The sequence below is a fragment of the Lolium perenne genome, chromosome 3, assembly GCF_019359855.2.
Source record: "Lolium perenne isolate Kyuss_39 chromosome 3, Kyuss_2.0, whole genome shotgun sequence".
In the NCBI taxonomy this organism is placed as follows: Eukaryota; Viridiplantae; Streptophyta; class Magnoliopsida; order Poales; family Poaceae; genus Lolium; species Lolium perenne.
In genome coordinates, this window is record NC_067246.2 from 67,192,178 (window position 1) to 67,252,815 (window position 60,638).

The 60,638-nt window shown below is 46.5% G+C and overlaps 1 protein-coding gene and 1 long non-coding RNA gene across 2 annotated transcripts; both read right to left on the reverse strand.

The window, feature by feature from the left end:
* Positions 1-11,854: 11,854 nt before the first annotated feature.
* Positions 11,855-16,951, reverse strand: LOC127341622 (uncharacterized). Its single transcript, XM_051367489.2, has 3 exons — positions 16,518-16,951; positions 16,129-16,416; positions 11,855-12,396 (listed from the first exon to the last, which is right to left on the reverse strand). The coding sequence occupies exons 1-3, from the start codon at positions 16,832-16,834 to the stop codon at positions 12,225-12,227; spliced, it is 777 nt and encodes a 258-aa protein (XP_051223449.1). The 5' UTR covers positions 16,835-16,951; the 3' UTR covers positions 11,855-12,224.
* LOC139838429 (uncharacterized) lies at positions 14,433-15,975 on the reverse strand. The gene is made up of 2 exons (XR_011754968.1): positions 14,897-15,975; positions 14,433-14,864 (listed from the first exon to the last, which is right to left on the reverse strand). It is a non-coding gene; the product is annotated as an uncharacterized lncRNA (long non-coding RNA).
* Positions 16,952-60,638: the final 43,687 nt, after the last annotated feature.

A 60,638-nucleotide genomic window follows, 5' to 3' on the forward strand; every position in this document is an offset into this window, starting at 1 on the left:
GTTTCTTGATAGCTTCATTTAGTCATACCAACATGCAAAGCAATTAATAGTATGACTTGAAGCACATGGTTTTCCAAAAATGTATTGAGGGACACATTGTGAAAAACCATGCCAAGAAAAACTTTCACAAATAAGATCCACAAAGATATTAGCAATGAAGCCATTTACGCAAATTGGAGCTTGTTTGAGAAAACATGCCACATAGGAGAGAGATAATTTACGGTATCAATTCTATGTGACACAACCTCAAATGTTCACATTTTCTAGGCTTGTAATATGCACAAAGCTTATTACTCCCCCATAATGTGATAAGGAATTTATTTTCACAAGAGGCAAATAAGCTCCAACTAGAGATATTAATGGACAATAGAATTTGAATTTCTCATGAATATGACATACCACATAGAGACTAGATAATCTTGCAATATCAATTCTAAGTGATATTCCTCATGTACACACATTGTTAGGATCATGAAATTCCCAAAGGAATATCACTCCCCCAAAATGGGATAGTCCATTAATCGCTCATAAGAGCCATATAAGATACAACAAGATGCAAAGTGGCTCCAACACAAACACAAATACATGGTGTGCAACCCAACATGCATAGACTTGATTTCTCAAAAAAAGCAAGTAGGAAGCACAACATATACAAACACATGTTAGGAACAAAAACTAACACATGCAAAGGGGCGGGTAACTTTCAATATAAATGAGTTGAGCACATGTTACCGCAAGGAGGAACATTGATCATATGATAGAAGCAAGATAACCAAGACTTGGCTTGAGATTATATATATAATGAAGATCCCTTAATTCTTCATGATGTAGCCAAGTCTCCAATGCCCTCCAACAAGCACCTATTGATCAAGTTTTGGATTGTTGGTCCCCAACTAAGTTGGGTCCTAAGAGGTTAGTCACAATAGGCTTGGCAACCCAAATGGTTCTTTTCTTGACACCACTTTGAGCACCAACATATTTGGCAAACACATTGCCACCCTCATCCTTACGAAGAGAATAAACATCATCAATGGTGATAGAGTTGGATGAGGTACCAATAGTGCAAAAGGAGGAGATGTGGCCCTTCTCACGGCATATGTAGCAAGTTCTTTTCTTCCCCTTCTTCTCACTAGATTTCTCCACAATGGGAGCATTGGCTTGATTCTTCTTGGGAAGTGGCATTTCTTCAACTTGAGGTTGAATATGAGTTTGAGCTTGAGGCCGCTTCCCTTTTTGCTTCTTCTTCAAAGGGCAAGATCTAACATGATGCCCTTCAATTTTGCACTTGAAGCAAACAATCTTGGTCGGGTCATTGACTTGTAGTTGGCCCTTCTTAATCTTGTTGTTCTTGGACTTGTTCTTGTTGTTGGAGTTGAATCCAAGTCCACTCTTGTCATTGGGGGATTGTTGCACACTCAACATCTTGTCAAGTTTGCATTTCCCTTCATGACTCTTTACCAAGTCGTTCTTCAAAGAAGTGACTTGGGCCTTGAGCTCTTTGATTTCCTCTACATGGTTAGTAATAACACAAGTACTAGAGGAAGTAGAACCTTCATTGTTAGAGCAACAAGGCAAGGAAGATAATTCATCACAAGATTTAGCAATATTATGAGTGGATGGATTACTAGAACTAGCACATGGCAATATAACATTTTGAGTAGTAGTGCTAGTACCCACATGAGGCTCATAAGGTGTTGCCTTAGATATTATAGCCTCATGAGCTAACTTTAGCCTATCATGAGAGGCTAGAAGATCCTCATAGGAGCTAGAAAGCTTTCCATGATTTTCTTCCAATTTCCCATAATTGCTAGTTAGCAATTTAAGTTGAGCCCTTAGCTCAACATTCTCCTTCAAGATAGATGCTTCACAAGAAGTAGAGTTAGTAGCACAAGCATCATTATTAATAGAAATGGGAGAAGGCAAGTTGTCATGATCTTTTAGATAAGAAGCTTTAAGTTGCTCATGCGACTCGGTGAGTTTGGTGAGCGCACTCTCAATAGCCCTTGAGCCCTTTTTGAGTTGCTCAAAATCCTCAAGGAGTTTAGCATTAACAAACACAAGCTTATCATTTTTTAGCTTTAGTTCATTTGCCACCTCAAGAGCTCTATCATGGTTTTCCTTTTCTCTAGACAATTCTAGAGCAACGGTTTCCTCAAGAGCTTCCTTGGTGGTTTGTTCTTCTTCAAGTTCATCCTTTAGAGATGCCACATCATTGGCATACTCTCATTCAAGAGCACCCATTTTATCAATGGTGTTCTCATGCATCCAAATAAGTTTTTGGCTCTCAATAGCGGTACTCAAGATTTCAAAGAAGTGAGTGCTAGCAATTTTATCTTTGCAAAGAACCTTGAATACACTCTTACCCTTATCGCGTAGAGAGACAACCCAATCATCTTCTTCATATTTCTCCTCACCCTTATCCCCACGAGAAATATTAGGTTCCATGGTAGGAGGTACCGTGGAACCCTTGGCCATAAGGCATATATGAGAACCGTGAGATAAAGATGAGGAGTTACTTGAGGCTCCTTTCAAGATCTTGTCTTGACCAATAGAATCTTTGGTTTCCTCTACATTGTTAGCCACACAACAACTAGAGGAAATAGAAGCATTTTTATCATGGCCACAAGACAAATCAAGCATATCATCATGAGATTTATTCAAGCAACTTACACATGATATGCAAGGACTATCAACACAAGCATGTAAATCATTTCTAGAGATAGATGTGTTTAAGTCCGAAGATGAAGCATTGCAATGAGATAGAGATGAAGAATCATCAATAGTAAGCTCAATATCAACATTGCAATTTTCATCACCACTCACCATATCATTACCTTGTGTCTTGACACACTTTGGTGAAGTGGATGAAGATGAGAACTCATCACGGCCGGAAGTGGAAGCAATGCAATCATCCTTAATAATATTGGACACATCATATTTATCTTGAATTTTTGTCCATAACTCATGAGCGCTCCAAAAAGGCAAGTATGGAAAAAGACCTACATCTCGCAAAGCATTCATAAGAACATAAGAAGCTTGAGAATTGAGATATAAATTTTTCTCATCCTCTAAAGATAGATTTTGTGAATCCATAGGAGGAGAAAAACCTATATCTACAATTTTCTCCATATAAGGGTCAATGTCCCGAAAATGACTAAGCATGCAAATTTTCCAAACATCATAATTTGTGCCATCTAATATAAGAGTGTTATCGTGCACTAATCATCTAGCCGACATCTTTACTCTCAAGGCGGTGAAGCCTAAGAATGAGAGACCTTGCTCTGATACCAATTGAAAGGATACGGATGTCGCCTAGAGGGGGGGGGGGGGGTGAATAGGCGATTTAAAACTTTTACGAGATGGGCTTAACAAATGCGGAATAAAACTAGCGTTTACTTTGTCAAGCCCAAAACCTATATACTATGGTTCACCTATGTGCACCAACAACTTATGCTAAGCAATACAAGCAAGTATGTGATAGCAAGATATATATAACTTCAAGCACGATGGCTATCACAAGGTAAAGTGCATAAGTAAAGAGCTCGGGTATAGAGATAACCGAGGCACGCGGGAGACGACGATGTAGCCCAAAGTTCACACTCTTGCGAGTGCTACTCTCCGTTGGAGCGGTGTGGAGGACAAGTCACTCCAAATGCACGAGGGCCACCGTATTCTCCTCGATAATTCCCACCAAGAGGGATGTCCTCGATCCACTATGTAACCTTAGGGAGGTTACCGAACCCGCACAAAGCTTGGGGCTATCTCCACAACTTAATTGGAGGCTCCCAACAATATTGCCACAAAGGCCTTGCCCTTGAAGAATCTCCACAACTAAATTGGAGTCCCCAAGAACACCACTAAGATGCCACAAAGGCCTTGCCCTTGAAGATTCTCCACAACTTAATTGGAGTCCCCAAGAACACCACAAAGATGCCACAAAGGCCTAGAATCCGTCTAGGGTTCCAAGAACCCAAGAGTAACAACCTTCTTTCTTTCACCTCCACGAATCACCGTGGAGAACTCAAACCGATGCACCAAATGCAATGGCAAGAACACCACAAAGATGCTCAAGTCCTTCTCTCTCAAATTCCAACAAAGCTACAAAAGCTATTGGGGGAATAAGAGAGGAAGAACAAAGGAATTCACAAAGAACACCAAGATCAAGATCTAGAGAGTTCCTCACAAAGAGATGGATTTGATTGGTAGAAATATAGATCTAGATCTCCTCTCTCTTTTCCCTCAAATGGGGGCAAGAATCATGGAGGGGTTGAGAGATAGAGCAAGCTTCTCTAGTTCAACAATGGAGGAGAGAGAGAGTGAGAGAAGCCTTGGCCCAAGGAGGAAGAAGGGGGGTATTTATACCCCCCAAGAAAATCGAGCCGTTGGGCAAAACCAGGGCCGGATAATCCGGCCTAAGTAAGGGCCGGATAATCCAGCCTCAGGGACAAAACCAGGATAAAATCCGGCCAAATATCCGGCCCCTGTCCAGAGCTGCTTTTCTTCCGATTTCGAGGGGCCCGGATATTTCCGAAATATCCGGCCCGGATAATCCGCCCCGGATATTTCTGAAAAATCCGGCCAGGCAAAACTGCAGAAACACCAAAACTAAAACAGGCATAACTTTAGCATCCGGACTCCGATTTTGATGATCTTGGGCTTGTTTTGAAGCTAGGAACAAGCTCTACAAGATCATGCAGGAAACCATCATAGTACAACAAGGGAGGATATAAACAAATGATGAAAGGTTTGACCTATCTAAAAAAGATATACCGGAAAAACCTCCAATCTAGAAAATGCAACAAGTTGCCCGTGCAAAAACCATTCTTTATGAACTAGAGCTTGTCATGAGAATAAGCACAAGCTCTAAATCATCACATGGATAAGATCCAAATAACAACCAATAAAGATGATGAATCAAACTCGAAAACGCAACAAGTGATCTATGCGAAATCCGTTTTCGATGAACTAGAGCTTGTCATGAGAATAAGCACAAGCTCTAAAACATCACATGGATAAGGTCCAAATAACAACCAAGAAAGATGATGCAAGGATGCAAAGGTTTGAGCTCTCTCCGAACGATACGACCGAGTTACTCACTCGAGAGCCCTCTTGATAGTACGGCAACTAAACTATAAACCGGTCTCCAACTACACTATGAGACCGGTGAGAAAGAAACCATATCAAGAGCAAACCTTATACTTGCGTATTCCACTTGAGCTTGATGACGACGATCTTGACCTCAACAAGATGGAACGCCTTTCTTGCTTGTGCTTGCTTGACGAAGTCTTGTGGATTGCTCCCCCATAATCCACCATGGGAGAGCGTCTTCTTCGGCGCATCTTCACATAGCCATGACCACCATGTGGATTGCTCCCCCATAATCCACCATGGGAGAGCTTCTTCTTCGGTGCATCTTCACATATCCATGATCACCATATGGATGGCAAGACTCAAGCAAAGGATCTCTTTGAGATGGCTCATCTTGAACTTGCACTTCATTTCTCCATGGCAAGCTTCAAGCTTATGAACTCTTCGAGTTGGCTCATCTTGAACTTTCACTTCATTCTTCATTCGTCATCATATTGATGTCTTGAAGTAACTTGAGGGCTCACTTCATCTTCATCTTCAAGACATACTTGACACTTGATATCCTTCATCAATTTCTTCTTATTGCAACCTTGAAGCCAACAAATGGTTCAAGAATTGCCTATGGACAACTCCTACAAATATAACTCAATGCAAACATTAGTCCATAGGGATTGTCATTAATTACCAAAACCACACATGGGGGCTCCATGCACTTTCACTCTCTTCTCAAGGATCGGTTTCCCTTAATCTTTGCAATTTGTGATGACATAGAGGTGACGGTTGCTTAGGTCCTGTCTGGGGCAGAAGTGAATGTCAGATTGCGTCGCTCGCTGGACCATGTCGGTAGGGTTCAGTGGCAACAATTATGTGATGTGGTAGCTAATGTCCAGCTGTCCCACGACAAGGATAAGGTAGTTGGTCCCTGGAATCTTCGGGGAAGTACTCGGTGAGTTTCATGTATGAAGAGCTTTAGAAGGTACGACGGTGACTCATACTAAGGACTTGTGGAAAGCTGCGGTTCCCCTCAAGATCAAGATCTTTGCTTGGAAACTTGCTCTCGACAAACTGCCTTCTATTATTCATATAGCCATTATGCATGGTCCGTTGGATGGTACTTGTGCTTTGTGTGGGGCCCCGGAAAATGCGGCACACATGTTCTTTTCCTGCTCCCTTAGCAACGTTTGCTTGGAGTGTTTTGCACCAGTTGCTTGGATGCACTTGGAGACCCTCCAATTTCACCAGTTCCATCATATTCTCTCTAGCCTAGCGGGCCTCCCCCGTAGATTACTTTGTTACTGTTTCTTGCACATTCGTGGGCGCTATGGCTCATTCGCAATAAGCTTACTATCGTATCAAAAAGAAAATTCCTAACCATCCCACTGATGTCATCTTTAAAACCATGTTATTCTTGCAGTTGTAGAGTATAAACTCCAAAACTAGCTAGGGACCAGGAGGATCTTTGCTAGATGATTAATGAGCTGCGCGAGCTCTACTCCGCCATGCGTCCAAGTACCGTAAGCTGAAGTCATCGCTCCTGCCATGATGGGGTCATGTGTCTGGAGATGATGTTCTTGAGGTTGCTGGATGTCGGTTTCTTTGAGTTTTGGGTGTATCTCTGCGCCTTGTTGGCTCTATCCCTGTGCTAGTGTGTGTGCGTTTTGGCTAAGCTGTATGCCGTAGCGGTTGTAATAACTATGTTAAACCTCTCTAGGCTTTATTATTTTAAAGTCAGGCTATTAAGCCTTTTATCTAAAAAAAAGGTTGCTCGATGGTTCGATGGTTGTGACGACTTCTGTAGCGGTGCATGAGGTGCTCGCTACGAATCTGCTAGATCGGATGAGCGCTCCTGTTTCTCTTTGCGGGTGTTTCGAGATATGCGATGTCCCCGGTTTCTATTTGATGGAAGGTTTTCGTGTTTTCAAGGAATAAGGTCACGTTGGCACGATTTTCTGTCATTGAACCGTCGATGCAAAGGCTAAGATTATGTCTCCATTTTGACAAAAAAAGAGAAGGAGGGAGTTCTCTCAGTCTGCTCCCCCTATAGAATGCTGATTCAAACTACTCCTGGGCATGGGCAGCCCAGCCCGGACGGCCCGACCCGAAAATCCTGGGCCAGGCTAGGCTCGGGCTTGCATGAAACATGGTTTTGCCTTGGTTCGGGCCGGGCTTGTTGGACCAGGCCAGGTTTTGTCTGTTCAGGTCGGGTTTGGGCCTGGTTTGTAATCCCGAAGGGCGGACCGGGCCAGGCTCGGGCTTGAAAATTTAGGTTCGGGTTTTTGGGCCCGGCCCGGGCCGAAAAATGCCTAGGTGTAATTCAAACCAAGTACCGTATGGAGGCCTGGCTTGATGGTACTGCTGCATCATCCAATACTGAACAGGAACATAAAGTGTGGACAAAATTATGGGCGGTTGATGTTCCATCCAAGGTTAAAATACGGCGTTTGGCTAAGCTGTCGCTACCTACTGCAGATTTGGTACATCACAAAAAAATGTCAACAACAAGTAGGTGCAAATTATGTGAAGCAGAGGATTCATGGAGGCACCAATTGCTCGAGTGCAATATGTCCAGGCGTGTGTGATCTTTGGCTGAACCTGAATTAGTAGAACATATGAATACTAGCTACCATGGAGTCGGGCGCACGAAGGTGGAACTTTACTATGTTGAATCAATGCCTCATGCGCAGTTTGTATCACTAATGGTTACTCTTTTTTTTCGAATGCTAATGGTTACTCTATAGGTGATATGGTTTGCTAGGAGGAAAGGTATTCACGACAATGAATTTCAAAGCCCCCTATCGACTCATCCATTTGTTCAGAGGTTCATCTCTGAAATTGAAGTTGCAGACTCCTCTACAAAGGCAAGACAGCCGGCCAATAACAGGAATTGTCCTTCTGTTGCGGCTTAGATCCCTCCTCCAGTCCTCTAGTAGTTTTTGTCAAGATAAAAGTGGACGGTGCTGTTTTGCAGAGTACTTGTTCAGGTTCAGAAAGTTCTATTTGCAGAGATGATCAAGGAAACTATCTTGGAGCTTCAACAGTTTTGAGCTCGGGAATCACCGCTCCAGCTATACTCTCGAGGTCCTAGCTTGTGGAGAAGCTCTCTCATTAGAGACTGATCTGGGCTGCACAGATGTTATCTTAGCATCAGATTGCAAAGGTGTGCTACAAGATATTCAAAACTGCAGTGGAGGTGCTAATCTGAATATTATTCAGCAGATCAAAGATATGTCGACTGAACTAGCTTCTTTCTCAGTGATCCATGAGGGAGGAGAGAGAAACAGAGATAAGTCTAGATGTCGGAGGCCACCCATGGTTGATCCATCCTCCTGATTCTATTCTGATATCTGTAAACACACTTAATCAATAAAGTCTAGCGTGTTTTTGCTAAAAAAACACTATTTCCCTGTAGCCGGGAATTGTTTTTTCTTCTCATATCTGGTTTCTTGCAACGGCGGACGCATCTGGGTGCCATGGCCTACCCCGAAATTTTGAAAACCTTATTTAGTTATTTGAGTTAATCCTCCCCCGTGACCTAACCTCTCCTCCCGCGCCGGCGGTGCCGCGCCGCGCCGGGGCCCAGCCGCCGGAGCCCTCCCCTCGTCATCCCTAGGGCGCCCCCCTCCCCCGCCGCCGTCGCTGGAAGCGCTGCCGGGCAAAGTCCTGCGGCGTGGCGGCGGCAGCGGCCGTTCCTCTCGCCCCCATGTCCGGAGGGCACGACGGCGGCGGCCGGCCAGACTTCTCCTTCATGCGGAGGCGCAGGGTGGCGACGGCCATGGCGTTGATCTGCATGCGGCGGCGGGGCGACGGCTGTGAAGATCGGGTCCGATCTTGGTCTGTTTGGGCCGGGGCGGGCGTCGATCTGCATGTCGTGCCTCTGCCTCCTCGGCAGTGAGGCGTTTCATGGGAATCTGTCGCGTCATGAGGAAACCTGGGGCAGTAGCCCCGGGCATGGTGGTGGTGGTCATCTTCTTCGTCGGAGGTGGTTGGCCAGGCTGGTAGTCATGTGTGGGGGATCATGGGATCTCACACAGGTCTCCGGCAATGGTGATCTAGTCCGGGGTGTCCTGGCGGCCGGTGAAAACTGAGCCTCGACCTCGGTCTTGGCGGATGATGGCGGCGTCGGTCGACGTCATTACGTTGTCGAAGGCATCATCTTTTCCCGTCTTGGCACTACACTCGGCGAGTTGGGGATGCGCGGCTGCCGGTGAAAACCGTGCTCCGACCTCGGTTGGCGGACGATGGCGACGTGTCGCGTCGCTATCTTCTTGAAGGCATCTTCGTAGCAATCTGCGGTCTCTCACTCGTGCTGCTCCAGTGAAACCCTAGGTCCGGGTCTCCCGGATCGGACGATGGCGGCGCACCCTGCGTCGTTCTACCTCTTGGGGCATTGTTTTTAGAGCAGCTGCTGGATGTTGGCGGATGTCGGTGGAGTGGTATTCATCTACCATATTATTGGCGCGGAGTCTCATTGGCATGGTGATGCAGGGTATCGACGACAGATGCAGGATGATGTATGCGTGCAGGATGGTGGAGCCGTCTGGCGTCATGGTGGCATCGACGGCAGGTCTTGCAAGGTTAATGCGATGATCTCTCTTGAAGATGGAGTCGAGCAAGACGGCGGTAGCAACTTCTGTGGCGTGTGCGTTGGCTTGCGTTGAGAGTCTGCTCGACTGGATGTGCTTCTCATCTGCTATTGGGCGGTTTTGGGAAGGCATTTAGTTTTTTGGATGATGTGAGTTGGTGTATTGTCACCCTCTTCATCCCACTGCACGTATAGTAAGGTTGCTTCGAGTTTGATCTTTTGTATTGTTCTTGTACGGTTTTGTGAATAATCTAATAAAAAGCCATGTGCATCCTCTGGATGCAGAAGCTGGGACGATATTTCCCCATTTCAAAAAAAGTTATTTGAGTTAATATTTTATCATACATGGATAGTGCAAAAATAAAAAGGAAGTCGGGGAATGTGCCCATATGACCAGTTTTTTGGTGCGTCCGCCACTAGTTTATTTAGTATCTTTGCAAGACCAATCTAGTCAGACAAATGCCAACGCAGTTCTTTTAGCAAACAATTAAACTACTGATTTTATTATGAAGAAAAGTATATCGGATCGAACAAAGGGAAATATTGGAAATCTGACCAAAGCCGAAGCCAGGATAAATATATGTTGGCCTTTTTTTAGAGCAACCACATATTTCATTAATAGAAAATCAAGTTACATGAACCAACAAACGCCCAAACTGAAAAACAGACCTGCTGAAAACTTTGCATTTAGAACCCTAAAAGATAGAAAAATATAGAACTATCCCCAGGGTTTCCTGGGTTTCCTGCACTCGCCGAAACTAGCGGCCGCCACCAAACTCCAACGCCGCCTAGGCAAACGTTTGTGGAGACACCGAGCCTCCATCATTGCCGGATCCAAAGAAGCATCATCACCAACGAGGCTTTATGAGTCGATGCCGGTGGATGTCCTCATGCTTCCTTTAATCAAGACCCACCGCATCCCATCGACGAAGTCGGGGAACAACGAAAGATCCACCACTTCCGGCTCCAGAGCATCCACCTCGTCCCGATCTCCAGCGGCATCATGGACAATGATGAACGCCAGCGACACATCGAGAAACAGATCTCGCCAGATCCGAAGAATGACGAGAATACCAAGATGCCGATCTGAAGAATTGAAAAGCACGCGTTGTCATCAACTCCAAGACGTCTCTGTGAAGGTCGCTGACGGTGTGGGAGTAGAGTGGAGGCAGATTTATTCGCCTAGACGCTGCTCTCACCACCATAATGACACACAACAACAGACAAGCCCTAACGCTAACTACAAAATGGAGGGACGAGGTCCCCCTCCCTCCTGCCACCGGAGTGCAAGAAAGGAGAGGAAACCAATGTTTTGGCCGGTGGAGACAGGAGGGAGATGGGCAGCCGCCGCATAGGACAGAGAACAAGTGGACACACGCATTAAACCGATCAACCTTAATATGCGGCGTGGCACAAACCACTTATACACTTCACAACACATATCTCACGTGTGATGGGAGAAGAGAAAGGCAACAAGTAAACATAAGAAGGGCAAATACATGTATATGAATAAAGAGGGGCGGGGGGCAACAATTTTAGTGCAAAAATCATGACCCAACAAAAAGTTTGAATTATTAGAAAGGGCTAGTACAATCCACTTATACACTTCATAACATTCACTAAGAGCACGCAAACATAGCATAGTGAAACCGTTTTTTCAAACCGCTCTCCAATGTCAATGCACGGTGCGTGAGAGGCCACCGAAGACAAAGGGAGGCCTTGACAAGGGATGATAGTCTGGTGGCTAGGGTTTCGTGTCTCGCGAGTCTGCCATGCAAATTCTAAGTTCTAAATAGCACCACTGGACATTGTTCCACAATGGTTGGGAAGATGCTTTACAAGATGAAAGTAACGTCGAGTAATTTAGATCCATAAGAATTATCGGTTTTGCTTGCATTTCTTTGAATTACGGTTGCGCTTTTCTAAGGGGACTGAGACATAAGGTCAATTGAGACGTAGACAAACCCAAGCATTATAGGGAAAGAAAAGGCAAATAATTTGTTCCAAAAGAGAAAACAGGTTGAAAGTGATATTTTATTGCGAAAAGAAAATAATAATTTCAATATATGCAAGAATGGTGAATCAACACCAGCTCTTATTTCAAATGACCACCACTTCCCCAAGTGCAAACACATCAAGCAAGGTGAAAAAAAAGGTATGTCGAATGAACTTTTTTTTCAAAAAAAAGCAAGGGATCATCCTTCCGACCTTCGGTACACAAAAGACACCGCAAGTTACGCCAACATGAACAACTTTACACTGTTTTCACCAGATCCCATGAAATAACCTGTAGTAGCTGCTAGCACCACCACCGGCGCCGGAGCTCCAACACCTTACCATTGTCGCCCGTGCGCCCTCTTATTGCCGCTAGCTACTGCTTACTTAAGTAGTACGTGTTCCAACTGCTGCTACAGTATTATACATCACCACAACCTAGCTATACAACAACAAGAACAATGGTAATCGAGCACTAAACATGCACGCATGGACGACGACGGGCAGTGCTTTGCAGCATGCATGAACGGCCGGCGGCGCCGGCGCGGCGAGAGGCTACCTACCAAATGAAGCTCATCTCAGCGTTGGCGCGTGCGTCGTCGTCGTCGTCGCGGGAGGGGGAGTGGACGTGGCGGCCCTCGTAGGTGGTGATCACCATGCGCGGGTCCTCCGCCAGCCGCTCCACGCGCTTCTTCACCCGGCACTTGTCCTGCGTACACCGGTAGTAGCTCCTGCACACATTTCCACACAGCAGCAGTTCCCGTCAGCTCAATTTTCAGTTCTGCATGATGTAGTACCGCGAATATTTAGCTGCCAGTGAATATTCAGAGAGCTGTAGACACGTAGGAGGTGCAGTACACTGATGCTGGGAAAAAAAATTTCTCAATCATAGTGACAACACATCGACATGGAAAGAAAATGATATATTTAGATGATAGAATATTTCCAGGCTACTCAGGTACTGGCATCATTCCCCTCATCTCACCCCAAGGGCAAGAATGGATGGGGGCATAGATTCAGAAAGATGTGGTAATAATTGCAGGCCGGGGTACAAAAAACTTGGGCCCTTTGCAAAGCTCAAATCCACCCTTTCATCATCATCATCATCCTCCCATGGCCCCTTTACCACACAGTGGAGAGATTCCTTCCTCCCACGGCCAGTCAGATCAAAACACGTAAATACCACATAAAATAAGCATTCGAAATCATTTGGCATGCTGTGTATATGAATGATCCTACGATCGATTGGATGGTTCAGGATTTTTCCAGAGATCGTTGAGTTTTTGGGACAGGATAATGTGTATGTCGTTTCCTAGTTAAGCTATCACAGTTACCTTAGCAGAAGCTAGGGAGATTCCCTGAAATGAATGAACACATAAGAAAAATGGAAAAGAAGAAGGATGATTGCGAGGATCTGCCAGTTGATTGGAAATGCCATGATGCTACCGTGGTGTGTGAGCCAGAGATCGATCGATCGACCAGAGGGTCGGGTTGGGTCTCTCAATGGCATCATTGCACGGGGCTAATCAGATTGGACTGGATGCTGTCGATCCGGTGCTAGCTGTGGGTCAATGCTTTCGCACTGCCTCTGCCTGCTATGATCACCACACCACACATGCATACTGATCGATAGATTTTGATAGATTCATACACGCATATGTATACTACACGTATCCCTTACCAAAAAATACTACACGTGTCGTATAGAGTTTAGACTATACACACCCAGAGAAGACATATAGACAGGATTAATCTCTGCTAACAAAATATCTTACAGTATGTTAAAAAAAAACCAAACGATCCAACAGGGGATCGAATTTCATTATCAGCGAGATAATGAAACCATGTTCAGGTAGCTTACACGAACAGAAAAACAGAAGGGAAAGCGCCGCCCTACTGCTAAACAGTATGTTTTCAGATTACCCGCCTTATTAGCTATTTTTATGACAGAAAATGGCCGGCTTAGTTTGTTTGTTCTGACGTATAGCTGTGTTGCATTCGTCCCACACATATGGCTGAGTGGACGTTAGTGGAACTATTAGATGGTGCGATGAGCATTCGACCTACTGGTAGTTACGACACGACTTCTTCTGACTACACGAACGGCCAGGGGCTCTCTAAGTTGGACGTCATGAATAGAGACTAGTCGATGGAAGAACACAAAGAAGGGAAACAAGGTTATGATCTTCTCTGATCTAATCCAGTTGAGACATGTAAACAAAGAACTAGCTTAGAATATGTAGCAAGCGCGACCTAGTAAATTAACAATGGAATAGGAGCATGTTTTGTGCCTTGTGTATGAGTAGCTAGCTAGCTAGCTAACTAGATATAACGTGCTAATTAACTTGTGTTGATAAGCATTAGGGTTCAGTTTAGGAGGTGTAGAGAGTTAGAGTAGCGACAACAAGAGGACCAGACATAACAAAGCCATCTTTGGACCAGCTAGCTTTGCAAACACTTTGCCAAGCTTTTGTGATCCAATGACTGGAACTTTAGGAAAAGTTAACTACTGTATAGTAGGAGCGTACAATGATTAATTTGTGAGAATGTTTGCTGTGGTTTGCTGTGAGCCAAAGTGCACAAGCTACGTATAGAGTGAGTTTTTAGTTTCTGCATGTCAGAAGTCTCTCGGCTTTTCATGCAAGTTTTGTCATGTTAAATTTTCATAACATTCACTTAATTATGACAATCCAAACCATAATGACATAAACAATTCAATTACATTAAATGTGATAAAATCCTGTTTTATCGAACAATTTATACCAACATTCGTGGAATACACTTCAATCAATATAATAAGATACCATTGGCCTTATTCGTATTAAGAACATAAAATTTATTCAGCACTCATTATATAAAAATTGTATTCGACACCATTTTTTTACATTTACTAGTTCTCTAGAAAAAAATGAAATTATGTTATACTCCCTCCATTCCATTCAAATTTGAATTAAAACCATGACAAAAAATATGAATGGAGGGAGTATTTATACTTTATCCATATGTAACCCTTGATATATAATGATCTTTTTGCTGCGAGATCAAGCAAAAAATGTAGTTTCCATAAACACTAGAGAAGAATAATAAACAATACTCATATACTCCTTCAATTCCGAATTAGTTGACAAAATATTTTTTTCAAAATGAGAGAACCTACAAACTGAAACGCGCCTATATGTGTATCTAGACCAAATTTGACCTAAGGTTTTTCTCAAAAAAAAAAAAATTGACCTAAGGTGCGATAACTACTACAACTTGGAACACATGGAGAGTATCTTAAAAATATACTCCCACCATTGAGATGCATGCTAAGCTTAAATGGTAAAAGTTAGCGAATATGGTGAATATTCTTCTTTATATGTGAAATCCTACAACTTGCTTGTCTAGACACCCTAGAGTTTGTATCTTCATGCAAACAAGGAAGCATGCCGAAGAAACTAAACATGAATTCACTAACTCATCAAAGCCTCCAGTTCACAACTGAGGATTATTTAGTGGGTAAAATGGATTCGTAAATAGGATGATAGGACATTCAGAACATTTGTATCCAATGATCTCAAATCAAGCATTGAATAGATGTTAGATTACCCAAAACTAATTGGCTTAACTTCCTAGTTTGGTGTCAATGATCAAATTAACATAGTGCCAGTTAACTAGTTATTGCATTATGATGAGCATATCGAATGACGATCTCATCAATATCTTGATGCTCTGTATGTTCAATCGCCTATATGCGTGAGCAAGCGTGAGCGGGCATGATTAATCAACAACGAAAACTGTGCACAATGATACATGAAGAAAGCTACCTCTTAACCTCGTCTACATTAGGTTAACCCTAGCAAGGGATTTATCTCTCCCTAGCAGAAAGAGTAAAAAAATGGAGGCGAAAGTATTTTTATGAATCTAGAGGCCATAGTATTTCACCTTCAGTTCCTTAGAATTTCATCTCGTGTTAGTGTCCTTTGATGTAACACTGACAATATGGAATAACCATACACCGAATCTTTCATAAAGCAGTTTAAAAAGGTGCTCATTGCAAATGTTTGGAAATTATAGGTGTTTCCAAGTTATAAGAACAGCCAAGAACTGTACTTCTTAAGAACATTTCTGGCTTATACATAAAATGGTCTGGTACTAAACATGCATGTGTATGCTTGAAATAATACACTGTTAGCGAATTGAAATCTAAATCCATACTGATTATATACGGTAGTAACCAAGACACTAAGCAGATGTATTTCCTTATTAACTACTAGTAATTAACCCTAGTTTTTCTTAGAAAATATAGCCATAGTTAATCAAGTTGTGGCTTGTGACTTGTGAATTTGTGATGAGTTTATCTCACCATTCACCGAATTGGACAAGGTATATATTGCAAGGGAATTACCAATCGCGCGCCTGATCATAAAATCGTACACACACATATATACATATAGCGTCATATATATGCATCACGTACGTACCGTGGGTGCTGCGTGTTCTTGACGACTTTCTGGCCGTACTTGCGCCACTTGTAGCCGTCGTCGAGCACATCGACGTCGCTCATCGTCTTGAAGCAGAACCTCGGCTCCCTCACCTTCCGCCGCGCCTTCGCCCCTGCCGATTTCTTCATCCTCACCGCACCGACCCCCATCCCCGCCGCTGCCAGCGACCCATGCAACCGGCCACCGGCTCCACTTCCTCCCGACGCCAAGCCGCCCACCATCGGGCCCTTTCCAGCCTGCCTTTCTAGCTCGCCTTCCTCGCAAGACCTAATTAGCAAAAGAAGCAAGACATGTCACAAGTCACAACTCAGGCATCACACATGTAGCTAGAGAGAGAGAGAAGAGAGTGAGGGAGATCAGTAAATTACCATGGATGTGGAGGGGATGACCTCGGAGGATGGAGAGCTCCGGGCGGTGCATGGGGGCGGTACATGGTGGGAGCGGCGGGGATTGTGGAGGTGGAGGTGGTGGTTGGGTGGTCTAGAACGAGGGGGCTGAAACCTAGGAGGGCATGGTGGTTGGAGAGAGCACCACCGCTGGAAGGAGGATCGGAGGGTTGGAAGCAGAAGTTTATGGCGGCCGGCGTGGAGTCGCCAGCCATGCCGCCGCCGGCCGCGCAGGCTGCTTGCCCGTGGGCCATCGCCATCGCCGCCCTCCCTGGTGATGGGAACATCGGTCTCTCCATCTGTGCCCCTCTCTCTCTCTCTCTAGCTCTAGTTTTCCCAAGTGTTTGCTTGTGTTGTGGTAATGTGTGATTGTGTGGCCGTGTAGGAAGTTTGGAGGGACCGAGGAATAAGTTGGTGAAAGCTCTGTCAAGAGAGTTTATCATCTTATCCCAACTCCCAATCACCATTTTTCTACCGCAGTTAACATCATGTCAAATTATATATGGACTGTCACGGCTAATTCGTGCGCGACCCAATGGTTTTTTGATGAGTGGCGTCGAATTTTTTTAAAGGAAAATTTCCATCCCACCGTCAGTTTAGGAAATCGGAAGGATCATGGCGGGTCGCGCGTGGATCAGATTCCTCACGTTCCCGCGAGAAGAATCCCGTTTGTTTTATGGTAATTAGTTTTGGCTACATCTAAAAAAAATAGGTTGGCTAGGCATCTGGCGCCAGTAAAAATAGAAAAACATTATCGATGATAAAAAATAAACCACAAGGTTAAGCTAGTTGATTGTAGTACAAACAAACCCAAAAGTAATAAAAATTACAATCAGATCTTCGGACCACCTAGCGACGACTGCAGACACTGACATGAGCCGAAGGCGCGTCGCCGTCCTCACCCCTTCATCACGGAGCCAAGCAAAGCTTGTCATATTAAAATTTATTGTAGTAGACAAACAGGAAGTCGTCATGCTAAGCCTCAAAAGACCAGCACCAGAGCAGCAACCGTCGTTAAAAATAACAACCGTAGATCGGAAAAGACTGACCTAAAACCATACTAACGAAAGCATTACTGATTCACCGTAGCAAACCATCAAATTATATCATATTTTAACGAGACTAATCTTTTTTTGCGACTAATCTGAATTAGAGTTCTCCCACACTTGGCCATGTTCTACACGGCCGGGAGTCCCATTTATCTCACGTGCTACTTCGTTGCGTGTACGCAGCCTGAGCCAGGGAAGAGGAGAAAACATGACACCCGTATCCCAAATAGATTCACGGGTCAAATCTGTTTGAAACGCATCACCTCTCGACCCGGGCCGGCCGGCCATCAGCGACCGGTGGTGCAACCTTTGGACCCAAAGCTCTCTGTCTGAGTCTGCTTGGCGATCCCAAACAACTCTACATTTCCCCTTTCGCGTCCGAAAAGCTCACCCTGCCAGCTACTCGATCCTCAGCTTGGCAATCGATGGCAAAGTTTCTGATGACCTGATGCAAAAGGCCGGCTCCCCTTTTGTAAAGCCACCAAACATTATTCTCGCTCTTTTGGACTCATGTGATTCACATCTTTTTTGTACTCTCAACGCATTCCCGGCAGCATCGTATGTACATGTATCTTAGTTGCACTTGCACAATACACATTTACAAAAAACACATAGGGAGGGCCCTATTTGGATTTTATACACCATGCATGAATTGTCCAATAAAGAAGACGCTTAATTCGTTGTGTTCAAAAAAAAAAGACGCTTCGTGTGACATGGCACTCTTGTTCCTGTAGGCTGTTCTTAGGACAGCTCCTAATGCCTTCACCCACTACGGGGAAGACGCCGTGGGCCGACGGCCCCGCACCGTCGGCACAGGTAAGCTCACCGTCGGCACCGTCTCTGCCGACGGTCACCGTCGGCGTACCGGCGTCGGCACAGATGGCGTCGGGGTTCGCGCGGGCACCGTCGGCGTAGCACGACACCGTCGGCACAGGCGTACGCCGACGGCTGGACGGTGGCCGTCGGCCTGCCCATCGTCGGCACACTCATCTCGCCGTCACGCCGCTGCCGGCAACGTGCCCCCTTGTGCCGACGGTGTCACGGTCGGCACAGCTTTCATTTTTTTTCCCGAACCGGCGGGAAATCGTTCGATTTGAACTGGAAAAACGCAGCCGGGCTGACTGTGCCGACGGTGTCACCGTCGGCACGTACCTGCCATTTGGCACAGCTACGGGCTCGTGCCGACGGTGACACCGTCGGCACAGCCAGGTCGATTTTTACGATTTTTGCCAATTTGGCCTCGTTTGCTCGGAAAATCGCAGAAAATGCACATATTATAGGATTGAATATGCGTAACATATATATCACCATATAGCACACAGATATCACCGTATAGCACCAAATCTCACAAATATAGCATCAAATCTCACAAATAGCACAAATATAGCATACAAGACCATGGTACATACACCGGATCCACTACAAAGATGGAGCGTGTCATCATGTGCTAGTACAATGTAGAAACTATGGTGGTGCACCACCCGAGTGACGATCTAGCTACGTACGATCTAGCTCGAGTGGGTGAAGTGAGGCCGCTGTATCTCGACGGTGCTCGGGGAGGTAGAACCACGACGAGAGCCACGGAACCAGAAAAATGCCGAGGTTCGGCGAAGCACCAGGAGAATGGCGACCGGGTGCATCGGCGTACCACAAGGAGTGTCGTTCCCGGATTCTCCCAATCCCTACATGTTGGAGGGAGTTAGCAACTTAGCCATGTCACACCAAGTTAGCAACTTAGCCAAGTTAGCAACTTACCGGGGTCAACCGACGCCGACGCTTGTACATGATATAGAACTCCTCCTTGGACGGGAACACCGGCGTCGGCCCCGGATGAGGTGGCTCGGGAGTGGTTCCTCTCGCACTCCGGTCATCATGAACCGAGTGAAACTGCAAGAAACGGGAGAGATAGCTCAGATTCAAACATGGGGACTTATGATGTTTTGCAACCATAGAGATTGAAACTTACCGCCATCTCGGTTGCTCGTCCACCGGACATAGGCATCTTTCACAAGGTCATGCTCCTTAACCTTCTCGAGATACTCCTCGTAAGCTACCGCATAGGCCTCCTCGAGCTGAGTCTACAATTTCAGAAATAATGCGTCTCATCAACATAGCCATTCAGGAACAAGAGTCAAAACAGAGGATGAAAGTGTGGATGACTTACATCAACCTCTACCCGAGAACGGCATGTAGTCCGCGAGGAGGTAGCGTAGCTGCCGGAGGGGAGGGTAGCCTTGATCTGCGTGAAGTTCCTCTGAGGCTTGAAACCCCCAGCAAGGCAGGCAGGACGTCCATGCGGCTGGCCGGACCCCGCCGCATCATCGCCACCTCGTCGACCGGCTCGGTCATAGGGTCCTCCACCTCTGGATGGAGCTTGGCGTACTCCTCGCAGTACCTTTCCTTGTTCTCTTTGGCCTTGCCGTAGTACATCTCGTGCGCGGGCCGAGGCTCGTTCGGACCGGGCGTCACCAGCTTCATGTGCGTCCACGCTTCCATCTCACCAAGTTCCCTCCCGAGCTTCTTCCCTGCATCACAAAACAAATGTTATGCATATCATCGAAAATCAAAAATGCAGCTTGTTCCATTTTTATATGTACCGTACGCTCCCGATAGCGATCGGTGCTGCTGCTCCCGCAGTGTGTGTTCCCTGAGAACCACGGTTGGCCTTGTTCCGGTCGCTCACGGCCTTGAAATCGGGGTTTTCGCCGACCCAATTCTTGACCAACTCCATGAAGGCGGCCCTCTTATTATTATCAGCCCAATGTGGTACAACCTGCAAAATCAAAACTCATTTGAAGAACAAACAATATAGTTGCAAGTTAGCCGCGGTACATAGAATCGCATTGACAATTACTTACCGACATGAACTCATCTATCGTCATAGCCGGGGCGAGTCCCTGCACAATCTCAGGCTTTGTGTACCGACGCCTGCTCGGCATAGAAGTGGCCGATGCACGTGATCCTCTCGGTTGTACCACCGCTGCCGTGTCAACTTCCGACACATGTTACGGAGCACCACGTCCGCCCTATCCTTATGCTCGGTCGCCACCCTATAATTGCGCTGCAATCAAGCATAACGTAAAGTGTGAGAGGCATGAGTTATCACGGTGGGGTTATCAACTACATATGAACGAAACCCAAAGAGTATGCATTACGTACCCAAAACTTCTTGATCACGGCGTCGGCGGCGGAAGCAAAGCCAGGGTAAGGCGCTATCTCATAGTCTTCCCAAGTGTAGGCTAGCTTGGCCTCGCCCCAAGGATCGGAGTGTACATCCCCGGCCGTACTTCCTAATAGCCGCTCCAATCACACTCCCCGGCACGCGGACATTCTTCCCCGTGTATGTGAAATTCCTGCACAATTATCAAACATTAGAAAATGCTAAGTGTCATAACGAAAATGAAATCACCTTACTACTTACTCTATCCGTCCTGGGACAAGGAGCCACTTCTCATCCTCCGTAGCAGGTTCCTTACTCTCATCGGGAACCTGCGCTTCCCCACGAATCCGCAACTTCTTCGGAGCCATCTCCGTCGAAGCCTCCTCGTCCCTAGACTCCTCCTCCTCCTCCCTAGTGTCCTCCTCCTCCTCCCTAGTGTCCTCCTCCTCGTCCAGCGACTGTGAAGCCATCGAGCCGTGGCAGGGAATGTCAGCTAGAAGGAGCTGTGCATTCCCCCCTCGTCCTCCAGCTCGTCCTCCCCCTCGTCCTCCAGCTCGTCCTCCCCCTCGTCCTCCAGCTCGTCCTCCCCCTCGTCCTCCCCGTCCTCCGTCTGCGTCTTCGTAATGCCGGGTGGGAATAATGGGTCTTGCACTCCGTCTGGAAGCACCCGGCCCTGGCTTCCGCTGATGCATCTGATCAAGCAAGGAGCTCGATGATGCCTTCCGTCCGCTCATATTGGGCAATTACCTGCATAAGAAAAAGAGAAAATAATTAATAAGCATGTTGAAAATTAATAAGCATAATGACAAATATAGGTACTAAGCATAATGAAAAATGTAGGTATTAAGCATAATGACAAATGTATGTATTAAGCATAATGATAATGTAGGTACTAAGCATAATGACAAATGTATGTATTAAGCATAATGATAATGTAGGTACTAAGCATAAAAGACCCTCACCATTCATCACCACTCTCATCTCTAGGCATTGGGTTCTCAGCCTCACTATCAAAATCAGTATCATATGAGTATTCATGGTCGGCATTGGGTTCGGTTGAGTCTCGACAATGTTGTCTTTGCTCGCATGGCGCTTGGTGAGCATAGCTATGTCCTTCGAGGTCCACCACGGTCTCACCACGCATTTGTACATCGTTGTGGAGATCCTGAAGACCTATGTCTATTTGAAGAGCCCCGAACTGCTCTTCCTCTTGATAGAAAATTCCCTCATATGTTACCGGGTCAATGTTGTTGTAATCGTCCTCGGAGGGGATGGGTAGCTTACCAAGTGGCGATACCGGAACACGACTTCCCAGCCCATGAGTTCCTCATTCTGACATGGGTAGGACAAATAATAAACTTGCTTGGTTTGGTGAGCCACAACATAGACGTCGGATCCGCTGTAGGTGGTTGTAGGCCTAACTTCAACTAAACCAATGGAAGGGGTGCTTCTCATTCCACCGTGTGGGTCAAACCAGTGGCATTTGAACACAAAGAGCTTGAGTTCTATGTTTGCGTTGTTGAACGTCAACTCGTATACCTTTTGTAACCTTCCATAGTAATCAAGATCATCGGCTCCGCGGGTGTAGACCCCAGTATTTATTGTTTTTGCATTAGGCCGGTTCTTCTGGTGAAACTCCGTATGGAAGCGATACCCATTTACATCATACTTCTCATGCGTATGGACTCTACGGTTAAAACCACAGGGAAACGCATCTCAACTCATCTGTCATCTCAACGTTGGGATCAGCTCCCTACAAGTTCAGTTCAGATTATTTTGTGCATTAGTTACGTGTAATAAGACAAGTCACGGATTGCAAAGTAAGAGGAACATTTGAGAAATTACTTTTTCATGGAACCAGTTCACGAAGCTTTTATTTAAGGGCGGGGCACCCTCTTTCAGAAGAGTGTACCACCGCGTGGGAGTGGGACCATTTCTTCTGACCACATTTCATCATGGAATTGGCTGAAAGGAGAAAATACGTATTAGACCAAAACCAAGTTACTGGTTGCAAAGTATTTGGTTCATCATTTTACCTCATGAAATCGACCACTTCCTCCATGTTCATAAGCACGTAAAGCATTATGCAATCCTTCTCTTCTGGCGAAATGTTCTCCACTTTTGAGGCACCGGCCTTGCCACCGGGATATTTGAAGAGCAAGAGCTTTGGGTCACGGTTGGGCTCATCGGAATTGTACCGAGCGACCGGGTTATGCTTAGTGGGCACATCATTGGCATAGTACATTGTCGTGGCGTCTGCCATCTCATGGAGGAGAGTTGCCTCAGCTATGCATGCTTCAATCTTATTTTTGTTTCCACATTTGTACCGAATATATTTGAACTCCCTCTCAATACAAAACTGCCAACGATATCGCAACGGTCCCCCAAGAGTGCCTCGTTGGCGAGATGCACGATGAGATGTAACATCGGAGTGAAGAAGCCTGGGGGAATATCATCTCTAACTTGCATAGCATGTCCGGCACTTGCTGCTGCAGCTTCTCAATCACCTCGGTACATATCTGCTTAGCAATGCACCGTGCGGAAAAAATGCCTCACCTCCGCAAGCACTCGCGGACATGATCGGGAGATACCCTCGAAGCATCACCGGCATCAGCCGCTCAATCCATATATGATAGTCGTGACTCTTGAGCCCGTTTATTTTTCCTGTAGCAAGATTGACTCCCTTACTCATATTCGAACAATAACCATCAGGGAACATCACGTCATATTTGAGCCACGTAAATGCCTCCTTCTTGTCGGCGCTATCAAGACAGTACTTGGCATGCGGCTTTAACCAACCTTTTCGATTGCCCTCAGGAGGCTGCATGTGTAGAGCCACCATGTCACATATCTCCTCAATATCGACTCTAGCTGAAACATTATCCCTTGACTTGCCTGGTATGTTGCAGCAGGTGTTAAGGAATGCCTCCCCACAATTCTTTTCGGTGTGCATCATATCGATATTATGGGGAAGTTCAAGGTCCTTGTAATACTCGAGCTCTGTTATGCCTGCTATGTGAGTCCAGTTGTGCGTTTTACCATATCCCTCAAATTGGTGGCCGGGTTCCTTACTAGGCTGGAGAGCACGTAGCTCAGCATCAACAGTTGCACCATTGAACTTTGGTATTTCTTTATGTTCAAGCACAACTACGCCTTTCGTGAAGTTTTTCTTGTCAGATCTGAACCGATGCCCCGGACCGAGGAACTTGCGGTGTTTGTCAAAGGCAACATATTTGTGTCCAGCTTTTAGGTGCCTGAATTCTAGTTCGTGCTCGCACACTGGGCATGGAAACTTACCAGCTGTACTATGCCCACAGAATAGGGCGTACCGGGTAGGTCATGCATCGAATAGTGGAACCAAACTTTCATGATGAAGTTTCTCTTTGAGGCTCGGGCGTAGGTCAATGTACCGTGATGCCACGAGTGGTGCAAATCATCCACAAGTGGTTGCATTAAGACACTCAATTTCTTCCCGGGATATTCAGGCCCTGGAAGGATCATCGACAAGAATATGTTCTTCCTTTGCATTACGACTCCGGGAGGGAGATTGAGCGGAATAACAAACACGGGCCAGCAGCTGTACGCGGCAGTCGACATACCATATGGGTTGAATCCATCGGTTGCTATCGCAATTCTAACATTCCGAGCCTCACTTGCCTCATTTGGGTGCTTTTGATCGAAGCGCTTCCATGATTGACCATCAGATGGATGTACCATGGGTACCCGTTTCTTCTCGTCTTGCAATCTTATCCCGGTCTTATGCCATGTCATCTCGCTTGGCAGTCTCCTCGAACATGTAAAGCCGCTGGATTCTTTTGATGAATGGGAGATAACGAAGAATCTTTATGGCTACTTTTGTCCGCCTCTTCGACCATTGCCTACATCTACCTCATGATACCTAGAGTGACCACACTTGGCACAAAGTACTTGTCATCCGCATAGTCTTTCCAAAACAAAAGGCAAAGTTTTGGACAGACATCATATGTTATATAATCCATTTTCAATGCTTTCAAGATTTTCTTCGTTTCGTACATGGTCTTGGGCAAGCAATGACCTTGAGGCAACATGTTACCTATCGTGCTCAGAGTCTTTTCAAAGGATGCTCGAGTACTCTCAAACATGCACTTGTCGGCTAGCAACTGCGTGATGCCATCAAGTTGAGACATTTTTGCACCCGGGTATAGAGGCCTCCTAGCTGAGGCCATCATATCAATGAAGGCCCTCGCGGTTGGCTCAGGTTCCTCCTCTGGAAGTTCCTCCGGTTGTGGCGGTCCCTCCGGTTCGTGCGGTTCCTCCGGTTCAGATTGTTCGTCCCATGGTAACTCTGGCATGTCAGCATCCCGAAGATCATCTAGCAAGTTTAAGATGCCATCGTTCTCATTGCCATCGATCCGCTGCCGCATCACCTCACCTCTATCACGTTCGTGCCGAGAAAAGTCGACCGGCGGGTCGTAGTCACGCATATACCCATTCCACCAAAGGTGTTTAGTCATCTCTAGAATATCCTTAGGATGACGCCTCCCGAACATTGCAAGGGCAACGGGGACGAACAATCCCCTTCGAACCACGAGCTAACGCCTTCACTAACAACTCGGTCGTCCATTTCCATTCATCTGTCACTTGAGTCGAACTAACACGGCCACTGTACATCCACTCATTATCAGCCATCCTGCTTTATTGCGTGACAAACAACAAATAGTAGCATGAAATTGAATGCATCATATTTTTATTTTTCTACCGGCGAAAACACGTGCATCAACCTACATCTCTACTAGGTGGGCTCCTAGCAGCCCCCGGACCCGTAGTTGGGTACGTTCTCCACGTTCTGCTCGGGTGCGAGACAGATTTCGCAGCACCTCCCCGCTGCTCTCCCGATACACGTCTCGGCAAAAAGCCGAGAGGATGTGCATCCGGAGAGCCACAGGGAGGCGCTGACGAAATCCTGTCTCGCACCCGAGCAGAACATGGAAAACGTACCCAACTACGGGTCCGGCGACTGTCCCGTAAATGCCACAAGCGTTACGGTTCAAAATATGCTGACCACTAATGCATATTTATCCGCGTAACGCTTGCGGACGGGAATTGACACCTAGGTTACGCGACTTGACGGAGAAATTAAATCTAATGACATAAAAAATGCGAAGGGGGAGTCGGCAATTCAGCTCACCCTCGGCTGTAGAGGAAGTAGTCGAACAACCGGCGATGTCGACGGCCGTAGAGATGCGCCGCAAGATCCGGGATCGTCAAGCGTGATGCTCACTATGGGACCTAGTTAAAATAATAAAAGTTTGTCAATGACAGATGAATAAACCTAATTGCATTAACATTTATAATTCAATTTTCATTTCAATTTCATTAACATTTCTAATAAAACGCGGGGTGCTCAATATGGATGCATTTCTAATTCAATTTTTTTTTCAATTTCATTAGTATTTCGATTTACAAATACATAAACCTAATTCCTACAACTTTCGATTTACAAAATTCGATTTACAAAAAAAGGAGCAAGGAGGGGCTTACCATGCTGGGAGGAGGAGGGCCGGCCGAGGGCGAGGGGGCCGGCGGGTGAGGGGAGCCGGGGCTGTGGGTGAGGGAGGCGAGGCGGAGGCGGAGGCGGGAGCTCGCCGCGGCGGCCGGCAGCGGGTCGGGGCAGGGCAGCGGCGGGAGGTGCGGGGGCAGGCGGAGGCGGAGGCGGGAGGTGCGGGGGCAGCGGCGGCGGGATCCGGCGTGGCGGTGGGCTGCGACGCCAGCGGGGCAGCGGCGGCGGGATCTCGCGGCGGCGCGGGTGGCGGCGGAGTGGTGGCGACGCGGCGGTCGGGAGGGCGAGGGCGGCGGCGCGGGGGCAGGGCTTGGGCGCGCGCGGGGGCAGGGCAGGTGAGAGATGCCGCGCGGGCCGTGTCGACCAGGCAGTTATGCCGCGCGGGCTGTGCCGACGGCCAGGTTGTGCCGACGGTCACCGTCGGCACAAGTATTTTTTTTATTTTTTTTTTATTTTTTTTTTATTTTTTTTTTCATTTTTTTACTGCAAATAATAAAATAGATTATCACACATGGCAATATTTTTTAAAGTTTTATATTCCCACCTTTCCCACTAACCCTTTCCGGCTACGTCTCTCCCGCCCACCCTTTCCCGCTTCATCTCTCCCGCCTGTCCGAGAAGCCGGGCACACCCGGAGGGGGTAGCATTGGATATAGAACCATCTCAAATCACTTTTTTACATTCCATGTGGACACACACAAATTTTGGGGCCATTCCCTAGGTGCGATGCTCGATTTCTGACGAAACCCTAGTTCTGTTGACCGCGCCGTCTACCCCTTTGACTGCGTCCCATCGGGGTTCCCCCGGTGGGCGTATGCCTGCGTTTGAGCTTGGTTAGGTCATAGGTACATGTGGAAACAAGTACCATCCCCTATGATCCCAAGGTTCTCTCCGGTTCACCTCCGAGGGAGTTCCCCCTATACACGCAGACCGCCTAAGTGTAGGAACCCCATGTCCGAGAAGCGGGCACACCGGAGGGGGTAGCATTGGATATAGAACCATCTCAAATCACTTTTGTGCATGCCATGTGGACACACACAACTTTTGGGGCCATTCCCTAGGTGCGATGCTCGATTTCTGACGAAACCCTAGTTCTGTTGACCGCGCCGTCTACCCCTTTGACTGCGTCCCATCGGGGTTCCCCCGGTGGGCGTATGCCTGCGTTTGAGCTTGGTTAGGTCATAGGTACATGTGGAAACAAGTACCATACCCTATGATCCCAAGGTTCTCTCCGGTTCACCTCCGAGGGAGTTCCCCCCTATACACGCAGAATCTGCCTAAGTGTAGGAACCCCATGTCCGAGAAGCGGCACACCGGAGGGGGTAGCATTGGATATAGAACCATCTCAAATCACTTTTGTGCATGCCATGTGGACACACACAACTTTTGGGGCCATTCCCTAGGTCCGATGCTCGATTTCTGACGAAACCCTAGTTCTGTTGACCGCGCCGTCTACCCCTTTGACTGCGTCCCATCGGGGTTCCCCCGGTGGGCGTATGCCTGCGTTTGAGCTTGGTTAGGTCATAGGTACATGTGGAAACAAGTACCATCCCCTATGATCCCAAGGTTCTCTCCGGTTCACCTCCGAGGGAGTTCCCCCCTATACACGCAGAATCTGCCTAAGTGTAGGAACCCCATGTCCGAGAAGCCGGGCACACCCGGAGGGGGTAGCATTGGATATAGAACCATCTCAAATCACTTTTGTGCATGCCATGTGGACACACACAACTTTTGGGGCCATTCCCTAGGTGCGATGCTCGATTTCTGACGAAACCCTAGTTCTGTTGACCGCGCCGTCTACCCCTTTGACTGCGTCCCATCGGGGTTCCCCCGGTGGGCGTATGCCTGCGTTTGAGCTTGGTTAGGTCATAGGTACATGTGGAAACAAGTACCATACCCTATGATCCCAAGGTTCTCTCCGGTTCACCTCCGAGGGAGTTCCCCCCTATACACGCAGAATCTGCCTAAGTGTAGGAACCCCATGTCCGAGAAGCCGGGCACACCCGGAGGGGGTAGCATTGGATATAGAACCATCTCAAATCACTTTTGTGCATGCCATGTGGACACACACAACTTTTGGGGCCATTCCCTAGGTGCGATGCTCGATTTACGACGAAACCCTAGTTACGTTGACCGCGCCGTCTACCCCTTTGATCTGCGTCCCATCGGGGTTCCCCCGGTGGGCGTATGCCTGCGTTTGAGCTTGGTTAGGTCATAGGTACATGTGGAAACAAGTACCATCCCCTATGATCCCAAGGTTCTCTCCGGTTCACCTCCGAGGGAGTTCCCCCCTATACATGCAGAATCTCTCCTGCCCTTTTTTTCCCGCCCACCCTTTTCCCGCTGCTTCTCTCCCGCCCTTTTTTCCCACCCACCCTTTCCCGCTCCTTCTCTCCCGCCCTTTTTTCCCGCCCACCCTTTCCCGCTGCTTCTCTCCCGCCCTTTTTTCCCGCCCACCCTTTCCCGCCCATTCTCTCCCGCCATGTTTTCCCGCCATTTCAGCCCCTCGTCGGCCTATATATAGCCATGGCTTCTCCACTAACAGCACCAGCAACATTTCTCCCTTCATCACTTCTCTCATCCAATAGAACCACAAAATCCTCTGAGCTGAGCTGCCGCTGAGATGGCTCCTCGTCGCCGTAGCAACACGGGCTTCATCGGCGTTCGCCTGCGGCCCGCGGGACATTTCGCGGCTGAAATCACCGCCGGTGGTACGCGTGTGTGGCTCGGCACCTTCTACACGAAGGAGGCTGCTGCCCGCGCATACGACGTTGCGGCTTGGAGGTTTGGCCGGCCGCGCCACGAAATGAACTTCCCGGAGGTCAGGTCTCTGACGGAAGCTCATAGTCTCTCTACTGAGCCACTACTTCGCTTACAGGGTGAAGCGCGGCGGTACAGGGCTGGCCAACGGCGGATTGATACCACCGAGGCGGACGAGCAGTTCATGGCACAGTGGCGCAGAGACCATCCCGGAGACGTCGAGGCAACGCGCGCATTCTGGAAGGAGAAGCAGACGTACAGGAGAGAGAGGAGGGCGGGAAAGCGGCAGAGGAAGGCCGAGGTTGAAGCAGAGTACGCCAAAGGAGAGGCGTCGACATGGGGGGAGAATGATGAACGGTGGTTGTGGAACCTCACAACCACCGCTTCTGAGGACACCCCGGCGAGGATGAAGATTTCGACTTCTCTGATTAATATGTGTGTGTCGAGTCCGTGTGTCTAGCGGGTCATGTGTCGACCCAGTGTTCTTTAAATGCTTTGGTTTGTGTGTGGGTCTAGTTCTTTAAGTGTTTTGGTTCATGTGTGTGGGTGTAGTTTCTTTAAGTGTTTGCTTCCTCTGTGTGGGTGTAGTTCTTTAACTGTTTCAGTTCGTGTGTGGGTCTAGTTCTGTAAGCGCTTTGGTATGTGTGTGAGTCTAGTTATTTAAGTATTTTGTATCGTGTGTGGGTCTTAAGTATTTTGTATCGTGTGTGGGCCATTCACCCCCTCCGAGGTTCGATTTCTGGCGAAGGGGTTCTATACCGCCCTTATACATATATATAGGTTTCCCGCAAAGGGGTTCGCCAAAATAGCAGTGAGAAATAAATAAACAAAAAAAATGATTGGGATTAATAATTATCTCTTTGGTGCCAAAAAAATGGAAAAACAAAAAAATGTGCACAATTTGCTGTGCCGACGGCCTTTTTTGTGCCGTGGGTGACCGTCGGCAATGAAAGGCGGGACCCAGTTTTCAGTCCCTGTGCCGACGGCCGCCGTTGCGCCGTGGGCTACCGTCGGCACACTATAGACGGCGCCGTGACAGCCTAACGGCTGGGCCCGCCTGTCTGCTCGTCTGCCGACGGCCGTGGCTGTGCCGACGGTGACCTTCGGGCGCCAAGTTTCTGTGCCGACGGTCCGGGTTGCGCCGACGGTGACCGTCGGTGTAGACAGCTGTGTGCCGACGGTGAACGTACGCCGACGGTCAGCTCCGTCGCCGGTCGACGAGGGCCTCTGTGCCGACGGCCCCGACATTTGGCCGTCGGCACATGGGCTGGCCGTCGGCACATGGAGTTTCTCCCGTAGTGACCTCAGCTGCATCTAAAAGTGTGTCACTTTGGTAAAAAAAAATGACGTGGCAGCTTAACTAATGAGAAAATGAATAAATGATAGATAACGTCTGATTTTTTTTACATCTACAATTTATTACTCTAGATACGACTTTCGTTGATAAGACATGTGATACCGGGTTACGCTTTTCCTCTCCCACAATTGGCAATTTTTTTAATCCCTTCCGACTCATATTACTTGTCATTAATATGGATGTATCTAGAACAAAAATATGTCTAGATAAATCTATACTAGAATCAACTAATATGGATCAGACGGAGTATATATAGTACTTCCTCCGACACAAAATACTTCTCGCAGGTTTAATACATTTTAGCTATATTTTGGCTAACTCTGAGAATCATTTAGGTCGGCGGGAGTACTAAAATACAACAGAAAATACGAGACACACTAGAAGAGTAAGCACAAGTTCAATACATGTGATTCAACTTAGATAAAATGTAAGATACATGAGTACTCAATAATGGAGGGCTATGCATACGAAAAATGCTGTATGCAAGAAGAGAGGATGATCATACCCAGACGACGACCAGCCATGTGCATGTGCACACTACGCACGCATGCATGCTTTGATCGATCACTCGATCGTCTCATCTCCATCCCACGTACACGAGCGAGCGAGCGCACCTTTTTCACAGTGCTCGCACGATGGAGCCATCATGGCCGCCTAGCTAGCTCCGTATATACTTCTCCCTCTGCCTTTGCCACTCCGCTGCTCATCATGAGCGACCCATACCATATAGCAATATATTCCCGCACCGCTCCACAACAAGGCCATACATTCAAGCTGTCTTTTATACATGCATGATGTATATGTACAGTGACCAAGTTTACAACACCACATTCACGGCTTTTATGCAACGCAAGATTTTGTTTTTGTATCATACACCCTAGAAGGTGTATCGTATATTATATAAGAAGTGCCAAGCGACCAAGTTTACAACACCGCATTCGCGGCTTTTCTTGCTGCCACAGGGTAGCAGGTTAGCAGATTCTTGAAAAGCCAAAGGACTACTCGCCAATGACACACCACTCCGGTGTCGACTGAGGAAAACTGAACACCTCACGACAGAAGAGGCCCACCCTCCTCTAATCCTCCTTTCGGGATTTACATGTCCTATTCCGAACCATTGGTTCGATCAGAGAAGAAGAAAGGCAACGGAATTGAAAGGTAGAGTAAGAAGCATCGCTGAGAAGAGTGGTTGAGGGAGTCTTCCCCAACCCAATGGTCTACTTTTTTCACTTCCTTTACTCCAATGGATGCCACTAGACATGCCATAGCCATAGACCAAGGATTATTCCACATTTTTTTTGGATCTTTGGAATTGAATGAAGCAAGAGAAAGATCAAGCCGAAGGCTAGGGTCAAAGAAGCCACACATAAGCTTGTTCTCACGGTGTCAATCGGTGGAACCAACCGTTTTCATTACGGCTTTCTTTAATAATATTTCTAGTTGTCTTTTTAGAGCCTTCTAGACGTATTGACAAGTGCAGCTAAGGGCGTCGTTTGCTTGATAAGTACCGTTGAGGAGGTCTCCTACCACAATAAGTCAGTTCAAATGGTGAACTGAACATAAACCGATGGAGTGGCTGGGGATATGTCTATAGATAGATTCAAGTAACATATTCTCCCATTCCTCCATAGCGCAGCATTGGAAGCCACTTGGAATAGCCTTAGGGATATTAAGTTACATGCAGGCCTACTTAACTAACTATGGTACTCTATCTAGATGACTCTTGAATAGCTTATCTGTGCCCCCTTACTTATGTTGCATTGTAGATGGGGGTTGTGGGTAGTCTCATGCATGGACGGTGCAGGCTGCAAAAACCATTTCTGTCACCTATAAGGGTATCTGATTCTTGTGTGGCTGAATTCAGAGCTTCTAATCTAACCAACTTTAGCTAGCTTACAGATCGTTCAATGAACTTTTAGTTTGATTGATTTGACTATTTTTTGCGTCATTCACAAATATCTCATGTATCAGTAGCTCATCGCTGCCTTACTCCGTTCTCTTGTAAATGAAGGTGTTGAGTACCATTTTTTAGCACACAACACATACAAGTTAGAACAGTTGGTGAATGTATATACACTAGTAAAGCTTCCTCTCTTAAGTATGGCATGATCCACTAAATTTGTTTTTTTTCTTTGTCCCACTATCTCAAACATCCAGGCAGCATGTATGTTTTCAAATCCTTGTGTTTGCTTGCTCCAAAGAATGTGAGCAGACAAGAGTTGTGTCGACCGATTATGCATTACGATTCCTTGGCTACCCTCTCTTCTCTATCTAACACTTCTTTAGTGCTAGTAGACATACCAAGTCATGGAACAAGCAAGTATTCCGTCATTCCACTGAAGCGAGCATTAGAAAGGCCTCATGCATCGTGGTAATCTTCTGTATCGACATGCATGCACGCAAGTGACCTTTGATTTTTTTGACAAAGGAAAAAATGTATTAATACCGTGAAGATATAAATTACATCCAACCTCTCCAACGATGCAATACCCTAATGGAAGTACAAATGCACACACTAAAAAATGAAGAAGCTAAAAAAAATAACCATTATATTATTTTAGTCCTTACAGGAGCATCACAAACACCCTCAAGACAACACCTAAAATTTAAATTCTCCATAAGCGATGCTCCTAAGAAGGAAATGATGCAAAAGAGTCGTTGTTGGCTGATCATAGATCTTATGTTCTCACCTTGAAGAAAAGTTCTCGCTCTCAAAACAATCCCTTCAGCAATTTCATTGCTAGGCACAACCAGTTAATGTTAGACCTTGGATTTTCACCATTAAAGGTAAGACGTTGAACTTCACTTGTGTTGTCACCCTCACTTTCATAGCGCTGCCACGAAACTGGAAACACCAAGCAAGTTCTTCATCCCGCAAAGACTCGAACCACCATTACTAGTCCCCAGATCTCGGCTTTCATGCAATTCATCGCCTCGGACTTCACCATATAACGAAAAGGATATTTTCCATGATGACAACAGATAGTAGAGCTTCACGCCGCTCCCTCCTGAAACCAAATGGTCGGAAAAAATGGGTGCGCGTGACCAAATCCTATCCTATCCAGCAATCTCCAGGCATGATTCGCCCACGGGAGTTCATCTTCGAAGCCTTTAGGAATTCGACCCTCCAGATAGGTAACTAAGGGCAAGCATCAAGCAGATATTCGTCTTGGGACGAGAGAAACCCTAGCATATCTTTCTTCCAGATAGGTAATCCATGACTGCATCTCAAGGGACAACGACGCAACCAAGGAGACTGAATTATCTACTTTGTATATTTGTTGTATAGCTAGCAATAATTGCATGTCCAAATACATGTCTATATTGTGGATGAACTATGCAATCAAATATAATTGATATCATACTATTATGTATTGCTTGTACATGTGGGTAAATCTGCTTGTATCTTCTTGTATCATGGGTCTGCAGGTAAAAACATATGCTATATAAGCAATCAACATACTGCTAGTTTAAATAAAAATATGTGAGAAAATAAGAGAACGTATATGACAAAAAATACACGACGCTTGCGATCAGAACCAACGCGGACGATATGCTACAAATAGGGTTTGTGATCGGCCTTCACATTGCAAACGATTTGCAGAAACAAAACGTGCGCGATAGGATACCCTTACATGGTGTCGAAAAACTTTAACGTGTGCGACAAGTATTTTAACCGTGTGAAGGATTGTTCTATACTAGTGAGGGAGGGAAAGAGGTCGAGAAAGGAGGCCCGAGCGATGGGCGGTTACGTACCCCGCGGGGCGGTTAGGGTTTGGTGGTTCCAACTCCCCTTTGATGGGATGCAATTATATCTCTATTAATTAGGATCTATATCACTGATCCATGTTACCCATGCAGCACGTGAGTTGATGATGTTTGGTGCTATCACGGCCGGATCTCGTCCCAGTAATCATGTCGGCCATGCATTCACGTACTGATCTCTCCATTCGTGCATGCCTTTCTCACGGTTGCCGCTTAAACTTGTTCAGTTAATCAGTGTGATACTATTCCCTATGTCCATTTATCCTGCTTTCCGAATTTGGTTAAAGTTAAACTTGATAAACTATAACTAATCATGTAGAAAAATATCAATGTCTAAAATATAGAACAATTATTATTAGAAAATCATAAAATAGTTTTTATATTATATGTATTCATTTATTACAAATGTTAATGTTTTATCTATATACTTGATCAAACTTTACAAAGTTTTTATCTATATGTTTTTACCTATATTCCGGACAGAGAGAGTACAATACTCTCTTATACGTAAGGGAAATACATAAACATTGCCCACCTGCAGCAGGTCACAGTAGCATAGCCAGGGGTGGATCCAGGATTCAAATATAGAGGACCGAGAGTCGAAAGAGACAATAGTTATCAAATATAATGTATCTATATGCAATAGATAATAGGTCCTCGCCTTTTTGAAACCATGGTTCATGGCTCTGTTCAGAAATTTACTCACACAACAAATACTTTTGATAGCTGCATTTTAAATGTATTATAAAAAAAAGATAGATGCATCTTAAATTTGTGTCTTATGGTCACCAAGACTTATGAATTTTCAGCATAGAAGAATTAACGCCTGAAAGAACATGCTTAAAAAAGGGCATAGCATGTTCTTTTCATTCTCGGAAACTCAATTCAGCTCTCAGGTGTGTATGATCCCTCTACCATAAAAACATATTTTGAAGTGTCAATTTTTTCTTCTGATAAATTCTCACCATTCTCATTCATGTCATTCTCTTCATCTTTTCCAGAAGACCTCGTATAGCTAACCAAACAAAATATAACTTAGATATATATATCTCTCGTATGAGTAGAGATAGAACTGTTAAACCTTGTAGTTCTATGTACAAATACAGAGTAGTACTCTACCTGGTATTTGTACCAACATGTAGGGCTTTTCTACACCTATATAAACGCGCAATCCGACCCAGATAGAGGGTACGGTTCAACCCTAAACAATTGACATGGTATCAGAGTTGCCTTCTCCTACCCAGGACGTCTAGCGTCGCAGCCGCCCCCGCCCGCCGTAGATTGGCCGGTGAAGGACCTCTTCTCCGAAAAAAACCAAAAACCAAACAACCAGATCCCTCTCCGGCCACCTCACGCCGTCAGAGATCAACAAACATCCCAGATCAAACCAAAACCAAAATCAATCTACACCCAAAACCAAAACCCCAAAACCTAGATCAAATCAGCCCAGCCGCCGCTCCTCGACGTTGTTGGGATCAACAATAACAACAAACAACACCCGATGGCCTCTTCCTCGTCTGCATCTGCTGCCGCCAGCCTCACGGCTGCTCTTTGTTCGCCCCCGATGGAGAAGCTCACCAGGCAGAATCATCTATTCTGGAAAGCTCAAGTTCTCCCGGCCCTTCGTGGGGCCAAGTGATGGAGCTGCTCGATGGATCTGATGAAGCCCCACCAAAAACACTCGAGGTGGGAGACAACAACAATAAAAAACCATTTTCCCAAACTCTGCATATGGTGTCTGGCTTGCCCGTGATCAGGCCGTGTTGAGTTTCCTTGTGAAAGGGCTCGATCAGGACCTTCTCTCTCGGGTAATTGGACTCGAGCATGCACATGAAGTTTGGTCCACTATTGAAGGTCGGTTTATCTCGCAATCTCGCTCTCGTGTGAACATGCTAAGGGGAGCACTGGCCAACACAAAGAAGAACGATCTGACAGTGGCACAATTTATCTCCAAGATGCGCAGTTTTGCCTTTGAACTTGCAGCCGCGGGCAAGACTGTGGATGGCGATGAACTGAAAGGTTACATACTAGGAGGGCTTCAGGGACCGTATACTCCATTTTTTTCATCTATGAATGCCGTTCCAAATACTACTCTCACTAACCTATGCTAGCAACTCCAAGCATTTGATGACAGAGAAGGGATACTGGCCGAAGCTTCTCAGATTGCTCTTGTCTTCCAGAGTTCTGCAAACATTGTTGCTCGAGATGCAGCACAGAGACATCGTCTTGAAGAATTCCGTCATGAGGGTGGGTACCGAGATGAGGGAGGCTACCGTGATGGAGGTGGCTACCGTGGTCGACGTGATGATTACCGTCGAGATGACTACCGCCGTGATGACAGCCGTAATGACCGTGGACACTACCGTGATCGCCGTGATGATCGAGGGTATAGATGTGATGATCGTGGAGGTGGTCAGTATAGGCGTGATGATGGACAACGCCGTGATGGTGGAGGTGTCCGTGGCTGTGATGATCGTGGCGCACATAAGGGAGGCCGTGGCCGTGGCCGTGGAAGGATCCCCACACGTTGTGTCGACACCACCTGTCAAATATGCACTAAGTATGGTAATCCAGCAAATGAGTGTTGGTGGCTCTATTCTGACCGTGATGATGATGAGGATGATCGCCGCAATGAAAAAGGAGCCTATGGAGTTGATACCAACTGGTATATGGATACTGAAGGAGATATGCCCTAGAGGCAATAATAAAGTGGTTATTATTTATATCTTTATGTTTATGATAAATGTTTATATATCATGCTAGAATTGTATTAACCGAAACATTAGTACATGTGTGATATGTAGACAAACAAGAAGTCCCTAGTATGCCTCTTAAACTAGCTTGTTGATTAATGGATGATTAGTTTCATAATCATGAACATTGGATGTTATTAATAACAAGGTTATGTCATTGTGTGAATGATGTAATGGACACACCCAATTAAGCGTGGCATAAGATCTCGTCATTAAGTTATTTGCTATAAGCTTTCGATACATAGTTACCTAGTCCTTATGACCATGAGATCATGTAAATCACTTATACCGGAAAGGTACTTTGATTACACCAAACACCACTGCGTAAATGGGTGGCTATAAAGGTGGGATTAAGTATCCGGAAAGTATGAGTTGAGGCATATGGATCAACAGTGGGATTTGTCCATCCCGATGACGGATAGATATACTCTGGGCCCTCTCGGTGGAATGTCGTCTAATGTCTTGCAAGCATATGAATGAGTTCATAAGAGACCACATACCACGGTACGAGTAAAGAGTACTTGTCAGGAGACGAGGTTGAACAAGGTATAGAGTGATACCGAAGATCAAACCTCGGACAAGTAAAATATCGCGAGACAAAGGGAATTGGTAATATATGTGTATGGTTCATTCGATCACTAAAGTCATCGTTGAATATGTGGGAGCCATTATGGATCTCCAGATCCCGCTATTGGTTATTGGTCGGAGTGAGTACTCAACCATGTCCGCATAGTTCTCGAACCGTAGGGTGACACACTTAAAGTTGGATGTTGAAATGGTAGTTCTTGAATTATGGAATGAAGTTCGAATATTTGTTCGGAGTCCCGGATGAGATCCCGGACATCACGAGGAGTTCCGGAATGGTCCGGAGAATAAGATTCATATATAGGATGTCATTTTATGTGAAATAAAATGTCGTGGAAGGTTCTAGAAGGTTCTAGAAAAGTCCGGAAGAAACCACCAAGGAAGGTGGAGTCCACAAGGGACTCCACCTCCATGGCCGGCCAGCCCTAGTGGGGGTGGAGTCCCAAGTGGACTCCACCATAGGGGGCCGGCCACCCCCACATGGGAGGTGGGAATCCCACCTTTGGGTGGGAGTCCTAGTTGGGCTAGGTTTGCCCCCTCCTATGGAAGGTTTTGGTTTCGGGTCTTATTCGAAGACTTGGACACCAACACTTGGGATCCACCTATATAATGAGGGGCCAAGGGAGGGGGCCGGCCAACCCAAGACCATAGCTTGGCCGCCCCCCTTGAGTGGCCGGCCACCCCCTCCCAAACCCTAGCTTTGCTCCTCCACTTCATATTGTCCGGTTTGCTTAGCGAAGCTCCGCCGGACTTCTACACCGCCACCGACACCACGCCGTCGTGCTGTCGGATTCAAGAGGAGCTACTACTTCCGCTGCCCGCTGGAACGGGGAGGTGGACGTCGTCTTCATCAACAACCGAACGTGTGACCGAGTACGGAGGTGCTGCCCGTTCGTGGCGCCGGAACCGATCGTGATCAAGATCTTCTACGCGCTTTTGCAAGCGGCAAGTGATCGTCTACCGCAGCAACAAGAGCCTCATCTTGTAGGCTTTGGAATCTCTTCAAGGGTGAGACTCGATACCCCCTCGTTGCTACCGTCTTCTAGATTGCATCTTGGCTTGGATTGCGTGTTCGCGGTAGGAAAATTTTTGTTTTCTATGCAACGTTATCCTACAGTGGTATCAGAGCCGTGTCTATGCATAGATGGTTGCACGAGTAGAACACAATGGTTTGTGGGCGTTGATGCTCTTGTTATCTTTAGTTTGAGTACTTTGCATCTTTATGGCATAGTGGGATGAAGCGGCTCGGACTAACTTTACATGACCGCGTTCATGAGACTTGTTCCTCGTTCGACATGCAACTTGTATTGCATAAGAGGCTTTGCGGGTGTCTGTCTCTCCTACTATAGTAAAGATTCAATTTACTCTTCTATTGAAAACATTAGTATCAACGTTGTGGTTCATGTTCGTAGTTAGATTAGATCTCTCTCGAAAACCCTAAACCACGTAAAATATGCAAACCAAATTAGAGACGTCTAACTTGTTTTTGCAGGGTTTGGTGATGTGATATGGCCATGATATGATGATGAATATGTATGAGATGATCATTATTGTATTGTGGCAACCGGCAGGAGCCTTATGGTTGTCTTTAAATTTCATGTTGAGTAGTATTTCAAAGTAGTTGTAATAGTTGCTACATGGAGGACAAACATGAAGACGGTGCCATTGACCTTGGTGCTACGCCGACGATGATGGAGATCATGCCCGAAGATGATGGAGATCATATCCGTGCTTTGGAGATGAAGATCAAAGGCACAAGAACAAAAGGGCCATATCATATCACATATGTACTGCATGTGATGTTAATCCTTTTTATGCATCTTATTTTGCTTAGATCGCGACGGTAGCATTATAAGATGATCCCTCACTAAAATCTCAAGATAATAAAGTGTTCATCCTTAGTAGCACCGTTATTAAGTCTTATCGTTTCGAAGCATCTCGTGATGATCGGGTGTGATAGATTCGATAAGTACATACAACGGGTGCAAGACAGTTTTGCACATGCGGATACTAAGGTGGCCTTGACGAGCCTAGCATGTACAGACATGGTCTCGGAACACGTGATACCGAAAGGTAGAGCATGAATCATATGGTTGATATGATGAACACTATGAGTGTTCGCCATTGAAATCACACCTTTTCTCGTGATGATCGGGTTTAGGTGCGGTGGATTTGGTTCGTGTGATCACTAAGACAATGCGAGGGATATTGTTTTGAGTGGGAGTTCACCTAGGGTTTTAATTATGTTGAATTAAAATTTGAACTCAATTTGTCATAAACTTAGTCTAAACTATTGCAAATATATGTTGTAGAGATGGCGTCCTCAATCAATTTTAATCAGTTCCTAGAGAAAGAGAAACTTAAGAGCAACGGTAGCAACTTCACCGTTGGTTCCGTCATGTGAGGATCTTCCTCTCTCGGCGGAAATCTGCAATTTGTGCTTGATGCACCGCTAGGTGACCCTCCTGCAGAAGATGAATCCGATGAAGTAAAAGCTGTTTACGCAACTCGGAAAACTCGGTACTCTCAAGTTCAGTGTGCCATCTGTGCGATGCTGAATCCGATCTTCAAAAACGTTTTGAGCACCATGATCCTCATGAGTTGATGAATGAGCTGAAAGCTATATTCGAGACTCATGCGGCAGTGGAATGCTATGAAGCATCGAAACATTTCTTCATCTGTATGATGGAAGAAGGCAGCTCCGTTAGTGAGCACATGCTCGCCATGACCGGGCATGCGAAGAAACTCAGTGACTTGGGAATAGTGATTCCTAACAGACTGGGGATTAATCGTGTCCTTCAATCACTGCCACCAAGTTACAAGAACTTTGTGATGAACTACAATATGCAGAACATGAACAAGGAGTTACCTGAACTCTTTGGCATGCTAAAAGCTGCTGAGATTGAGATCAAGAAAGAGCACCAAGTGTTGATGGTCAACAAGACCACCAGTTTCAAGAAACAGGGCAAGTCTAAGGGAAAATTCAAGAAGGGTGGCAAGAAAGCTGCCACGCCTCCTATGAAACCTAAGAACGGCCCTAAGCACGATGCTGAGTGCTATTCTTTGCAAGGAGAAGGGACACCGGAAGCGTAATTGCTCCAAGTATCTGGCTGATCTAAAGAGCGGCCTTGTCAAGAAGAAGAAAGAAGGTATATACGATATACATGTTATAGATGTTTATCTCACTAGTTCTCGTTCTAGTACTGGTATTTGATACCGGTTCGGTTGCTCATATTTGTAACTCAAAACAGGAACTAAAGAATAAACGACAAGCTGCTGAAAGATGAAGTGACGATGCGCGTTGGAAACGGATCCAAGGTCAATGTGATCGCAATCGGGACACTTCCTCTACATCTACCTTCGGGATTAGTTTTAAGCCTAAATAATTGTTATTATGTACTGCGTTGAGCATGAACATTATATCTGGATCTTGTTTAATGCAAGACGGTTATTCATTCAAGTCTGAGAATAATGGTTGTTCTATTTTTATGAATAATATCTTTTATGGTCGAGCACCACAAAAGAATGGCTTATTTCTGTTAGATCTCGATAGTAGTGATACACATATACATAACATTGATGCTAAGCGAATTAAACTAAATGATAATTCTACTTATATGTGGCATCGCTGCCTTGGTCATATTGGAGTGAAACGCATGAAGAAACTCCATCTTGATGGATTACTTGAATCACTTGACTTTGAGTCACTTGATAGATGCGAAGCATGTCTAATGGGAAAAATGACAAAGACTCCATTCTCTGGTATGATGGAGCGAGCTACTGACTTATTGGAAATCATACATACCGATGTATGTGGACCAATGAGCGTAGCATTGCGCGGTGGTTATCGTTATGTTCTAACCTTCACAGATGATCTGAGTAGATATGGGTATATCTATTTCATGAAACATAAATCCGAAACTTTCGAGAAGTTTAAGGAATTTCAAAGTGAAGTAGAAAATCAACGTAACAAGAAGATCAAATTTCTACGATCTGATCGTGGAGGTGAATATCTGAGTTATGAGTTTGGCATGCATTTAAAGAAATGCGGAATACTTTCACAATTGACACCGCCGGGAACACCTCAACGAAACGGTGTGTCGAACGTCGTAATCGAACTCTCTTAGATATGGTTCGTAGTATGATGTCTCTTACTGATTTGCCGTTATCATATTGGAGTTATGCATTAGAGACAGCCGCATTCACTTTAAATAGAGCACCATCAAAATCCGTAGAAACGACACCGTATGAATTATGGTTTAATAAGAAACCTAAGCTGTCGTTCCTGAAAGTTTGGGGTTGCGAAGCCTATGTAAAGAAGTTACAACCGGACAAGCTAGAACCCAAAGCGGAGAAATGCGTCTTCATAGGTTATCCTAAGGAAACTATAGGATACACTTTCTATCACAGATCCGAAGGCAAAATCTTTGTTGCTAAGAACGGAACCTTTCTTGAGAAAGAATTTCTCACTAAAGAAGTGACTGGAAGAAAAGTAGAACTCGATGAGATTGATGAATCTATACTCGTTGATCGAGTAGCGCGATCTGGAAGTTGTACTGTACCGCCTACACCGCAACAGAGGAAGCTAATGATAATGATCATGAAACTTGAACGAGGAAACTATCGAACCTCGCAGATCGACAAGGGAACGTGCCACTCCCGATTGGTATGATCCTTGTCTAAATGTCATGATTGTGGATAACAATGATGAGGACCTGCGACGTATGAAGAAGCGATGATGAGCCCAGATTCCAACAAATGGCAAGAAGCCATGAAATCCGAAATGGGATCCATGTATGATAACAAAGTATGGACTTTGGTAGACTTACCTGATAGCCGAAAGGCTGTCGAAAATAAATGGATCTTCAAGAGAAAAAGCAGATCTTTGATGGTAATATTACTGTCTATAAAGCTCGACTTGTCGCAAAGGGTTTCCGACAAATTCAAGGAGTTGACTACGATGAGACTTTCTCACCTGTAGCGAAGCTGAAATCTGTGAGGATTTTGTTAGCAATAGCTGCATTTTTCGATTATGAGATTTGGCGAGATGGATGTCAAAACGGCGTTCCTTAATGGAGACATTGAGGAAGAGTTGTATATGGTACAACCCAAAGGTTTTGTCGATCCTAAAAATGCTTGACAAAGTATGCAAACTTCAGCGTTCAATCTATGGACTGAAGCAAGCATCGAGAAGTTGGAAACGACGATTTGATAAGGTGATCAAAGACTTAGTGTTTATAAAGATTCATGGAGAGGCCTGTATATACAACAAAGGGAGTGTGAGCTATGTAGCATTCACGATATTATATGTAGATGACATATTATTGATCGGGAATGATATAGAACTATTAAGCAGTGTTAAGGGTTATTTGAATAATAGTTTTTCAATGAAAGACCTTGGTGAAGCATCGTATATATTAGGCATCAAGATTTATAGAGATAGATCAAGACGTCTAATAGGGCTATCACAGAGTACATATCTGGACAAGATTCTAAAGAAGTTTAGAATGGACGAAAGTAAGAAAGGGTTCTTACCTATGTTACCAGGCAAGGTATTGAGTAAAACTCAAGGACCGGCTACGGCAGAAGAAAGAGAAAGGATGTGTAACATCCCCTATGCCTCGGCAGTAGGATCTATCATGTATGCCATGCTATGTACTAGACCGGATATAGCACATGTTGTTAGTTTGACTAGCAGATATCAAAGTGATCCAGGAATGGAACAACGGACAGCGGTCAAGAATATCTGAAGTACTTGAAAAGAACTAAGGATATGTTTCTTTGTTATGGAGGTGACCAAGAGCTCGTTGTAAACGGTTACACCGATGCAAGTTGGAACACTGATCCTGATGACTCTAAGTCACAATCTGGGTACGTGTTTATATTGAATGGTGCTGCGATGGTGGGCAAGCTCGAAGCGGTGCACGGTGGCGAAGTCTTCAACAGAATCGAGTACATAAGCGGCTTAGAGGCTTCATCGAAGCGGTATGGATGAAGAGGTTCATTGTAGAGCTCGGTGTGGGTCCGAGTGCTTTGGACCCATTAATCATTTACTTGTGATAACATGGGTGCCATCGCCAATGCACAAGAGCCAAGGTCACACAAGAGGCTGAAGCATATCAAGCTGCGTTACCACTCGATTCGCGAGTACATCGAAGATGGAGAAGTAAAGATTTGCAAAGTACACACTGATCTGAATGTAGCAGATCCGTTGACTAAAGCTCTCCCTAGGGCAAAGCATGACCAACACCAGAATGCCATGGGTGTTAGGTATATTACAATGTAATCTAGATTATTGACTCTAGTGCAAGTGGGAGATGAAGGAGATATGCCCTAGAGGCAATAATAAAGTGGTTATTATTTATATCTTTATGTTTATGATAAATGTTTATATATCATGCTAGAATTGTATTAACCGAAACATTAGTACATGTGTGATATGTAGACAAACAAGAAGTCCCTAGTATGCCTCTTAAACTAGCTTGTTGATTAATGGATGATTAGTTTCATAATCATGAACATTGGATGTTATTAATAACAAGGTTATGTCATTGTGTGAATGATGTAATGGACACACCCAATTAAGCGTGGCATAAGATCTCGTCATTAAGTTATTTGCTATAAGCTTTCGATACATAGTTACCTAGTCCTTATGACCATGAGATCATGTAAATCACTTATACCGGAAAGGTACTTTGATTACACCAAACACCACTGCGTAAATGGGTGGCTATAAAGGTGGGATTAAGTATCAGGAAAGTATGAGTTGAGGCATATGGATCAACGGTGGGATTTGTCCATCCCGATGACGGATAGATATACTCTGGGCCCTCTCGGTGGAATGTCGTCTAATGTCTTGCAAGCATATGAATGAGTTCATAAGAGACCACATACCACGGTACGAGTAAAGAGTACTTGTCAGGAGACGAGGTTGAACAAGGTATAGAGTGATACCGAAGATCAAACCTCGGACAAGTAAAATATCGCGAGACAAAGGGAATTGGTAATATATGTGTATGGTTCATTCGATCACTAAAGTCATCGTTGAATATGTGGGAGCCATTATGGATCTCCAGATCCCGCTATTGGTTATTGGTCGGAGTGAGTACTCAACCATGTCCGCATAGTTCTCGAACCGTAGGGTGACACACTTAAAGTTGGATGTTGAAATGGTAGTTCCTGAATTATGGAATGAAGTTCGAATATTTGTTCGGAGTCCGGGATGAGATCCAGGACATCACGAGGAGTTCCGGTCTGGTCCGGCGAATATGATTCATATATAGGATGTCATTTTATGTGAAATAAAATGTCGTGGAAGGTTCTAGAAGGTTCTAGAAAAGTCCGGAAGAAACCACCAAGGAAGGTGGAGTCCACAAGGGACTCCACCTCCATGGCCGGCCAGCCCTAGTGGGGGTGGAGTCCCAAGTGGACTCCACCATAGGGGGCCGGCCACCCCCCCACATGGGAGGTGGGAATCCCACCTTTGGGTGGGAGTCCTAGTTGGGCTAGGTTTGCCCCCTCCTATGGAAGGTTTTGGTTTCGGGTCTTATTCGAAGACTTGGACACCAACACTTGGGATCCACCTATATAATGAGGGGCCAAGGGAGGGGGCCGGCCAACCCAAGACCATAGCTTGGCCGCCCCCCTTGAGTGGCCGGCCACCCCCTCCCAAACCCTAGCTTTGCTCCTCCACTTCATATTGTCCGGTTTGCTTAGCGAAGCTCCGCCGGACTTCTACACCGCCACCGACACCACGCCGTCGTGCTGTCGGATTCAAGAGGAGCTACTACTTCCGCTGCCCGCTGGAACGGGGAGGTGGACGTCGTCTTCATCAACAACCGAACGTGTGACCGAGTACGGAGGTGCTGCCCGTTCGTGGCGCCGGAACCGATCGTGATCAAGATCTTCTACGCGCTTTTGCAAGCGGCAAGTGATCGTCTACCGCAGCAACAAGAGCCTCATCTTGTAGGCTTTGGAATCTCTTCAAGGGTGAGACTCGATACCCCCTCGTTGCTACCGTCTTCTAGATTGCATCTTGGCTTGGATTGCGTGTTCGCGGTAGGAAAATTTTTGTTTTCTATGCAACGTTATCCTACAGATACTGGTGCCACTGACCACATCACTGGGAAGCTGAACAAGCTCCACAGTCAGGACAACTACAAAGGCCGTGATCAAGTCCACAATGCTAGTGGCACAGGTATGACAATACATCATATTGGTCATTCAACATTGCATACTCCTCATAGTTCACTTCAATTACGCAATATCTTACCTGTTTCTAGTGCCACCAAAAATCTTTTATCCGCTCATAAAATTGCTCTCGATAACAATGACTTTGTTGAAATTCACCTATTTTTCTTTTTGATCAAGGATCAGGCCACCAAGACAGTTCTGTTTAGAGGTCCATGTCATGGCGGCCTATACCCACTTGTGCCCATTTGTCTGTTTTAGTCCTTGCATCCGAATGCTGGTGCTCAACTTCGAAAGGAATTTTTTCTACTACCTGACAATCTCATAGCTCCCACACCATCACACAATGAGGGTATACATGTTGATGATCATATGCATATTGTCCCTATTACTGACCCTGTATAGGTTGTTGATGACATTTATGAAGATACTTTGTCCAATTCTGATGAAACTGGCGAAAATTTGAGTTCAAATGGTGCAGATACGGACAATCAACAAGTTTCACCTGGCGCCAATCCCCATGCTGATTCAGCTGCCACCGAACATTCCACTGGCAGCGTATCTGCCCCACCATCTGCGCCTAGCCGCACAACGGGCGCCACGTCGCGCCCTTCTCCCGTGGTGGCCGACAATGCTAGGGCCCGCATCCCACCTCGCGCCAGCACCGACGCGTCCTTCGATGATCTGGGCGGGAGAAATCCCTCGCCCGGGCCCGCTCGCCATCCTCCTCGTCACGTGGCGTGCCCGCATCGGCTGCCACCATAGCTCCAACAAGAATCTCATTGACTGTAAGTGGGTCTACCGAGTAAAGAAACATGTTGATGGTATAGTGGAACGGTACAAGGCAAGATTGGTTGCAAAAGGATTCAAACATAGGTATGGTATTGACTAGGAGGACACTTTCAGTCCTATTGTTAAAGCTGCAACTGTTAGACTTGTTCTTTCTATTTCTGTGTCTCAAGAGTGGAGTCTAAGACAGCTAGACGTCAAGAACGCGTTTCTTCATGGCGTTCTGGAGGAGGAAGTGTATATGAAACAACCCCTGGTTTTGTTGACCCTCGCTTTCCGCATTACATCTGCAAACTGGACAAGTCTCTGTATGGCCTGAAGCAGGCACCTCGAGCATGGTATGCAAAACTAAGTTCTAAGCTGCAAGATCTGGGTTTTGTTCCATCAAAAGCTGATAGATCTCTCTTTCTATACAACAAAAAAGGTATCACTGTGTTTATGTTGATATAAGTTGATGATATAATTATTGCTAGTTCATCAGATGAAGCCACTTCAGTTTTACTCCACAACATGAGTGTTCATTTTGCACTAAATGATCTTGGTGCATTGCATTTCTTCTTGGGTATTGAAGTGAAGAACTTCATGCTCCAACCACTACACACTGGACAACTGTCAAGCGCATTCTTCGATATGTACAAGGAACAATACAAATTGGTTTAAATTTTCAGAGATCTGCATCCACTCTTCTCAGTGCTTTTTCAGATGCTGACTGGACAGGTGATATTGATGATAGGTGTTCCACTGGTGGTTTTGCGGTCTTTTTTGGCCCAAACTTAATCTCATGAAGTGCAAGGAAACAGGTGTATCTCGATCTAGCACTGAGGCAGAATACAAAGCACTTTGCAAATACCACAACTGAGTTGATTTGGGTGGAGAAATTGGTTCAAGAATTGGGAGTGCCACTTAAGCAACGGTCATGCATTTGGTGTGATAATCTTGGAGCAACATATCTTTCAGTGAACCCAATCTTCCATGCCCGGACAAAACATATACAAATTTATTTTCACTTTGTTCGAGAAAGAGTGACTGCAAAACTTCTTGATATCAGGTTTATTTCTACAAAGGACCAGGTGGCAGATGGTTTTACCAGGACTTTAGGTGACAAGGATCTAGCTAAGTTTAAACGTAATCTCAACCTCACTCGAGGTTTAGATTAAGGGAGAGTGTTAAACCTTGTAGTTCTATGTACAAATACTGGTATAGAGTAGTACTCTACCTGGTATTTGTACCCACCTGTACTGCCACGTGTAGGGCTTTTCTACACCTATATATATAAACACGCAATCCGACCAAGGTAGAGGGTACGGTTCAACCCTAAACAATTGACAAGAATGACACTAACTAATCTGTTGGCCATTACCGGTGTCAAAGCTGATTTATTAGTTCTTCGTGTGAACCTTGAGAAATCTGTGCGCGAGTTCCCTCAAAGATGGTCAGCAACGGCTATCGGAGGTAGTCGTCACGTCATCTCTGAGCGCTAGACTTAATATGCACAAGCTGAGCGCAGGCTGACAGCAACGCCATAGCATGGGAGGGCGATATTTGAACAAAACTAGTACGGTGGAAAAGGATTGTTGAACTGATGTTGGATTAACCGCCCCATGCGGTAATCCACTAGTTTGCTACTAGGTTGCCTGGATACGGCGATATGGATACGGATACGGATACTACGATACGCAGATACGTCGATTTTCCAAAAACACCGATACGGGGATACGTTTGTATACATATAATTTTTAATAACATATATACAAATTACTGATTTTTTACCAGAAAAACTACTATATACGAGTATCTAGAGGTTGTTTGCATAAAAGCTTCACAACTCCAGCACTCTCTTAGTCGCTTCTCCACCTTGCTCTGAAGTAACGATTTAGTTTCTTTTTAAAAAAATAGAAAATCAGCTGCTACGGTATCCGGAGGTATCCGTGTATCCGGCAGTATCCGATATAGATACGTGAGTTTTCTGAAGTATCCGTGCAACGGAGGTTTGCTATAGCTAGGCCATCTAATTCCTAAGATATTTGACCTTGTATCTAAAAAGAAAATGATATTTGAGCTTGTGCCATGTGACAATCTAATGTCTAAAGCCCATAACTAATTACTACCACTAGCTAAATCATACGAAAATCAGTGCTGGCCCTGCGTAAATCCGTGGGGGTGGCCGACGCATGGGGGGCACCAGTCGCCCCTGATCCTTTTACATCATCGAAGCAATATAAGAAGCTGATCACGATTAGAGATGCTCTGTCTACAAAAGATTCAGTTACCATTAGTAGGATATAGCTTTGTGAAGAAACACAAGGAGAAAAATTGAGATGTCTGTACTTTGAAGGCTGCCATCGTACCTTTGTTGCTAAAAATCACTACAAATCGTAGAGTCAATGGTGTTCGATCTACATCAGTTACAATGGGCACCATACACTAGGAGAAACGACGAACTCAGGGCAACCATTACAGCTTCGAAAACGATCTAGCTAGGGCAACAAGGAGGCAACATGCTGTCGTTAGAGAAAATCATCACACAGCCATCGGTGGCGCCATTATCTCAGTTGGATGATCCCAGTGCTGGCTCATCCATCGTCATCACTCGTCGTCCTCGTCCGAGTCGTCATCATCATCGGAGGAGGAGTCGTCGGAGTAGCGGAGGCCGGCGTCTTGCCGAAGTCCAAGGCGAGCAAACATCTCACTATACTCCTTGTCTGTCCTTGCGCGGGACTCGGCCTTCATCGCCTCGAATACTTCGTCGCTCATGATCTCGTCGTCGTCAGAATCAGATACATCTGGTTCGTCCTCCGCCTTCCTTTTCCCGGCCATCGCGCTCCTTCTTCCTGGCGGCGGGTACGTGGGCGAATTGGGGGGTCTGTACGGGGCGGAGGCGGCTGCGTGGTCTTGCACCCTATAAAGGCGGCGGAGCTTTCCTGCGATGAGCGTCGGAGTCGGAGAGCTCGGTCCGACTTCGAGTCCAATCCTTTACACCACAATGGGCCGGCTGCGGATTTCCTGGGACCGATTCGTTCTAAAGGGCTGGGGATGGGTTGCACGAGGCGGGCTGAGGACACACCAGCAGAAGTCGTCCAGAACTCGGAGTCGGCGTACACGCAAGCACACGGCCGCGTCGATCGTAATGCTCCGCCCACTTTTGGCAACATCTACCCCGGCCATGTCGTGCTCGGCGAGCAGTCGCCGCCCTCGTGTTATTTTTTCTTTTACATGCCGCCCTCGTGCCCTGTTTTGCTCCCAGATGTAGTGTCCAGGGAAAAACAGAGGCTAGCTAGGTTAGTTAGTTGCGGATCGATGGTTCCCTGTAACGCATCGTGTAACGCCAAAGATAGATGTACCGTCCGTGCAGCGAAATCAACGGATCCGCGGCAACGTGAGGTCAGGGACGGCGCGCGACGTCGTGGCTGGGTGTGTCGCCACCTAGCTCGCCGGTGACCTCGGACACGAGGAGGCCGAGCGTGACGCATGTGTTCATGGGTAGTCCGGACATGCTAGTGTCGTCAGCCAGCTTGGAGTTGGACACGCGGATGCCGACCGCGACACAAGAGGCATGGGTAGGCCGGGCATGCTCCGGTGAGCGCGCTTGCCAAGGGCGCGCATGTCGTCGACCAAGCGCTGCCACTGCAGGTCCGCCACACCGCAGGAGAAGGTGCTTGGAGTCGTTCAACGCCTGCGGGGTGGAGGCTTTCGAGATGCTGTACACGCCGAGGACGTCAAGTTCGCCAACGGGATCACCGGCGCTAACGTCGAAGCAGGCCGTGAAGTGGACGCACATGGAGATGTTCAGAGGCCGGGAAGTGGAGTGGCACACAACAAGAAGCGGGATGCGCTCATCCACTAGTTGTTGAGTCTACGTCCCTGTAGCCGCCGCCTCTTGAGAAAAGCTCTAGCCGCCCCTACTCAGCCTCCTCCATAGATCGGTTCCTCCTCCTCCGGCCGGCTTCGCCGGCGTCGGGAGGAGTGGGGAACCCGATCTATGAGTGGAGTTTTCAATAAAAGTAGTCTTTTCATGATACATGTTAGGTTTTTGGTCGCCGTTTTCTTGTTGGTTTTCCCGCAATGGAGATGGCATCGTCTGCAATAAGTGATCTTCGGCCTTTTGTTCGACGACGAGATCTCATTCCCGACGTCAATGGTGGTGCTGAAAGATTGCAATTATCTAGGTATGGATTTTCAGATCTTACTTCGCCAGATCGATCTTGGATCTTTTCTCATGGTTGCCGCGAGGAGGATTATCCTCGCAGTTCTTGTCCCGGTTGCTACGTCCTCGACAATGGTGATTCGTATTCTCGGCTCTCCATCAACGTCGACAAGGCAGATCGGTTTTTATTCCCTGACATACTGGTGTTGGTACTCTTGCCGATGTTGATTGACTACTTTAATGGTTACGCGCGTGCACGCAGCCTTGGCATTGCGGCTCAAATTAAAATTATGGGAGAACCTTCGTTGGTATTTACAGGTCTATGGTTTGTTATCTATCTTTGGCTGCCTTCAGAAAAGTACAAGATTATGTCTTGGAAGAAGAAAGAGTTTGAAGACCTCGAAGATTTACTAGTATCTTTTAGACTTTATTTTGTAATCGCTGGAGACAGCTCGTGTATCTCTACCATGTACTATTTGTTATTATGAATATATGTGGTATTGATTGTCAAAAAAAAAGAAGCGGGATGCGCTCCGTGTATCTGAATTTTGAAACCAGAGCGCGCACCAGAAGATTTACGGCAGTGTCTCCTCCTCGCCATGTTCTTCTGGCCAGGCCAGCCAGAGGAAGATCGGACCATATGCAAGGTGTTAAGAGCATCTTTAACCGAGCGACCCAAATGAATAAGCTGGGCTGTTCGTTTTGGTGTTTGGATGGCTGAGCGGACGCGCTGACGTTTGGGTCGCGCGTTGCGCCCAACGTGGCAGATTTGGGCCGCGTCGCCGTATGGTAGCTTTTTGCTTGTTTAGTTCACTATAAAACACCAAATAAATTATAGAAAATATACAAAATAGTTTAAATGCTCAAAATTTATTACACAGTACATTGTCCATGTAATCAATGATAAAGTATTATTCAAATAAAATGTAAAAACGATACAAATGCTTTACGCTTCGGGATTTCCTTCATCAGTGTTGTTTGCAGCATTGTTGCCTACATGCTGCCACATGTGCTCGACCAAATCAGCCTGCAGCTGGTTGTGTACAGCTAGATCTCGAATTTCATGGTGCGCATGAAGAATGTCCCGAAATGATGCCGGACCACCTTGAGGAGTAACCAACTCTCCCTGGCCTTCCCACTCATTATCAAAGAGTGAATCATCCCGATCTACCTCAACAATCATGTTATGCATGATTACACAAGCGGTCATCACCTCCCACAGAGTTTGCATATCCCAGGCTCTGGCAGGGTGTCTGATGATAGCCCAACGAGCTTGGAGGCTGCCAAACGCCCGCTCGACATCTTTCCGGGCTGCCTCCTGCTCTTTTGCAAACCTTGCCTTCTGCTCCGAGTTGGGTTTTCAGATTGTCTTCACGAGTGTAGCTCAAGGTGGATAGATACCATCAGCAAGGTAGTACCCCTTGGTGTAGTGGTGGCCATTGATCTTAAAATCCACATCAGGGGACTGACCGTACGCTAGCCTATCAAACACCGGAGAGCGATGCAGCACATTTATGTCATTGTGCGAGCCAGCCATTCCGAAGAATGAGTGTCAAATCCATGTGTCATGTGAAGCAACAGCTTCAAGAATGACTATGCACCCCTCAGAATGGCCGTTGTATGCCCCCTGCCAACCAAAGAGGCAATTCTTCCACTCCCAGTGCATGCAGTCTATGCTGCCAAGCATCCCAGGAAACCCCCTGGAAGCGTTGATTGACAACAGACGAGATGTGTCCTCTGCATTAGGTTGCCGGAGGTACTGTTCTCCGAACGAACCGATCACTGCTCTGCAGAACCTGTACATCGCTTTCAAGCCGGTAGACTCACTCATGTGTGTGTACTCATCTACGAAATCACCGGCAACGTCATATGCGAGCATCCTAATCGTTATCGTGCATTTCTGGTACGAAGAGAGGCCTACCTTGCAAATTGCATCCACTTTCGCGCAGAAGTAGTCATCGTAGAGCTTCACGCCATCCATTATCCGTCGGAACAACGGTATGGACATCCGAAAACGACGGCGAAACAACGCCGGCGGGAACAATGGCTTGGGTTGGAAGTAGTCGTTGAAGAGCTGGTCGTGGCCGCGTTCTCTTTTGCGGTCCAAGGCGGTCGCGCGCCCCGGCAAGGATCCCCGGTACACGGGGATCTGCGAGACAATGTGCTCGTGGATGATCAGCGCAGCCTCCGTGAAAAATTCATCGCCAAACTCCTCGTCTGACGACGTGTCGATGAAGTTCTTGACAAAGTACTCGTTGTCGCTGTCCACCATGATCTACAGATGAAAAGTGACAAATTTTAGATCGCCCATTTCATCGAACATCTCGCAGGCGGAGGCCATCCAATTCGTCCGTAGGGACCTGCAGGCCATGGTCGTCTCGGCCAACTTGCTGTCTGGAAACACGGTGCACGATAGCTCACCTCCGGCGGCAACGGCGCAGCTGCGAACAGCGGGAGGTCTCGCGACGGTGAGAGGACAACAGCGACGGCGACGACGTCCTCCCACTCTGCTACGACGCGGCGAAAGCAGCGCGCCGCCGCGACCTATGCTTCTGCCCCGCTTGCCGGCGTGTCTACGACGGTGGCCGGCGTCGACGCAACTCCCAAATCGCCGGTCCTAGGGCGGCGGCGGAGCGGCGGGATATGTGTGCGAGGGGTTTGTGTTTTGGGAGACAGACAGGCGGGCCAGGGCGGACAAGAGGAGGACGCGAGCGACCAGCCTTCGGCGTCCGCGGCCACGCAAACTCGTCCCAGATTTGGGCCAGCTTTGGATCGTTCCGGACGCCGCGGCCATCCGTTTTAGGGATGGGTACGCGCGCTGGGCCGAGTTTTTGTCCGGCTCGACCCATCCGGACGCGCGGGCGCGGGATGGATCGCTCGGTTTGAAATGCCCTAAAGGAAATTAATCATGATGCATATAAGGTAGAGTTCCCTAGCCCTACGAAATAGTTCTGATGCACCTTGTGCCTTATCATGATCTGAAGATCAGGTTTAAACTCGACGAAGAGTTTCTGTTTCCAACCCAGCGAGAATGATGCAGTCCGTTGCAGCTCTGCACAATACCACTGTTTCCTTTTCTATTTTAAACTTTTTTTCTTTCAATCGGCTGACTAGCACTGTACATTTGCCAGACTTTTCTTCTACTAGCTTGTAGAGTGCATGTGTGTCTTCTTTTCTACGCCCATGGTCGGTAGACACTATTGAAAAATAAACTCACAGTTCCCCTTTTCCTCTGTTCTTGGCATGCGCCTCTTTGATTTCTTTATCTGGTGTTGCTACTTCCCGCTGCATCATTAACACACCTAAATCCAACAATCAGTGTTTTTGTCGCTGGTGTTGTGAGCCTTAATCTCGATTTACGACTGTATCTGCATTAGTTATTTTGTTTCGCGTGTAGTTTTATCTAGCTAGTGCCCCCGCAAAGAAAAAAAAAAGGTTTTATCTAGCTAGTGAGCTACTGGCCAGTGAGGCTTCACCTGATCATACTTCACGCGTGCATAGTATCTTTCTCGGTTGCACTTTTGATTGAGGATTTGAAGTGACCACGGTATTAGAGCATCTCCACCGGCGGCCCCGATAGTATTTTGGGGGCCGGCAGCGAAAATAGACTCGTACCGACGCGCCCTAAACGGCGCCGGCCAATTTTGGAGCCCAATAGAATCGCCGGCAATTCCGTGCTGACCCCTTCGCCGAGGGCGCGAATCGGGCGCGCCGGCGCCTCGCGGCACGTCTGAAAACGAGTATGGGATCCGCCTGACAGCCAGACACACCGTTTTCCCACCTTCTACACATGCCCGAGCAGACTCTCACCCCTCTAGATCGCCACCGTCGTCGTGGCAGACCAGGAGCTTTGGATTTAGCATGGCTGGAACAAACAATGATATCAACGTGCTGCAGCGCTCTCCGGTGTTTGCCAGGCTAGCTGAGGAACAAGCTTCTGCCGTGAACTTTGAGGTAAATGGCCACACATACAACAAGGGGTACTATCTAGCTGATGGTATCTATCCGACGTATGCTACATTTGTGAAGACAATTCTCTCTCCATCAAACGAAATGGAAGCCTATTTTGCTTGTTGGGTTGTATGAATAATTTAAGTACTATTTGTTTGTTAGGTTGTATGAATAATTTAAGTACTATTTGTTTGATTGATTGTACGAATAATTTAATTCTATTTGTGTGATTCTATGAATAAAATGCGATTGATATGTTGTTTAAAAATATTGTAAAAAGAAAAGAAAAACTTGAGGGCCGCCGTTTGGGAGGCGCCGGTGTGGGAACAACGTTCCCAAATGGAGGATGCACTGCCGGCGCCTCCCATACAGCAGCCCCAGCGCCCCTGCCGGCGACTATTTGGGGGCCGCCGGTGGAGATGCTCTTATAATATGGTTCATAACTTTATACTATGTAAAAACTGATATTTTTGGAGTTATGATTTCACTTTGAGCGTTACATGAAAACACTGCCCTGTTTTTTTTTTAGCAATTATTGAATGTTCAAAGTTTGTGTAAATCATCCATGACCTCATATATGTTTTTGAACCGGATATACCATTTCTTCTAACATCGAGATCCGGAGATGGATTAAAGATCCAGACCCTTCTGAAGCATTACTAATATGAAATTGCCTATGTTTTGATCGTCTCGACAATGGAACCCTTTACGTTACACGCCATATGAAGTCATTCATCACCTTCATAACATCTCCTGCTGTTCATAAATCAGGTAGGTGAAATAAGGCCGCAGAGGTTGCTTATCAAATCACAGGCTAATGCAGAATTGCAGATTGATGCTGCATCATCACACTTGAAGCAACACCATAGGGAAGCGCTTTCCTCTTACTCTCCAGGACACAACATTCACGTCTCTGTCTCTGCATCACTGAAATGCTATCCTAATATACATCAGGTAGACAGTAGCCAGACCAGAATCCTTTGCATCATAGGGATTCTGCAAGCTAGACTGAATGTGCTCTGCCAGAGATGAGATCCAACCAAAGGAATGCCTAGTAACTTGTAATCTGAGCTGAATTTACAAAGAAAAAGCTGGTGCAGAACACAGATAATCCTTAAATTTGTGTAGGGTAGAGAGTAGAAACAAAACAACCCCGATTATGCGACGTAGCCAAGACATCTAACGTCCCACTGGTAGTATTTCAGCGAAGAACTCATTGACACAAACATGCCAACCATTCATCAGCATTAGACACCAATGATTATAATGTTTCTGAGACAGCAGGTGCAAGTGAATTAGTAAAGGAAACTAAGAACACTTCCATGACCCAAAGAGGTGCCTGATGAGACAAATATCATATCATGCTTGATAAGAAGCAGATCATGAAAAAATGATGCTCTGGCTCAAAACAATTTAAGTCACAATCGGTAGATCCGTGAAGAAACACAAGGAGAAAAACAGAGATGCTTGTACTTTGCAGGCTGCCATCGGATTGTTTTTGCTTCAAATCACTACATATTATAGAGTCCAAGTGCTACACACCAGTAACAACGGGCACGACGCACTAGAAGAAACAACGAAGTCAGGGCAAACAGTACATCTTCGAAACAATCTAGGAAAACGACAGGGCGGATGATCACACACCGATCTGATCATCTCAGTTGGATGATACGACTCATCCTGTCATTCATCGTCATTCGTCGTCGTCGTAGCTGAGGCCGACGTCTTCCCGAAGTCCAAGGCGAGCGAACATCTCGCTATACTCTTGGAGCGCCCTTGCGCGTGACTCGGCCAGAATCGCCTTGGCTTCTTCTTCGCTGATCTCCTCGTCGTCCTCGTCATCAGATACCTCTGGTTCGTCCTCCGCCTTCCTTTTCCCGCCCATCAGGCTCCTCCTGGTCTCCTGGGGTCAGGTGGCGAATTGTGGGTCTGTACGGGCGCGGCTGCGTGGTCTTGCGACATATAAAGGCGGCGGAGCGTTCCTGGGATGAGCGTCGGAGCCGGAGTCGGAAGAGAGCACGATCCCGTCTCCGAGTCCAATTCTTTCCAGCGCATTGATCTAGCAGATCATAACGGGCTGCGCATTTGCTCGGACCAATTCGTTCTAACGGGCTGGAGACCGACGACATCGGCAAATATCCAGAGCGAAACCACGGCCCATGGTCACTGCCAACAGCGCCGCCTCACGAACGGCACGTGCGGGCTGGCGCGCGGTGGCATCCGATTCCGATGTGTGTCTCCGTATGTCGCACGAAGATACACGAAGCGACGAGGAGAACTGACCGCCAAACGCTACCCAAAATCGATCGGAAGGAGGGAGATTTGCAATCAGGCAGCTGGTTTACTTTTTTCGATAAAGGGAATATGCTAGTATTGCAAAGATACCAATTACATTCTCTAGTTTCTAGGTTCTTCAACAAAGTAATGCGCTAGCGGTAATAGGGATGCAATAACAAAAAAAAAAAAAAAAAATCTCACTAAGGGCATCTCTAAGCGTCCGCGCGGATCGGAAATGCGTCTACACCCTGCTCCAGCGGGGTGACTGACATCGTGTCCAGGGCATCCGCAGCGACGTAAACGCGGCACGAATATACGGCACGTTTGCGTCTCTGCGGACGCTGCTCGGTCGCGCGTCCGCTCGCTTCCCCCACGGGCCCGACTGGCAGCGTCCCTGACTCGATCGACCTCGAATTAAAGCACACAAGCACGCCGATGTCAACCGCCGGAGTGGCAACCGCTTCGATCAACCCGCCAACTGTCGGAATGGAGCGCCGAACCGCCGCGTAAGAGCAACCGCAGGCTGCTTCGTTATACGCACCGCCGCAGAATATAACCCCTGCGCCTGCTGTAATTCACGTCGAACCGCCTGCTTCTTCCTCTTCTTCTTCTCCAACACCGGCTAGCCAGGCGCCATGAGCGACTAAACCTTGACGTCGGACTCGGAGAGCGAGGGCAAGTCGCCGGGATATCGGCATTGGTGGGAAACGCCCGCGACGCCTAGTAGTGCACCGTTGTCGCCCAATCAAAGATATTAGGTTTTACCATGAAGAAAGTCATTTCTCATAAAACAATGCATTTACAAGGTCATCGTAAGATACAACCAATTAAGAGAAGGCCTTGAATTTTCACCCTGAAAGGTAAGACTTTGAACTTCTCATATAATGTCGCCTCCTCTAACGATACCGTTGCTCCAAGTCACGAATCACCAAGTCAATTCCTCATCGCCACAAAGACTTCACCATGGAACGAGAAAGTGTGCCCCATGATGGTAACAACCAGCGGAGCTTCGCACCGCTCCCTCTGAAACCAAACGGTCGGAGAAAAAACATGGGTGAGCATGACCGAATCCCACTCGAACCAGCAATCTCCAGGTATGAACCGCATAGTGGAGTTCGCTAGCGGTGTGTTCCGGAACACGACACTCTAGCCAAACCATGTGGACAGGCACAAGTTGGAACCCTAGGGCTGCCATCTTTATTCAAGTCGAGCTAATAGCCCCCACGACACCCGCCGGCACCCTGTTGGATTTGCCGCTCCAAACCTCACCAGCGAGGCTAGTCGAGGAAGAAAACGACACAACATGGGCGATCTTCCGCCAGATCTGACCGAACCGCGCAGTGAGGAAGAGCCCCCGCCACCTATCAACACACTGCCGTGAAAGACCTCCACCACCATCCGCGTTCCACATGCGCCGCCCTGTTGAAGACCCGCCTTGCGCGTAGGAGACCGTCACAGCTCGCCTACCCTCACCCCCATCTTTGATAGGCTGGACGTGGCCGCCACCGCTGACGAAGATGGAGGAAGCAGCGGTGGGGAGTAGATCAAGGAGCAGCTCGCTACGGTGGAGGAGGGGCCTCTGAAGTTGCCCCATGCGAGGCGACCCAAGAGGGAGAGGAAGGGAGCGAAGTAGGGAGGCGACCGACGGTGGTTGGAGGCAACGGCGCTAGATCGCCTGGTGTCGTGCATGGATGTGCGTCTCAAACGTGGTCACCGCTCGTTGCTATTGCTCTTGTTGAAATGCCACCGAGGTTATTTCTACTGCATAAAAAAGAGCGTGTATATGGGTATATTGTTGCGCACATGTATTTCTAAGTATACAATCATGCATATAAAAAGTTTATAAATTGTAGATACAACCACATCGGCCACTCTGCCAAATAGCCAATTTGAATTATAGTGATCCATATGTTATTTATTACTCATAAATAAACAAGAACACATGTTGTCATAACTCTAAGGCCATTTCACACAATTAATCAGTTTACAGCCAGCTAAATTGTCAAAGAGTAAAACTCAGCCACATGCAGCCAAAACAAAGAGGCTCAAATTTTTTAAACTCAGCTAATGTACTGGAAAGCTTCAAGTTGTTTGCTTGTTTTCAGTATATCTCAACTCCTCAAGTACAAAATCCAAATATAGCTGCAAAGCTAACCAGTGCTTTGAAATTTTGTTTAGGAATTTTACTTCTTAAGAAACCATACAAGCCCCAGTAGGATGCAGCACCAAGTTCCCGTTTGAAATCCCATACATAACAAAAGCAACATTGTATGAAGTTTGAGTCTTTAACACAGTTCATCCTAAAAGGTCACAGTTTAATTAGAACGCATGAACTTTGCAGCATATAGTGTCTTTCATTCAAGAAAACCAGCTAAATACCCTAGTTCCAGAGGGTCAAACTTAAGGGAAACTTAAGTCCTGAACTAGACAATTGCAAGTCTACAACTTAGTACAATATAGCTTTGAACTATTTGAAATGGTTCTGGATTATTGCAAGAAGGTAGATAGGAAAAATCAACTAGTCAATTATTTGCAAGCTAGTTGCTACGGATACAAAACTGACAAAAGTGCAGATTTTAAATGATATGTCTCGGTCTTAACAGTTTTCTCTGCACCACGCTCAGCCTCCTGGCACCGTGCCGCCACGCCGCCATCCACCATTCCGATTCCCTGCCACCACACCGCCTCACCGAGGTCGGCTGACCACGACGCGCTACTCTGCGCTAAGGAACTCCGCACCGGGGGCCAGGGCTCAGCTACAACTTTTTGCTAGGGTGTGGAGTCACTCGTGCGAGTGACCCGGGGGCCAGGGCTCAACAAATTAATCTTGATGGATGTCCATCAAGTTACTTCGATCAAGCTACTTGGTACAACCTTCTGATATTTATCATGAATAATATGACGAGGATTATTATATGTTTTAGTCCTAGTTCAAATGTGAATATTTTTATGCTTTTTTGTGTGAAACTTGATGGTATGCCTACACATCGCATAGAGAAAGAGGGTGCCGATGTGTATTTAGCCGCACAATCCAAGCATGACCTAACCGGGATTAACAGAAGAGTTAAAATGCACAGGGAATTACAAGATAGGGTTGAATGTGGGTCGGTAGGGATTGGATGATGGGATGGGATCAACCCAATCCCTGCGTGGAATAGTTCCAAGTATGTATTCAATCCTCATGAAACGAACGAGAGGCCCTAACTGTCGAATTTTAGTTGAATTAACTGTTGAGCTTGAGCATATCGCCTCATTCAACTAATCAAGTCGAAGTGGAGGGACTTGATCCCCTGCTCTGTTTTTTGTGTGGCCTCGATCGAATCTACTTTGCCCCTTGCCCGATCATCTGAAATGTCATTTTGGACGACATCTGTTTGTTGCCCACCCAAAAACGGATCGGCTTGTTCTTGCTTTTGTTTGGTACAAATTAAAGAGTCTATGTTACTACATCATCATCAGCGATTGTGGAAGTATGATATCAAAGCGCATCAGAAGAAACCGCTAACTCAAGGCAAACAACATTACACCGTCGAAGCGATCTATCTAGAGCAACAAGCAGCAACATGCTTGTAGCAAGAGATCATCCACACATGCATCGATCGGTGCCGCCCCGTCATCTCAGCCGGACGATCCCGGCGCAGCTTCATCCACGTCGCCATCTTCCTCCTCCTCCTCGTCGTCGGTGTAGCCGTCGTCGTAGCGGATGCCGGCGTCTTCCCGAAGTCCCAGGCGAGCAAGCATCTCGCTACACTCTTTGACCGTCCTTGCGCGTGACTCGGCCAGA

Excerpts from the sequence above, each read along its gene's own strand:
- LOC127341622 (XM_051367489.2), bottom strand. The coding sequence starts at position 16,834 with ATGGAGAGACCGATGTTCCCATCACCAGGGAGGGCGGCGATGGCGATG. Across the intron at positions 16,417-16,517 it reads TCATCCCCTCCACATCCATG|GTCTTGCGAGGAAGGCGAGC; the intron begins GTAATTTACTGA and ends TTTGCTAATTAG. Across the intron at positions 12,397-16,128 it reads AAGAACACGCAGCACCCACG|GAGCTACTACCGGTGTACGC; the intron begins GTACGTACGTGA and ends AAATGTGTGCAG.